Genomic DNA, 71,334 nt, shown 5'->3' with positions numbered 1-71,334 from the left:
GCCCAGAATGCAGCATCGTTTCTGGTGCCCGAGGCTTGGTGTAGCTGTAGGGGAGCACCCCTGGCTCTGGAGATTGTGGGCCCATGCATAGGGAACCAGGCACTCCAGGTCCAAGAGGTTTCTTTGCTGTCACAACGTCCCCAGCTCGCTCAGCACTGCAGTAGTCCAGCCTTGGGCCCCAAGCCTGCTCCGCGTCCAAGGATGAGACTCCAGCCCAGGTCCCAGAGGCTGTAGGGGAATGGGGTTGGCTTTATTTTTTGTAATTGCAATGTGTATTTTGTACTGGAGTATAGTTGATATAGTCAGGAGTGTGGTTTGTTTTGGGTTTTTTTTTGGAGTACAGCAAGTGATTCAGTTATACGTAGATGTATATATGTTCCTTTTTGGGATCTCTTCCAGTATAGTTTATTACAGAGTGTTGAGTCGAGTTCCTTGTCCTATCCAGTGGGTCCTTCTGGATTACCTGTGTTTTAAATATTAGCCTGTATACATTAATGTGAACCTGTCAATTTCTCCCTCACCCCACCTTTCCCGTTTTGTAAGCATTACTTCGTTTTCCCTATCTGTGAGGCTGTCTCTGTTGTGCAAATTAACTCCTCTGGATCCCTCAGATCGAGGGGCCCGTCAGCAGCGTTTTCCACATTGTAGTTACAGGAAACGTCCACAAGGCGGCAGCATTTCTCCTTGCCCGAGTCTGTGTGTGGTTTTTGTTTGTTTTTTTTTCCGTTTCAAGTTAATTTTTATTATCATGGGAGTAGAGGTGACCTGCAGTGTCGTGTTTTGGCTTTACCTGTTCAGCAACGTGATTCCGTTATACATAGAGGGCTATCTAGTCTTTTTCGGGTTGGTTTTCCAGAAGGTGGTTATAGTGTGTTGAGTAGAGCTCCTTGAGCTGTTCACAAGGTCCTTTGGGATGATCTACGATGGATCATAATGTTTATATGCTAATCCCAACCTCCAACTGTATCCCTCACCCCACCTTTCCTGTATGGTCACCGTAAGTCTCTTGTCTACCTGTGAGAGTCTCTTTCTGTTTTTTCAATTAGATCATTTGCATGAATGGATAGGTTTCACCTATAAGGGAGATCTCATGCTCTTTGTCCTTCTCTCTCTGACCTCATTCACCTCGTAGGATAATCTGTTAGTCCATCCTTGCTGCTGCAGTTGGTATGTTTTCATTCTTCTTGTCGGCTGAGTAGTATTTCTTTGTATGTATGTACCCCATAATGTTCATTTTTCTGTTGATGGACATTTGGGTGGAATGTATGTCTGCACTTGTCCCAATTGTGCTGCCATGAAAATACAGGTGGCACGTGGTGTTCCGAATTATCATTATATCGGGATGCAAGGCCAGGAGGGCGAATGCCGGATCACATATGTTTCTGTGTTTAGTTATGTTACAGGAAGCTCCATACATTTCTCCATAGTGGCTGCACCCGTTGATATTGCCAGCAAGTGTGTAGGACGATTCCCTTTTGCACACGTCCTCTGCAGCCTTGATTCCTTGTAGAGTTTTTTGGAGATCGCCAGTGAGAGTGGTGTGAGGTGATACCTGATTGTAGTTTTACTCTGCATTTCTCTAATAATGAGTGATGCTGAGTGTCTTTCCATGTGCTTTTTTTGTTTCTACAGTGTGAGTAAAATTGACACCTTCAAATTGGCTTCTTGAACGGCTGCCCTGTTGTGCATTCTTTGTCGAGGAACTAGCCCCGGGTTTTTCTGGAGGGCAGGTGTTATGTATTGACAGCCCCACAAGGCTTGTGATTATTCGGGACCCATCAGTTTCGTTTTCCACATTGTAGTTACAGGAAACGTCCACAAGGCGGCAGCATTTCTTCAGGCCCGACTGTGGTTACTCAGGGAAGCCGAGCCTGAGAGAAAGTCCTGTCCCTGGGTCCTCAGTTTGAGTGGAATGTGCCAGAAGGAGCAGCGAAGGGGCTGTGTCTCACTGCTTCCTCACCCTTGCCCTTCACCCCTGAGAACAGTCCCAATGCCTGGGAAAGTGTTCTGATGACGGAGCTGTGGTCCATAGGTGGGGCGTCTCCATGGAAGGAGGCTGGAGGAGGGAACCCCATCCCCAGGAGACGTGGGGCCCTGGGGATATTTGAAAGCTCTGCATCCCGCCCAGAATGCGGCATCGTCTCTGGTGCCCGAGGCTTGGTGTAGCTGTAGGGGAGCCCCCTTGGCTCTGGAGATTGTGGGCCCATGCAGAGGGGACCAGGCACTCCAGGTCCAAGGGGTTACTTTGCTGTCACAATGTCGCCAGCTCGCTCAGCACCACGGCCGTCCAGCCTTGGGCCCCAAGCCTGCTCTGCGCCCAAGGATGAGACTCCAGCCCAGGTCCCAGAGGCCGTAGGGGAATGGGGTCGGCTTTATTTTTTGTAATTGCAATGTGTATTTTGTACTGGAGTATAGTTGATATAGTCAGGAGTGTGGTTTGTTTTGGGTTTTTTTTTGGTGTACAGCAAGTGATTCAGTTATACGTAGATGTACATATGTTCCTTTTCGGGATCTCTTCCAGTATAGGTTATTACAGAGTGTTGAGTCGAGTTCCTTGTCCTATCCAGTAGGTCCTTCTGGATTACCTGTGTTTTAAATATTAGCCTGTATACATTAATGTGAACCTGTCAATTTCTCCCTCACCCCACCTTTCCCGTTTTGTAAGCATTACTTCGTTTTCCCTATCTGTGAGGCTGTCTCTGTTGTGCAAATTAACTCCTCTGGATCCCTCAGATCGAGGGGCCCGTCAGCAGCGTTTTCCACATTGTAGTTACAGGAAACGTCCACAAGGCGGCAGCATTTCTCCTTGCCCGAATCTGTGTGGGTTTTTTTTTTTTTTTCCGTTTCAAGTTAATTTTTATTTTCTATGGGCGTAGAGTTGACCTGCAGTGTCGTGTTTTGGCTTTACCTGTTCAGCAACGTGATTCCGTTATACATAGAGGGCTATCTAGTCTTTTTCGGGTTGGTTTTCCAGAAGGTGGTTATAGTGTGTTGAGTAGAGCTCCTTGAGCTGTTCACAAGGTCCTTTGGGATGATCTACGATGGATCATAATGTTTATATGCTAATCCCAACCTCCAACTGTATCCCTCACCCCACCTTTCCTGTATGGTCACCGTAAGTCTCTTGTCTACCTGTGAGAGTCTCTTTCTGTTTATTCAATTAGATCATTTGCATGAATGGATAGGTTTCACCTATAAGGGAGATCTCATGCTCTTTGTCCTTCTCTCTCTGACCTCATTCACCTCGTAGGATAATCTGTTAGTCCATCCTTGCTGCTGCAGTTGGTATGTTTTCATTCTTCTTGTTGGCTGAGTAGTATTTCTTTGTATGTATGTACCGCATAATGTTCATTTTTCTGTTGATGGACATTTGGGTGGAATGTATGTCTGCACTTGTCCCAATTGTGCTGCCATGAAAATACAGGTGGCACGTGGTGTTCCGAATTATGATTATATCGGGATGCAAGGCCAGGAGGGCGAATGCCGGATCACATATGGTTCTCTGTTTAGTTATGTTACAGGAAGCTTCATACATTTCTCCATAGTGGCTGCACCCGTTGATATTGCCAGCAAGTATGTAGGACGATTCCCTTTTGCACACGTCCTCTGCAGCCTTGATTCCTTGTAGAGTTTTTTGGAGATGGCCAGTGAGAGTGGTGTGAGGTGATACCTGACTGTAGTTTTACTCTGCATTTCTCTAATAATGAGTGATGCTGAGTGTCTTTCCATGTGCTTTTTTTGTTTCTACAGTGTGAGTAAAATTGACCCCTTCAAATTGGCTTCTTGAACGGCTGCCCTGTTGTGCATTCTTTGTCAAGGAACTAGCCCCGGGTTTTTCTGGAGGGCAGGTGTTATGTATTGACAGCCCCACAGGCCTTGTGATTATTCGGGGCCCATCAGCTTCGTTTTCCACGTTGTAGTTACAGGAAACGTCCACAAGGCGGCAGCATTTCTTCAGGCCCGACTGTGGTTACTCGGGGAAGCCGAGCCTGAGGGAAAGTCCTGTCCCTGGGTCCTCAGTTTGAGTGGCATGTGCCAGAAGGAACAGCGAAGGGGCTGTGTCTCACTGCTTCCTCACCCTTGCCCTTCACCCCCGAGAGCAGTCCCAATGCCTGGGAAACTGTTCTGATGACGGAGCTGTGGTCCATAGGTGGGGCGTCTCCATGGAAGGAGGCTGTAGGAGGGAACCCCACCCCCAGGAGACGTGGGGCCCCGGGGATATTTGAAAGCTCTCCTTCCCGCCCAGAATGCGGCATTGTTTCTGGTGCCCGAGGCTTGGTATAGCTGTAGGGGAGCCCCCCTGGCTCTGGATATTGTGGGCCCGTGCAGAGGGACCAGGCACTCCAGGTCCAAGGGGTTACTTTGCTGTCACAACGTCGCCAGGTCGCTCAGCACCGCGGCCGTCCAGCCTTCGGCCCCAAGCCTGCTCTGCGTCAAAGGATGAGACTCCAGGCCAGGTCCTAGAGGCCGTGGGGGAATGGGGTCGGCTTTATTTTTTTTAATTGCAATGTGTATTTTGTACTGGAGTATAGTTGATATAGTCAGGAGTGTGGTTTGTTTTGGGGTTTTTTTTGGAGTACAGCAAGTGATTCAGTTATACGTAGATGTATATATGTTCCTTTTCGGGATCTCTTCCAGTATAGGTTATTGCAGAGTGTTGAGTCGAGTTCCTTGTCCTATCCAGTGGGTCCTTCTGGATTACCTGTGTTTAAAATATTAGCCTGTATACATTAATGTGAACCTGTCAATTTCTCCCTCACCCCACCTTTCCCGTTTTGTAAGCATTACTTCGTTTTCCCTATCTGTGAGGCTGTCTCTGTTGTGCAAATTAACTCCTCTGGATCCCTCAGATCGAGGGGCCCGTCAGCAGCGTTTTCCACATTGTAGTTACAGGAAACGTCCACAAGGCGGCAGCATTTCTCCTTGCCCGAGTTTGTGTGTGGTTTTTGTTTGTTTTTTTTTCCGTTTCAAGTTAATTTTTATTTTCTATGGGCCTAGAGTTGACTTGCAGTGTCGTGTTTTGGCTTTACCTGTTCAGCAACGTGATTCCGTGATACATAGAGGGCTATCTAGTCTTTTTCGGGTTGGTTTTCCAGAAGGTGGTTATAGTGTGTTGAGTAGAGCTCCTTGAGCTGTTCACAAGGTCCTTTGGGATGATCTACGATGGATCATAATGTTTATATGCTAATCCCAACCTCCAACTGTATCCCTCACCCCACCTTTCCTGTATGGTCACCGTAAGTCTCTTGTCTACCTGTGAGAGTCTCTTTCTGTTTTTTCAATTAGATCATTTGCATTAATGGATAGGTTTCACCTATAAGGGAGATCTCATGCTCTTTGTCCTTCTCTCTCTGACCTCATTCACCTCGTAGGATAATCTGTTAGTCCATCCTTGCTGCTGCAGTTGGTATGTTTTCATTCTTCTTGTCGGCTGAGTAGTATTTCTTTGTATGTATGTACCCCATAATGTTCATTTTTCTGTTGATGGACATTTGGGTGGAATGTATGTCTGCACTTGTCCTAATTGTGCTGCCATGAAAATACAGGTGGCACGTGGTGTTCCGAATTATGATTATATCGGGATGCAAGGCCAGGAGGGGGAATGCCGGATCACATATGGTTCTCTGTTTAGTTATGTTACAGGAAGCTCCATACATTTCTCATAGTGGCTGCACCCGTTGATATTGCCAGCAAGTGTGTAGGACGATTCCCTTTTGCACACGTCCTCTGCAGCCTTGATTCCTTGTAGAGTTTTTTGGAGATGGCCAGTGAGAGTGGTGTGAGGTGATACCTGATTGTAGTTTTACTGTGCATTTCTGTAATAATGAGTGATGCTGAGCGTCTTTCCATGTGCTTTTTTTGTTTCTACACTGTGAGTAAAATTGACCCCTTCAAATTGGCTTGTTGAACGGCTGCCCTGTTGCGCATTCTTTGTCGAGGATCTAGCCCCGGGTTTTTCTGGAGGGCAGGTGTTATGTATTGACAGCCCCACAGGCCTTGTGATTATTCGGGGCCCATCAGCTTCGTTTTCCACTTTGTAGTTACAGGAAACGTCCACAAGGCGGCAGCATTTCTTCAGGCCCGACTGTGGTTACTCGGGGAAGCCGAGCCTGAGGGAAAGTCCTGTCCCTGGGTCCTCAGTTTGAGTGGCATGTGCCAGAAGGAACAGCGAAGGGGCTGTGTCTCACTGCTTCCTCACCCTTGCCCTTCACCCCCGAGAGCAGTCCCAATGCCTGGGAAACTGTTCTGATGACGGAGCTGTGGTCCATAGGTGGGGCGTCTCCATGGAAGGAGGCTGTAGGAGGGAACCCCACCCCCAGGAGACGTGGGGCCCCGGGGATATTTGAAAGCTCTGCATCCCGCCCAGAATGCGGCATCGTCTCTGGTGCCCGAGGCTTGGTGTAGCTGTAGGGGAGCCCCCCTGGCTCTGGAGATTGTGGGCCCATGCAGAGGGGACCAGGCACTCCAGGTCCAAGGGGTTACTTTGCTGTCACAATGTCGCCAGCTCGCTCAGCACCGCGGCCGTCCAGCCTTCGGCCCCAAGCCTGCTCTGCGTCCAAGGATGAGACTGCAGCCCAGGTCCCAGAGGCCGTAGGGGAATGGGGTCGGCTTTATTTTTTGTAATTGCAATGTGTATTTTGTACTGGAGTATAGTTGATATAGTCAGGAGTGTGGTTTGTTTTGGGGTTTTTTTTGGAGTACAGCAAGTGATTCAGTTGTACGTAGACGTATATATGTTCCTTTTCGAGATCTCTTCCAGTATAGGTTATTACAGAGTGTTGAGTCGAGTTCCTTGTCCTATCCAGTGGGTCCTTCTGGATTACCTGTGTTTTAAATATTAGCCTGTATACATTAATGTGAACCTGTCAATTTCTCCCTCACCCCACCTTTCCCGTTTTGTAAGCATTACTTCGTTTTCCCTATCTGTGAGGGTGTCTCTGTTGTGCAAATTAACTCCTCTGGATCCCTCAGATCGAGGGGCCGTCAGCAGCGTTTTCCACATTGTAGTTACAGGAAACGTCCACAGGGCGGCAGCATTTCTCCTTGCCCGAGTCTGTGTGTGGTTTTTTTTTTTTTTCGTTTCAAGTTAATTTTTGTTTTCTATGGGAGTAGAGGTGACCTGCAGTGTCGTGTTTTGGCTTTACCTGTTCAGCAACGTGATTCCGTTATACATAGAGGGCTATCTAGTCTTTTTCGGGTTGGTTTTCCAGAAGGTGGTTATAGTGTGTTGAGTAGAGCTCCTTGAGCTATTCACAAGGTCCTTTGGGATGATCTACGATGGATCATAATGTTTATATGCTAATCCCAACCTCCAACTGTATCCCTCACCCCACCTTTCCTGTATGGTCACCGTAAGTCTCTTGTCTACCTGTGAGAGTCTCTTTCTGTTTTTTCAATTAGATCATTTGCATGAATGGATAGGTTTCACCTATAAGGGAGATCTCATGCTCTTTGTCCTTCTCTCTCTGACCTCATTCACCTCGTAGGATAATCTGTTAGTCCATCCTTGCTGCTGCAGTTGGTATGTTTTCATTCTTCTTGTCGGCTGAGTAGTATTTCTTTGTATGTATGTACCCCATAATGTTCATTTTTCTGTTGATGGACATTTGGGTGGAATGTATGTCTGCACTTGTCCTAATTGTGCTGCCATGAAAATACAGGTGGCACGTGGTGTTCCGAATTATGATTATATCGGGATGCAAGGCCAGGAGGGCGAATGCCGGATCACATATGGTTCTGTGTTTAGTTATGTTACAGGAAGCTCCATACATTTCTCCATAGTGGCTGCACCCGTTGATATTGCCAGCAAGTGTGTAGGACGATTCCCTTTTGCACACGTCCTCTGCAGCCTTGATTCCTTGTAGAGTTTTTTGGAGATGGCCAGTGAGAGTGGTGTGAGGTGATACCTGATTGTAGTTTTACTCTGCATTTCTCTAATAATGAGTGATGCTGAGTGTCTTTCCATGTGCTTTTTTTGTTTCTACAGTGTGAGTAAAATTGACACCTTCAAATTGGCTTCTTGAACGGCTGCCCTGTTGTGCATTCTTTGTCGAGGAACTAGCCCCGGGTTTTTCTGGAGGGCAGGTGTTATGTATTGACAGCCCCACAAGGCTTGTGATTATTCGGGACCCATCAGTTTCGTTTTCCACATTGTAGTTACAGGAAACGTCCACAAGGCGGCAGCATTTCTTCAGGCCCGACTGTGGTTACTCAGGGAAGCCGAGCCTGAGAGAAAGTCCTGTCCCTGGGTCCTCAGTTTGAGTGGAATGTGCCAGAAGGAACAGCGAAGGGGCTGTGTCTCACTGCTTCCTCACCCTTGCCCTTCACCCCTGAGAACAGTCCCAATGCCTGGGAAAGTGTTCTGATGACGGAGCTGTGGTCCATAGGTGGGGCGTCTCCATGGAAGGAGGCTGGAGGAGGGAACCCCATCCCCAGGAGACGTGGGGCCCTGGGGATATTTGAAAGCTCTGCATCCCGCCCAGAATGCGGCATCGTCTCTGGTGCCCGAGGCTTGGTGTAGCTGTAGGGGAGCCCCCTTGGCTCTGGAGATTGTGGGCCCATGCAGAGGGGACCAGGCACTCCAGGTCCAAGGGGTTACTTTGCTGTCACAATGTCGCCAGCTCGCTCAGCACCACGGCCGTCCAGCCTTGGGCCCCAAGCCTGCTCTGCGCCCAAGGATGAGACTCCAGCCCAGGTCCCAGAGGCCGTAGGGGAATGGGGTCGGCTTTATTTTTTGTAATTGCAATGTGTATTTTGTACTGGAGTATAGTTGATATAGTCAGGAGTGTGGTTTGTTTTGGGGTTTTTTTTGGAGTACAGCAAGTGATTCAGTTGTACGTAGACGTATATATGTTCTTTTTCGAGATCTCTTCCAGTATAGGTTATTGCAGAGTGTTGAGTCGAGTTCCTTGTCCTATCCAGTGGGTCCTTCTGGATTACCTGTGTTTTAAATATTAGCCTGTATACATTAATGTGAACCTGTCAATTTCTCCCTCACCCCACCTTTCCCGTTTTGTAAGCATTACTTCGTTTTCCCTATCTGTGCGGCTGTCTCTGTTGTGCAAATTAACTCCTCTGGATCCCTCAGATCGAGGGGCCCGTCAGCAGCGTTTTCCACATTGTAGTTACAGGAAACGTCCACAAGGCGGCAGCATTTCTCCTTGCCCGAGTCTGTGTGTGGGTTTTTTTTTTTTTCGTTTCAAGTTAATTTTTGTTTTCTATGGGAGTAGAGGTGACCTGCAGTGTCGTGTTTTGGCTTTACCTGTTCAGCAACGTGATTCCGTGATACATAGAGGGCTACCTAGTCTTTTTCAGGTTGGTTTTCCAGAAGGTGATTACAGTGTGTTGAGTAGAGCTCCTTGAGCTATTCACAAGGTCCTTTGGGATGATCTACGATGGATCATAATGTTTATATGCTAATCCCAACCTCCAACTGTATCCCTCACCCCACCTTTCCTGTATGGTCACCGTAAGTCTCTTGTCTACCTGTGAGAGTCTCTTTCTGTTTTTTCAATTAGATCATTTGCATGAATGGATAGGTTTCACCTATAAGGGAGATCTCATGCTCTTTGTCCTTCTCTCTCTGACCTCATTCACCTCGTAGGATAATCTGTTAGTCCATCCTTGCTGCTGCAGTTGGTATGTTTTCATTCTTCTTGTTGGCTGAGTAGTATTTCTTTGTATGTATGTACCGCATAATGTTCCTTTTTCTGTTGATGGACATTTGGGTGGAATGTATGTCTGCACTTGTCCTAATTGTGCTGCCATGAAAATACAGGTGGCATGTGGTGTTCCGAATTATGATTATATCGGGATGCAAGGCCAGGAGGGCGAATGCCGGATCACATATGGTTCTCTGTTTAGTTATGTTACAGGAAGCTCCATACATTTCTCCATAGTGGCTGCACCCGTTGATATTGCCAGCAAGTGTGTAGGACGATTCCCTTTTGCACACGTCCTCTGCAGCCTTGACTCCTTGTAGAGTTTTTTGGAGATGACCAGTGAGAGTGGTGTGAGGTGATACCTGATTGTAGTTTTACTCTGCATTTCTCTAATAATGAGTGATGCTGAGTGTCTTTCCATGTGCTTTTTTTGTTTCTACAGTGTGAGTAAAATTGACACCTTCAAATTGGCTTCTTGAACGGCTGCCCTGTTGTGCATTCTTTGTCGAGGAACTAGCCCCGGGTTTTTCTGGAGGGCAGGTGTTATGTATTGACAGCCCCACAAGCCTTGTGATTATTCGAGGCCCATCAGCTTCGTTTTCCACGTTGTAGTTACAGGAAACGTCCACAAGGCGGCAGCATTTCTTCAGGCCCGACTGTGGTTACTCAGGGAAGCCGAGCCTGAGAGAAAGTCCTGTCCCTGGGTCCTCAGTTTGAGTGGAATGTGCCAGAAGGAACAGCGAAGGGGCTGTGTCTCACTGCTTCCTCACCCTTGCCCTTCACCCCTGAGAACAGTCCCAATGCCTGGGAAAGTGTTCTGATGACGGAGCTGTGGTCCATAGGTGGGGCGTCTCCATGGAAGGAGGCTGGAGGAGGGAACCCCATCCCCAGGAGACGTGGGGCCCTGGGGATATTTGAAAGCTCTGCATCCCGCCCAGAATGCGGCATCGTCTCTGGTGCCCGAGGCTTGGTGTAGCTGTAGGGGAGCCCCCCTGGCTCTGGAGATTGTGGGCCCATGCATAGGGAACCAGGCACTCCAGGTCCAAGGGGTTACTTTGCTGTCACAATGTCCCCAGCTCGCTCAGCACTGCAGCAGTCCAGCCTTGGGCCCCAAGCCTGCTCCGCGTCCAAGGATGAGACTCCAGCCCAGGTCCCAGAGGCTGTAGGGGAATGGGGTCGGCTTTATTTTTTGTAATTGCAATGTGTATTTTGTACTGGAGTATAGTTGATATAGTCAGGAGTGTGGTTTGTTTTGGGTTTTTTTTTGGAGTACAGCAAGTGATTCAGTTATACGTAGATGTATATATGTTCCTTTTCGGGATCTCTTCCAGTATAGGTTATTGCAGAGTGTTGACTCGAGTTCCTTGTCCTATCCAGTGGGTCCTTCTGGATTACCTGTGTTTTAAATATTAGCCTGTATACATTAATGTGAACCTGTCAATTTCTCCCTCACCCCACCTTTCCCGTTTTGTAAGCATTACTTCGTTTTCCCTATCTGTGAGGGTGTCTCTGTTGTGCAAATTAACTCCTCTGGATCCCTCAGATCGAGGGGCCCGTCAGCAGCGTTTTCCACATTGTAGTTACAGGAAACGTCCACAAGGCGGCAGCATTTCTCCTTGCCCGAGTCTGTGTGTGGTTTTTGTTTGTTTTTTTTTCCGTTTCAAGTTAATTTTTATTATCTATGGGAGTAGAGGTGACCTGCAGTGTCGTGTTTTGGCTTTACCTGTTCAGCAACGTGATTCCGTGATACATAGAGGGCTATCTAGTCTTTTTCGGGTTGGTTTTCCAGAAGGTGGTTATAGTGTGTTGAGTAGAGCTCCTTGAGCTGTTCACAAGGTCCTTTGGGATGATCTACGATGGATCATAATGTTTATATGCTAATCCCAACCTCCAACTGTATCCCTCACCCCACCTTTCCTGTATGGTCACCGTAAGTCTCTTGTCTACCTGTGAGAGTCTCTTTCTGTTTTTTCAATTAGATCATTTGCATGAATGGATAGGTTTCACCTATAAGGGAGATCTCATGCTCTTTGTCCTTCTCTCTCTGACCTCATTCACCTCGTAGGATAATCTGTTAGTCCATCCTTGCTGCTGCAGATGGTATGTTTTCATTCTTCTTGTTGGCTGAGTAGTATTTCTTTGTATGTATGTACCCCATAATGTTCATTTTTCTGTTGATGGACATTTGGGTGGAATGTATGTCTGCACTTGTCCTAATTGTGCTGCCATGAAAATACAGGTGGCACGTGGTGTTCCGAATTATGATTATATCGGGATGCAAGGCCAGGAGGGCGAATGCCGGATCACATATGGTTCTGTGTTTAGTTATGTTACAGGAAGCTCCATACATTTCTCCATAGTGGCTGCACCCGTTGATATTGCCAGCAAGTGTGTAGGACGATTCCCTTTTGCACACGTCCTCTGCAGCCTTGATTCCTTGTAGAGTTTTTTGGAGATGGCCAGTGAGAGTGGTGTGAGGTGATACCTGATTGCAGTTTTACTCTGCATTTCTCTAATAATGAGTGATGCTGAGTGTCTTTCCATGTGCTTTTTTTGTTTCTACTGTGTGAGTAAAATTGACACCTTCAAATTGGCTTCTTGAACGGCTGCCCTGTTGTGCATTCTTTGTCGAGGAACTAGCCCCGGGCTTTCCTGGAGGGCAGGTGTTATGTATTGACAGCCCCACAAGGCTTGTGATTATTCGGGGCCCATCAGTTTCGTTTTCCACATTGTAGTTACAGGAAACGTCCACAAGGCGGCAGCATTTCTTCAGGCCCGACTGTGGTTACTCGGGGAAGCCGAGCCTGAGAGAAAGTCCTGTCCCTGGGTCCTCAGTTTGAGTGGAATGTGCCAGAAGGAACAGCGAAGGGGCTGTGTCTCACTGCTTCCTCACCCTTGCCCTTCACCCCTGAGAACAGTCCCAATGCCTGGGAAACTGTTCTGATGACAGAGCTGTGGTCCTTAGGTGGGGCGTCTCCATGGAAGGAGGCTGGAGGAGGGAACCCCACCCCCAGGAGACGTGGGGCTCCGGGGACATTTGAACGCTCTCCTTCCCGCCCAGAATGCAGCATCGTTTCTGGTGCCCGAGGCTTGGTGTAGCTGTAGGGGAGCCCCCCTGGCTCTGGAGATTGTGGGCCCATGCATAGGGAACCAGGCACTCCAGGTCCAAGAGGTTTGTTTGCTGTCACAACGTCCCCAGCTCGCTCAGCACTGCAGCAGTCCAGCCTTGGGCCCCAAGCCTGCTCCGCGTCCAAGGATGAGACTCCAGCCCAGGTCCCAGAGGCTGTAGGGGAATGGGGTCGGCTTTATTTTTTGTAATTGCAATGTGTATTTTGTACTGGAGTATAGTTGATATAGTCAGGAGTGTGGTTTGTTTTGGGTTTTTTTTTGGAGTACAGCAAGTGATTCAGTTATACGTAGATGTATATATGTTCCTTTTTGGGATCTCTTCCAGTATAGTTTATTACAGAGTGTTGAGTCGAGTTCCTTGTCCTATCCAGTGGGTCCTTCTGGATTACCTGTGTTTTAAATATTAGCCTGTATACATTAATGTGAACCTGTCAATTTCTCCCTCACCCCACCTTTCCCGTTTTGTAAGCATTACTTCGTTTTCCCTATCTGTGAGGGTGTCTCTGTTGTGCAAATTAACTCCTCTGGATCCCTCAGATCGAGGGGCCCGTCAGCAGCGTTTTCCACATTGTAGTTACAGGAAACGTCCACAAGGCGGCAGCATTTCTCCTTGCCCGTGTCTGTGTGGGTTTTTTTTTTTTCCGTTTCAAGTTAATTTTTATTTTCTATGGGCGTAGAGTTGACCTGCAGTGTCGTGTTTTGGCTTTACCTGTTCAGCAACGTGATTCCGTGATACATAGAGGGCTATCTAGTCTTTTTCGGGTTGGTTTTCCAGAAGGTGGTTATAGTGTGTTGAGTAGAGCTCCTTGAGCTGTTCACAAGGTCCTTTGGGATGATCTACGATGGATCATAATGTTTATATGCTAATCCCAACCTCCAACTGTATCCCTCACCCCACCTTTCCTGTATGGTCACCGTAAGTCTCTTGTCTACCTGTGAGAGTCTCTTTCTGTTTTTTCAATTAGATCATTTGCATGAATGGATAGGTTTCACCTATAAGGGAGATCTCATGCTCTTTGTCCTTCTCTCTCTGACCTCATTCACCTCGTAGGATAATCTGTTAGTCCATCCTTGCTGCTGCAGTTGGTATGTTTTCATTCTTCTTGTTGGCTGAGTAGTATTTCTTTGTATGTATGTACCGCATAATGTTCATTTTTCTGTTGATGGACATTTGGGTGGAATGTATGTCTGCACTTGTCCCAATTGTGCTGCCATGAAAATACAGGTGGCACGTGGTGTTCCGAATTATGATTATATCGGGATGCAAGGCCAGGAGGGGGAATGCTGGATCACATATGGTTCTCTGTTTAGTTATGTTACAGGAAGCTTCATACATTTCTCCATAGTGGCTGCACCCGTTGATATTGCCAGCAAGTGTGTAGGACGATTCCCTTTTGCACACGTCCTCTGCAGCCTTGATTCCTTGTAGAGTTTTTTGGAGATGGCCAGTGAGAGTGGTGTGAGGTGATACCTGACTGTAGTTTTACTCTGCATTTCTCTAATAATGAGTGATGCTGAGTGTCTTTCCATGTGCTTTTTTTGTTTCTACAGTGTGAGTAAAATTGACCCCTTCAAATTGGCTTCTTGAACGGCTGCCCTGTTGTGCATTCTTTGTCAAGGAACTAGCCCCGGGTTTTTCTGGAGGGCAGGTGTTATGTATTGACAGCCCCACAGGCCTTGTGATTATTCGGGGCCCATCAGCTTCGTTTTCCACGTTGTAGTTACAGGAAACGTCCACAAGGCGGCAGCATTTCTTCAGGCCCGACTGTGGTTACTCGGGGAAGCCGAGCCTGAGGGAAAGTTCTGTCCCTGGGTCCTCAGTTTGAGTGGCATGTGCCAGAAGGAACAGCGAAGGGGCTGTGTCTCACTGCTTCCTCACCCTTGCCCTTCACCCCCGAGAGCAGTCCCAATGCCTGGGAAACTGTTCTGATGACGGAGCTGTGGTCCATAGGTGGGGCGTCTCCATGGAAGGAGGCTGTAGGAGGGAACCCCACCCCCAGGAGACGTGGGGCCCCGGGGATATTTGAAAGCTCTCCTTCCCGCCCAGAATGCGGCATTGTTTCTGGTGCCCGAGGCTTGGTATAGCTGTAGGGGAGCCCCCCTGGCTCTGGATATTGTGGGCCCGTGCAGAGGGACCAGGCACTCCAGGTCCAAGGGGTTACTTTGCTGTCACAACGTCGCCAGGTCGCTCAGCACCGCGGCCGTCCAGCCTTCGGCCCCAAGCCTGCTCTGCGTCCAAGGATGAGACTGCAGCCCAGGTCCCAGAGGCCGTAGGGGAATGGGGTCGGCTTTATTTTTTTTAATTGCAATGTGTATTTTGTACTGGAGTATAGTTGATATAGTCAGGAGTGTGGTTTGTTTTGGGGTTTTTTTTGGAGTACAGCAAGTGATTCAGTTATACGTAGATGTACATATGTTCCTTTTCGGGATCTCTTCCAGTATAGTTTATTACAGAGTGTTGACTCGAGTTCCTTGTCCTATCCAGTGGGTCCTTCTGGATTACCTGTGTTTTAAATATTAGCCTGTATACATTAATGTGAACCTGTCAATTTCTCCCTCACCCCACCTTTCCCGTTTTGTAAGCATTACTTCGTTTTCCCTATCTGTGAGGGTGTCTCTGTTGTGCAAATTAACTCCTCTGGATCCCTCAGATCGAGGGGCCCGTCAGCAGCGTTTTCCACATTGTAGTTACAGGAAACGTCCACAAGGCGGCAGCATTTCTCCTTGCCCGAATCTGTGTGGGTTTTTTTTTTTTTTCCGTTTCAAGTTAATTTTTATTTTCTATGGGCGTAGAGTTGACCTGCAGTGTCGTGTTTTGGCTTTACCCGTTCAGCAACGTGATTCCGTTATACATAGAGGGCTATCTAGTCTTTTTCGGGTTGGTTTTCCAGAAGGTGGTTATAGTGTGTTGAGTAGAGCTCCTTGAGCTGTTCACAAGGTCCTTTGGGATGATCTACGATGGATCATAATGTTTATATGCTAATCCCAACCTCCAACTGTATCCCTCACCCCACCTTTCCTGTATGGTCACCGTAAGTCTCTTGTCTACCTGTGAGAGTCTCTTTCTGTTTATTCAATTAGATCATTTGCATGAATGGATAGGTTTCACCTATAAGGGAGATCTCATGCTCTTTGTCCTTCTCTCTCTGACCTCATTCACCTCGTAGGATAATCTGTTAGTCCATCCTTGCTGCTGCAGATGGTATGTTTTCATTCTTCTTGTTGGCTGAGTAGTATTTCTTTGTATGTATGTACCGCATAATGTTCATTTTTCTGTTGATGGACATTTGGGTGGAATGTATGTCTGCACTTGTCCTAATTGTGCTGCCATGAAAATACAGGTGGCACGTGGTGTTCCGAATTATGATTATATCGGGATGCAAGGCCAGGAGGGGGAATGCCGGATCACATATGGTTCTCTGTTTAGTTATGTTACAGGAAGCTCCATACATTTCTCCATAGTGGCTGCACCCGTTGATATTGCCAGCAAGTGTGTAGGACGATTCCCTTTTGCACACGTCCTCTGCAGCCTTGATTCCTTGTAGAGTTTTTTGGAGATGACCAGTGAGAGTGGTGTGAGGTGATACCTGATTGTAGTTTTACTCTGCATTTCTCTAATAATGAGTGATGCTGAGTGTCTTTCCATGTGCTTTTTTTGTTTCTACAGTGTGAGTAAAATTGACACCTTCAAATTGGCTTCTTGAACGGCTGCCCTGTTGTGCATTCTTTGTCGAGGAACTAGCCCCGGGTTTTTCTGGAGGGCAGGTGTTATGTATTGACAGCCCCACAAGCCTTGTGATTATTCGAGGCCCATCAGCTTCGTTTTCCACGTTGTAGTTACAGGAAACGTCCACAAGGCGGCAGCATTTCTTCAGGCCCGACTGTGGTTACTCAGGGAAGCCGAGCCTGAGGGAAAGTCCTGTCCCTGGGTCCTCAGTTTGAGTGGAATGTGCCAGAAGGAACAGCGAAGGGGCTGTGTCTCACTGCTTCCTCACCCTTGTCCTTCACCCCTGAGAACAGTCCCAATGCCTGGGAAACTGTTCTGATGACAGAGCTGTGGTCCTTAGTTGGGGCGTCTCCATGGAAGGAGGCTGGAGGAGGGAACCCCACCCCCAGGAGACGTGGGGCTCCGGGGATATTTGAACGCTCTCCTTCCCGCCCAGAATGCAGCATCGTTTCTGGTGCCCGAGGCTTGGTGTAGCTGTAGGGGAGCCCCCCTGGCTCTGGAGATTGTGGGCCCATGCATAGGGAACCAGGCACTCCAGGTCCAAGAGGTTTCTTTGCTGTCACAACGTCCCCAGCTCGCTCAGCACTGCAGCAGTCCAGCCTTGGGCCCCAAGCCTGCTCCGCGTCCAAGGATGAGACTCCAGCCCAGGTCCCAGAGGCTGTAGGGGAATGGGGTCGGCTTTATTTTTTGTAATTGCAATGTGTATTTTGTACTGGAGTATAGTTGATATAGTCAGGAGTGTGGTTTGTTTTGGGTTTTTTTTTGGAGTACAGCAAGTGATTCAGTTATACGTAGATGTATATATGTTCCTTTTTGGGATCTCTTCCAGTATAGTTTATTACAGAGTGTTGAGTCGAGTTCCTTGTCCTATCCAGTGGGTCTTTCTGGATTACCTCTGTTTAAAATATTAGCCTGTATACATTAATGTGAACCTGTCAATTTCTCCCTCACCCCACCTTTCCCGTTTTGTAAGCATTACTTCGTTTTCCCTATCTGTGAGGGTGTCTCTGTTGTGCAAATTAACTCCTCTGGATCCCTCAGATCGAGGGGCCCGTCAGCAGCGTTTTCCACATTGTAGTTACAGGAAACGTCCACAAGGCGGCAGCATTTCTCCTTGCCCGAGTCTGTGTGTGGGTTTTTTTTTTTTTTTCGTTTCAAGTTAATTTTTGTTTTCTATGGGCGTAGAGGTGACCTGCAGTGTCGTGTTTTGGCTTTACCTGTTCCGCAACGTGATTCCGTGATACATAGAGGGCTATCTAGTCTTTTTCGGGTTGGTTTTCCAGAAGGTGGTTATAGTGTGTTGAGTAGAGCTCCTTGAGCTATTCACAAGGTCCTTTGGGATGATCTACGATGGATCATAATGTTTATATGCTAATCCCAACCTCCAACTGTATCCCTCACCCCACCTTTCCTGTATGGTCACCGTAAGTCTCTTGTCTACCTGTGAGAGTCTCTTTCTGTTTTTTCAATTAGATCATTTGCATGAATGGATAGGTTTCACCTATAAGGGAGATCTCATGCTCTTTGTCCTTCTCTCTCTGACCTCATTCACCTCGTAGGATAATCTGTTAGTCCACCCTTGCTGCTGCAGTTGGTATGTTTTCATTCTTCTTGTTGGCTGAGTAGTATTTCTTTGTATGTATGTACCGCATAATGTTCATTTTTCTGTTGATGGACATTTGGGTGGAATGTATGTCTGCACTTGTCCTAATTGTGCTGCCATGAAAATACAGGTGGCACGTGGTGTTCCGAATTATGATTATATCGGGATGCAAGGCCCGGAGGGGGAATGCCGGATCACATATGGTTCTCTGTTTAGTTATGTTACAGGAAGCTCCATACATTTCTCATAGTGGCTGCACCCGTTGATATTGCCAGCAAGTGTGTAGGACGATTCCCTTTTGCACACGTCCTCTGCAGCCTTGATTCCTTGTAGAGTTTTTTGGAGATGACCAGTGAGAGTGGTGTGAGGTGATAACTGATTGTAGTTTTACTCTGCATTTCTGTAATAATGAGTGATGCTGAGCGTCTTTCCATGTGCTTTTTTTGTTTCTACAGTGTGAGTAAAATTGACACCTTCAAATTGGCTTCTTGAACGGCTGCCCTGTTGTGCATTCTTTGTCGAGGATCTAGCCCCGGGTTTTTCTGGAGGGCAGGTGTTATGTATTGACAGCCCCACAGGCCTTGTGATTATTCGGGGCCCATCAGCTTCGTTTTCCACTTTGTAGTTACAGGAAACGTCCACAAGGCGGCAGCATTTCTTCAGGCCCGACTGTGGTTACTCGGGGAAGCCGAGCCTGAGGGAAAGTTCTGTCTCTGGGTCCTCAGTTTGAGTGGCATGTGCCAGAAGGAACAGCGAAGGGGCTGTGTCTCACTGCTTCCTCACCTTTGCCCTTCACCCCCGAGAACAGTCCCAATGCCTGGGAAACTGTTCTGATGACGGAGCTGTGGTCCATAGGTGGGGCGTCTCCATGGAAGGAGGCTGGAGGAGGGAACCCCATCCCCAAGAGATGTGGGGCCCCGGGGATATTTGAAAGCTCTGCATCCCGCTCAGAATGCGGCATCGTCTCTGGTGCCCGAGGCTTGCTGTAGCTGTAGGGGAGCCCCCCTGGCTCTGGAGATTGTGGGGCCATGCAGAGGGGACCAGGCACTCCAGGTCCAAGGGGTTACTTTGCTGTCACAACGTCGCCAGCTCGCTCAGCACTGCGGCCGTCCAGCCTTGGGCCCCAAGCCTGCTCCGCGTCCAAGGATGAGACTCCAGCCCAGGTCCCAGAGGCCGTAGGGGAATGGGGTCGGCTTTATTTTTTGTAATTGCAATGTGTATTTTGTACTGGAGTATAGTTGATATAGTCAGGAGTGTGGTTTGTTTTGGGGTTTTTTTTGGAGTACAGCAAGTGATTCAGTTGTACGTAGACGTATATATGTTCCTTTTCGAGATCTCTTCCAGTATAGGTTATTGCAGAGTGTTGAGTCGAGTTCCTTGTCCTATCCAGTGGGTCCTTCTGGATTACCTGTGTTTTAAATATTAGCCTGTATACATTAATGTGAACCTGTCAATTTCTCCCTCACCCCACCTTTCCCGTTTTGTAAGCATTACTTCGTTTTCCCTATCTGTGCGGCTGTCTCTGTTGTGCAAATTAACTCCTCTGGATCCCTCAGATCGAGGGGCCCGTCAGCAGCGTTTTCCACATTGTAGTTACAGGAAACGTCCACAAGGCGGCAGCATTTCTCCTTGCCCGAGTCTGTGTGTGGGTTTTTTTTTTTTTTTCGTTTCAAGTTAATTTTTCTTTTCTATGGGAGTAGAGGTGACCTGCAGTGTCGTGTTTTGGCTTTACCTGTTCAGCAACGTGATTCCGTGATACATAGAGGGCTACCTAGTCTTTTTCAGGTTGGTTTTCCAGAAGGTGATTACAGTGTGTTGAGTAGAGCTCCTTGAGCTATTCACAAGGTCCTTTGGGATGATCTACGATGGATCATAATGTTTATATGCTAATCCCAACCTCCAACTGTATCCCTCACCCCACCTTTCCTGTATGGTCACCGTAAGTCTCTTGTCTACCTGTGAGAGTCTCTTTCTGTTTTTTCAATTAGATCATTTGCATGAATGGATAGGTTTCACCTATAAGGGAGATCTCATGCTCTTTGTCCTTCTCTCTCTGACCTCATTCACCTCGTAGGATAATCTGTTAGTCCATCCTTGCTGCTGCAGTTGGTATGTTTTCATTCTTCTTGTTGGCTGAGTAGTATTTCTTTGTATGTATGTACCGCATAATGTTCATTTTTCTGTTGATGGACATTTGGGTGGAATGTATGTCTGCACTTGTCCTAATTGTGCTGCCATGAAAATACAGGTGGCACGTGGTGTTCCGAATTATGATTATATCGGGATGCAAGGCCAGGAGGGCGAATGCCGGATCACATATGGTTCTCTGTTTAGTTATGTTACAGGAAGCTCCATACATTTCTCCATAGTGGCTGCACCCGTTGATATTGCCAGCAAGTGTGTAGGACGATTCCCTTTTGCACACGTCCTCTGCAGCCTTGATTCCTTGTAGAGTTTTTTGGAGATGACCAGTGAGAGTGGTGTGAGGTGATACCTGATTGTAGTTTTACTCTGCATTTCTCTAATAATGAGTGATGCTGAGTGTCTTTCCATGTGCTTTTTTTGTTTCTACAGTGTGAGTAAAATTGACACCTTCAAATTGGCTTCTTGAACGGCTGCCCTGTTGTGCATTCTTTGTCGAGGAACTAGCCCCGGGTTTTTCTGGAGGGCAGGTGTTATGTATTGACAGCCCAACAAGCCTTGTGATTATTCGAGGCCCATCAGCTTCGTTTTCCACGTTGTAGTTACAGGAAACGTCCACAAGGCGGCAGCATTTCTTCAGGCCCGACTGTGGTTACTCAGGGAAGCCGAGCCTGAGAGAAAGTCCTGTCCCTGGGTCCTCAGTTTGAGTGGAATGTGCCAGAAGGAACAGCGAAGGGGCTGTGTCTCACTGCTTCCTCACCCTTGCCCTTCACCCCTGAGAACAGTCCCAATGCCTGGGAAAGTGTTCTGATGACGGAGCTGTGGTCCATAGGTGGGGCGTCTCCATGGAAGGAGGCTGGAGGAGGGAACCCCATCCCCAGGAGACGTGGGGCCCTGGGGATATTTGAAAGCTCTGCATCCCGCCCAGAATGCGGCATCGTCTCTGGTGCCCGAGGCTTGGTGTAGCTGTAGGGGAGCCCCCCTGGCTCTGGAGATTGTGGGCCCATGCATAGGGAACCAGGCACTCCAGGTCCAAGAGGTTTCTTTGCTGTCACAACGTCCCCAGCTCGCTCAGCACTGCAGCAGTCCAGCCTTGGGCCCCAAGCCTGCTCCGCGTCCAAGGATGAGACTCCAGCCCAGGTCCCAGAGGCTGTAGGGGAATGGGGTCGGCTTTATTTTTTGTAATTGCAATGTGTATTTTGTACTGGAGTATAGTTGATATAGTCAGGAGTGTGGTTTGTTTTGGGTTTTTTTTTGGAGTACAGCAAGTGATTCAGTTATACGTAGATGTATATATGTTCCTTTTTGGGATCTCTTCCAGTATAGTTTATTACAGAGTGTTGAGTCGAGTTCCTTGTCCTATCCAGTGGGTCCTTCTGGATTACCTGTGTTTTAAATATTAGCCTGTATACATTAATGTGAACCTGTCAATTTCTCCCTCACCCCACCTTTCCCGTTTTGTAAGCATTACTTCGTTTTCCCTATCTGTGAGGCTGTCTCTGTTGTGCAAATTAACTCCTCTGGATCCCTCAGATCGAGGGGCCCGTCAGCAGCGTTTTCCACATTGTAGTTACAGGAAACGTCCACAAGGCGGCAGCATTTCTCCTTGCCCGAGTCTGTGTGTGGTTTTTGTTTGTTTTTTTTTCCGTTTCAAGTTAATTTTTATTATCATGGGAGTAGAGGTGACCTGCAGTGTCGTGTTTTGGCTTTACCTGTTCAGCAACGTGATTCCGTTATACATAGAGGGCTATCTAGTCTTTTTCGGGTTGGTTTTCCAGAAGGTGGTTATAGTGTGTTGAGTAGAGCTCCTTGAGCTGTTCACAAGGTCCTTTGGGATGATCTACGATGGATCATAATGTTTATATGCTAATCCCAACCTCCAACTGTATCCCTCACCCCAGCTTTCCTGTATGGTCACCGTAAGTCTCTTGTCTACCTGTGAGAGTCTCTTTCTGTTTTTTCAATTAGATCATTTGCATGAATGGATAGGTTTCACCTATAAGGGAGATCTCATGCTCTTTGTCCTTCTCTCTCTGACCTCATTCACCTCGTAGGATAATCTGTTAGTCCATCCTTGCTGCTGCAGTTGGTATGTTTTCATTCTTCTTGTCGGCTGAGTAGTATTTCTTTGTATGTATGTACCCCATAATGTTCATTTTTCTGTTGATGGACATTTGGGTGGAATGTATGTCTGCACTTGTCCCAATTGTGCTGCCATGAAAATACAGGTGGCACGTGGTGTTCCGAATTATCATTATATCGGGATGCAAGGCCAGGAGGGCGAATGCCGGATCACATATGTTTCTGTGTTTAGTTATGTTACAGGAAGCTCCATACATTTCTCCATAGTGGCTGCACCCGTTGATATTGCCAGCAAGTGTGTAGGACGATTCCCTTTTGCACACGTCCTCTGCAGCCTTGATTCCTTGTAGAGTTTTTTGGAGATCGCCAGTGAGAGTGGTGTGAGGTGATACCTGATTGTAGTTTTACTCTGCATTTCTCTAATAATGAGTGATGCTGAGTGTCTTTCCATGTGCTTTTTTTGTTTCTACAGTGTGAGTAAAATTGACACCTTCAAATTGGCTTCTTGAACGGCTGCCCTGTTGTGCATTCTTTGTCGAGGAACTAGCCCCGGGTTTTTCTGGAGGGCAGGTGTTATGTATTGACAGCCCCACAAGGCTTGTGATTATTCGGGACCCATCAGTTTCGTTTTCCACATTGTAGTTACAGGAAACGTCCACAAGGCGGCAGCATTTCTTCAGGCCCGACTGTGGTTACTCAGGGAAGCCGAGCCTGAGAGAAAGTCCTGTCCCTGGGTCCTCAGTTTGAGTGGAATGTGCCAGAAGGAGCAGCGAAGGGGCTGTGTCTCACTGCTTCCTCACCCTTGCCCTTCACCCCTGAGAACAGTCCCAATGCCTGGGAAAGTGTTCTGATGACGGAGCTGTGGTCCATAGGTGGGGCGTCTCCATGGAAGGAGGCTGGAGGAGGGAACCCCATCCCCAGGAGACGTGGGGCCCTGGGGATATTTGAAAGCTCTGCATCCCGCCCAGAATGCGGCATCGTCTCTGGTGCCCGAGGCTTGGTGTAGCTGTAGGGGAGCCCCCTTGGCTCTGGAGATTGTGGGCCCATGCAGAGGGGACCAGGCACTCCAGGTCCAAGGGGTTACTTTGCTGTCACAATGTCGCCAGCTCGCTCAGCACCACGGCCGTCCAGCCTTGGGCCCCAAGCCTGCTCTGCGCCCAAGGATGAGACTCCAGCCCAGGTCCCAGAGGCCGTAGGGGAATGGGGTCGGCTTTATTTTTTGTAATTGCAATGTGTATTTTGTACTGGAGTATAGTTGATATAGTCAGGAGTGTGGTTTGTTTTGGGTTTTTTTTTGGTGTACAGCAAGTGATTCAGTTATACGTAGATGTACATATGTTCCTTTTCGGGATCTCTTCCAGTATAGGTTATTACAGAGTGTTGAGTCGAGTTCCTTGTCCTATCCAGTGGGTCCTTCTGGATTACCTGTGTTTTAAATATTAGCCTGTATACATTAATGTGAACCTGTCAATTTCTCCCTCACCCCACCTTTCCCGTTTTGTAAGCATTACTTCGTTTTCCCTATCTGTGAGGGTGTCTCTGTTGTGCAAATTAACTCCTCTGGATCCCTCAGATCGAGGGGCCCGTCAGCAGCGTTTTCCACATTGTAGTTACAGGAAACGTCCACAAGGCGGCAGCATTTCTCCTTGCCCGAATCTGTGTGGGTTTTTTTTTTTTTTCCGTTTCAACTTAATTTTTATTTTCTATGGGCGTAGAGTTGACCTGCAGTGTCGTGTTTTGGCTTTACCTGTTCAGCAACGTGATTCCGTTATACATAGAGGGCTATCTAGTCTTTTTCGGGTTGGTTTTCCAGAAGGTGGTTATAGTGTGTTGAGTAGAGCTCCTTGAGCTGTTCACAAGGTCCTTTGGGATGATCTACGATGGATCATAATGTTTATATGCTAATCCCAACCTCCAACTGTATCCCTCACCCCACCTTTCCTGTATGGTCACCGTAAGTCTCTTGTCTACCTGTGAGAGTCTCTTTCTGTTTTTTCAATTAGATCATTTGCATGAATGGATAGGTTTCACCTATAAGGGAGATCTCATGCTCTTTGTCCTTCTCTCTCTGACCTCATTCACCTCGTAGGATAATCTGTTAGTCCATCCTTGCTGCTGCAGTTGGTATGTTTTCATTCTTCTTGTTGGCTGAGTAGTATTTCTTTGTATGTATGTACCGCATAATGTTCATTTTTCTGTTGATGGACATTTGGGTGGAATGTATGTCTGCACTTGTCCCAATTGTGCTGCCATGAAAATACAGGTGGCACGTGGTGTTCCGAATTATGATTATATCGGGATGCAAGGCCAGGAGGGCGAATGCCGGATCACATATGGTTCTCTGTTTAGTTATGTTACAGGAAGCTTCATACATTTCTCCATAGTGGCTGCACCCGTTGATATTGCCAGCAAGTATGTAGGACGATTCCCTTTTGCACACGTCCTCTGCAGCCTTGATTCCTTGTAGAGTTTTTTGGAGATGGCCAGTGAGAGTGGTGTGAGGTGATACCTGACTGTAGTTTTACTCTGCATTTCTCTAATAATGAGTGATGCTGAGTGTCTTTCCATGTGCTTTTTTTGTTTCTACAGTGTGAGTAAAATTGACCCCTTCAAATTGGCTTCTTGAACGGCTGCCCTGTTGTGCATTCTTTGTCAAGGAACTAGCCCCGGGTTTTTCTGGAGGGCAGGTGTTATGTATTGACAGCCCCACAGGCCTTGTGATTATTCGGGGCCCATCAGCTTCGTTTTCCACGTTGTAGTTACAGGAAACGTCCACAAGGCGGCAGCATTTCTTCAGGCCCGACTGTGGTTACTCGGGGAAGCCGAGCCTGAGGGAAAGTCCTGTCCCTGGGTCCTCAGTTTGAGTGGCATGTGCCAGAAGGAACAGCGAAGGGGCTGTGTCTCACTGCTTCCTCACCCTTGCCCTTCACCCCCGAGAGCAGTCCCAATGCCTGGGAAACTGTTCTGATGACGGAGCTGTGGTCCATAGGTGGGGCGTCTCCATGGAAGGAGGCTGTAGGAGGGAACCCCACCCCCAGGAGACGTGGGGCCCCGGGGATATTTGAAAGCTCTCCTTCCCGCCCAGAATGCGGCATTGTTTCTGGTGCCCGAGGCTTGGTATAGCTGTAGGGGAGCCCCCCTGGCTCTGGATATTGTGGGCCCGTGCAGAGGGACCAGGCACTCCAGGTCCAAGGGGTTACTTTGCTGTCACAACGTCGCCAGGTCGCTCAGCACCGCGGCCGTCCAGCCTTCGGCCCCAAGCCTGCTCTGCGTCAAAGGATGAGACTCCAGGCCAGGTCCTAGAGGCCGTGGGGGAATGGGGTCGGCTTTATTTTTTTTAATTGCAATGTGTATTTTGTACTGGAGTATAGTTGATATAGTCAGGAGTGTGGTTTGTTTTGGGGTTTTTTTTGGAGTACAGCAAGTGATTCAGTTATACGTAGATGTATATATGTTCCTTTTCGGGATCTCTTCCAGTATAGGTTATTGCAGAGTGTTGACTCGAGTTCCTTGTCCTATCCAGTGGGTCCTTCTGGATTACCTGTGTTTAAAATATTAGCCTGTATACATTAATGTGAACCTGTCAATTTCTCCCTCACCCCACCTTTCCCGTTTTGTAAGCATTACTTCGTTTTCCCTATCTGTGAGGCTGTCTCTGTTGTGCAAATTAACTCCTCTGGATCCCTCAGATCGAGGGGCCCGTCAGCAGCGTTTTCCACATTGTAGTTACAGGAAACGTCCACAAGGCGGCAGCATTTCTCCTTGCCCGAGTCTGTGTGTGGTTTTTGTTTGTTTTTTTTTCCGTTTCAAGTTAATTTTTATTTTCTATGGGCCTAGAGTTGACTTGCAGTGTCGTGTTTTGGCTTTACCTGTTCAGCAACGTGATTCCGTGATACATAGAGGGCTATCTAGTCTTTTTCGGGTTGGTTTTCCAGAAGGTGGTTATAGTGTGTTGAGTAGAGCTCCTTGAGCTGTTCACAAGGTCCTTTGGGATGATCTACGATGGATCATAATGTTTATATGCTAATCCCAACCTCCAACTGTATCCCTCACCCCACCTTTCCTGTATGGTCACCGTAAGTCTCTTGTCTACCTGTGAGAGTCTCTTTCTGTTTTTTCAATTAGATCATTTGCATGAATGGATAGGTTTCACCTATAAGGGAGATCTCATGCTCTTTGTCCTTCTCTCTCTGACCTCATTCACCTCGTAGGATAATCTGTTAGTCCATCCTTGCTGCTGCAGTTGGTATGTTTTCATTCTTCTTGTTGGCTGAGTAGTATTTCTTTGTATGTATGTACCCCATAATGTTCATTTTTCTGTTGATGGACATTTGGGTGGAATGTATGTCTGCACTTGTCCTAATTGTGCTGCCATGAAAATACAGGTGGCACGTGGTGTTCCGAATTATGATTATATCGGGATGCAAGGCCAGGAGGGGGAATGCCGGATCACATATGGTTCTCTGTTTAGTTATGTTACAGGAAGCTCCATACATTTCTCATAGTGGCTGCACCCGTTGATATTGCCAGCAAGTGTGTAGGACGATTCCCTTTTGCACACGTCCTCTGCAGCCTTGATTCCTTGTAGAGTTTTTTGGAGATGGCCAGTGAGAGTGGTGTGAGGTGATACCTGATTGTAGTTTTACTGTGCATTTCTGTAATAATGAGTGATGCTGAGCGTCTTTCCATGTGCTTTTTTTGTTTCTACACTGTGAGTAAAATTGACCCCTTCAAATTGGCTTGTTGAACGGCTGCCCTGTTGCGCATTCTTTGTCGAGGATCTAGCCCCGGGTTTTTCTGGAGGGCAGGTGTTATGTATTGACAGCCCCACAGGCCTTGTGATTATTCGGGGCCCATCAGCTTCGTTTTCCACTTTGTAGTTACAGGAAACGTCCACAAGGTGGCAGCATTTCTTCAGGCCCGACTGTGGTTACTCGGGGAAGCCGAGCCTGAGGGAAAGTCCTGTCCCTGGGTCCTCAGTTTGAGTGGCATGTGCCAGAAGGAACAGCGAAGGGGCTGTGTCTCACTGCTTCCTCACCCTTGCCCTTCACCCCCGAGAGCAGTCCCAATGCCTGGGAAACTGTTCTGATGACGGAGCTGTGGTCCATAGGTGGGGCGTCTCCATGGAAGGAGGCTGTAGGAGGGAACCCCACCCCCAGGAGACGTGGGGCCCCGGGGATATTTGAAAGCTCTGCATCCCGCCCAGAATGCGGCATCGTCTCTGGTGCCCGAGGCTTGGTGTAGCTGTAGGGGAGCCCCCCTGGCTCTGGAGATTGTGGGCCCATGCAGAGGGGACCAGGCACTCCAGGTCCAAGGGGTTACTTTGCTGTCACAATGTCGCCAGCTCGCTCAGCACCGCGGCCGTCCAGCCTTCGGCCCCAAGCCTGCTCTGCGTCCAAGGATGAGACTGCAGCCCAGGTCCCAGAGGCCGTAGGGGAATGGGGTCGGCTTTATTTTTTGTAATTGCAATGTGTATTTTGTACTGGAGTATAGTTGATATAGTCAGGAGTGTGGTTTGTTTTGGGGTTTTTTTTGGAGTACAGCAAGTGATTCAGTTGTACGTAGACGTATATATGTTCCTTTTCGAGATCTCTTCCAGTATAGGTTATTACAGAGTGTTGAGTCGAGTTCCTTGTCCTATCCAGTGGGTCCTTCTGGATTACCTGTGTTTTAAATATTAGCCTGTATACATTAATGTGAACCTGTCAATTTCTCCCTCACCCCACCTTTCCCGTTTTGTAAGCATTACTTCGTTTTCCCTATCTGTGAGGGTGTCTCTGTTGTGCAAATTAACTCCTCTGGATCCCTCAGATCGAGGGGCCGTCAGCAGCGTTTTCCACATTGTAGTTACAGGAAACGTCCACAGGGCGGCAGCATTTCTCCTTGCCCGAGTCTGTGTGTGGTTTTTTTTTTTTTTTCGTTTCAAGTTAATTTTTGTTTTCTATGGGAGTAGAGGTGACCTGCAGTGTCGTGTTTTGGCTTTACCTGTTCAGCAACGTGATTCCGTTATACATAGAGGGCTATCTAGTCTTTTTCGGGTTGGTTTTCCAGAAGGTGGTTATAGTGTGTTGAGTAGAGCTCCTTGAGCTATTCACAAGGTCCTTTGGGATGATCTACGATGGATCATAATGTTTATATGCTAATCCCAACCTCCAACTGTATCCCTCACCCCACCTTTCCTGTATGGTCACCGTAAGTCTCTTGTCTACCTGTGAGAGTCTCTTTCTGTTTTTTCAATTAGATCATTTGCATGAATGGATAGGTTTCACCTATAAGGGAGATCTCATGCTCTTTGTCCTTCTCTCTCTGACCTCATTCACCTCGTAGGATAATCTGTTAGTCCATCCTTGCTGCTGCAGTTGGTATGTTTTCATTCTTCTTGTCGGCTGAGTAGTATTTCTTTGTATGTATGTACCCCATAATGTTCATTTTTCTGTTGATGGACATTTGGGTGGAATGTATGTCTGCACTTGTCCTAATTGTGCTGCCATGAAAATACAGGTGGCACGTGGTGTTCCGAATTATGATTATATCGGGATGCAAGGCCAGGAGGGCGAATGCCGGATCACATATGGTTCTGTGTTTAGTTATGTTACAGGAAGCTCCATACATTTCTCCATAGTGGCTGCACCCGTTGATATTGCCAGCAAGTGTGTAGGACGATTCCCTTTTGCACACGTCCTCTGCAGCCTTGATTCCTTGTAGAGTTTTTTGGAGATGGCCAGTGAGAGTGGTGTGAGGTGATACCTGATTGTAGTTTTACTCTGCATTTCTCTAATAATGAGTGATGCTGAGTGTCTTTCCATGTGCTTTTTTTGTTTCTACAGTGTGAGTAAAATTGACACCTTCAAATTGGCTTCTTGAACGGCTGCCCTGTTGTGCATTCTTTGTCGAGGAACTAGCCCCGGGTTTTTCTGGAGGGCAGGTGTTATGTATTGACAGCCCCACAAGGCTTGTGATTATTCGGGACCCATCAGTTTCGTTTTCCACATTGTAGTTACAGGAAACGTCCACAAGGCGGCAGCATTTCTTCAGGCCCGACTGTGGTTACTCAGGGAAGCCGAGCCTGAGAGAAAGTCCTGTCCCTGGGTCCTCAGTTTGAGTGGAATGTGCCAGAAGGAACAGCGAAGGGGCTGTGTCTCACTGCTTCCTCACCCTTGCCCTTCACCCCTGAGAACAGTCCCAATGCCTGGGAAAGTGTTCTGATGACGGAGCTGTGGTCCATAGGTGGGGCGTCTCCATGGAAGGAGGCTGGAGGAGGGAACCCCATCCCCAGGAGACGTGGGGCCCTGGGGATATTTGAAAGCTCTGCATCCCGCCCAGAATGCGGCATCGTTTCTGGTGCCCGAGGCTTGGTGTAGCTGTAGGGGAGCCCCCTTGGCTCTGGAGATTGTGGGCCCATGCAGAGGGGACCAGGCACTCCAGGTCCAAGGGGTTACTTTGCTGTCACAATGTCGCCAGCTCGCTCAGCACCACGGCCGTCCAGCCTTGGGCCCCAAGCCTGCTCTGCGCCCAAGGATGAGACTCCAGCCCAGGTCCCAGAGGCCGTAGGGGAATGGGGTCGGCTTTATTTTTTGTAATTGCAATGTGTATTTTGTACTGGAGTATAGTTGATATAGTCAGGAGTGTGGTTTGTTTTGGGTTTTTTTTTGGTGTACAGCAAGTGATTCAGTTATACGTAGATGTACATATGTTCCTTTTCGGGATCTCTTCCAGTATAGGTTATTACAGAGTGTTGAGTCGAGTTCCTTGTCCTATCCAGTGGGTCCTTCTGGATTACCTGTGTTTTAAATATTAGCCTGTATACATTAATGTGAACCTGTCAATTTCTCCCTCACCCCACCTTTCCCGTTTTGTAAGCATTACTTCGTTTTCCCTATCTGTGAGGGTGTCTCTGTTGTGCAAATTAACTCCTCTGGATCCCTCAGATCGAGGGGCCCGTCAGCAGCGTTTTCCACATTGTAGTTACAGGAAACGTCCACAGGGCGGCAGCATTTCTCCTTGCCCGAGTCTGTGTGTGGTTTTTTTTTTTTTTTTTCCGTTTCAAGTTAATTTTTATTTTCTATGGGCGTAGAGTTGACCTGCAGTGTCGTGTTTTGGCTTTACCTGTTCAGCAACGTGATTCCGTTATACATAGAGGGCTATCTAGTCTTTTTCGGGTTGGTTTTCCAGAAGGTGGTTATAGTGTGTTGAGTAGAGCTCCTTGAGCTATTCACAAGGTCCTTTGGGATGATCTACGATGGATCATAATGTTTATATGCTAATCCCAACCTCCAACTGTATCCCTCACCCCACCTTTCCTGTATGGTCACCGTAAGTCTCTTGTCTACCTGTGAGAGTCTCTTTCTGTTTTTTCAATTAGATCATTTGCATGAATGGATAGGTTTCACCTATAAGGGAGATCTCATGCTCTTTGTCCTTCTCTCTCTGACCTCATTCACCTCGTAGGATAATCTGTTAGTCCATCCTTGCTGCTGCAGTTGGTATGTTTTCATTCTTCTTGTCGGCTGAGTAGTATTTCTTTGTATGTATGTACCCCATAATGTTCATTTTTCTGTTGATGGACATTTGGGTGGAATGTATGTCTGCACTTGTCCTAATTGTGCTGCCATGAAAATACAGGTGGCACGTGGTGTTCCGAATTATGATTATATCGGGATGCAAGGCCAGGAGGGCGAATGCCGGATCACATATGGTTCTGTGTTTAGTTATGTTACAGGAAGCTCCATACATTTCTCCATAGTGGCTGCACCCGTTGATATTGCCAGCAAGTGTGTAGGACGATTCCCTTTTGCACACGTCCTCTGCAGCCTTGATTCCTTGTAGAGTTTTTTGGAGATGGCCAGTGAGAGTGGTGTGAGGTGATACCTGATTGTAGTTTTACTCTGCATTTCTCTAATAATGAGTGATGCTGAGTGTCTTTCCATGTGCTTTTTTTGTTTCTACAGTGTGAGTAAAATTGACACCTTCAAATTGGCTTCTTGAACGGCTGCCCTGTTGTGCATTCTTTGTCGAGGAACTAGCCCCGGGTTTTTCTGGAGGGCAGGTGTTATGTATTGACAGCCCCACAAGGCTTGTGATTATTCGGGACCCATCAGTTTCGTTTTCCACATTGTAGTTACAGGAAACGTCCACAAGGCGGCAGCATTTCTTCAGGCCCGACTGTGGTTACTCAGGGAAGCCGAGCCTGAGAGAAAGTCCTGTCCCTGGGTCCTCAGTTTGAGTGGAATGTGCCAGAAGGAACAGCGAAGGGGCTGTGTCTCACTGCTTCCTCACCCTTGCCCTTCACCCCTGAGAACAGTCCCAATGCCTGGGAAAGTGTTCTGATGACGGAGCTGTGGTCCATAGGTGGGGCGTCTCCATGGAAGGAGGCTGGAGGAGGGAACCCCATCCCCAGGAGACGTGGGGCCCTGGGGATATTTGAAAGCTCTGCATCCCGCCCAGAATGCGGCATCGTCTCTGGTGCCCGAGGCTTGGTGTAGCTGTAGGGGAGCCCCCTTGGCTCTGGAGATTGTGGGCCCATGCAGAGGGGACCAGGCACTCCAGGTCCAAGGGGTTACTTTGCTGTCACAATGTCGCCAGCTCGCTCAGCACCACGGCCGTCCAGCCTTGGGCCCCAAGCCTGCTCTGCGCCCAAGGATGAGACTCCAGCCCAGGTCCCAGAGGCCGTAGGGGAATGGGGTCGGCTTTATTTTTTGTAATTGCAATGTGTATTTTGTACTGGAGTATAGTTGATATAGTCAGGAGTGTGGTTTGTTTTGGGTTTTTTTTTGGTGTACAGCAAGTGATTCAGTTATACGTAGATGTACATATGTTCCTTTTCGGGATCTCTTCCAGTATAGGTTATTACAGAGTGTTGAGTCGAGTTCCTTGTCCTATCCAGTGGGTCCTTCTGGATTACCTGTGTTTTAAATATTAGCCTGTATACATTAATGTGAACCTGTCAATTTCTCCCTCACCCCACCTTTCCCGTTTTGTAAGCATTACTTCGTTTTCCCTATCTGTGAGGGTGTCTCTGTTGTGCAAATTAACTCCTCTGGATCCCTCAGATCGAGGGGCCCGTCAGCAGCGTTTTCCACATTGTAGTTACAGGAAACGTCCACAAGGCGGCAGCATTTCTCCTTGCCCGAATCTGTGTGGGTTTTTTTTTTTTTTCCGTTTCAACTTAATTTTTATTTTCTATGGGCGTAGAGTTGACCTGCAGTGTCGTGTTTTGGCTTTACCTGTTCAGCAACGTGATTCCGTTATACATAGAGGGCTATCTAGTCTTTTTCGGGTTGGTTTTCCAGAAGGTGGTTATAGTGTGTTGAGTAGAGCTCCTTGAGCTGTTCACAAGGTCCTTTGGGATGATCTACGATGGATCATAATGTTTATATGCTAATCCCAACCTCCAACTGTATCCCTCACCCCACCTTTCCTGTATGGTCACCGTAAGTCTCTTGTCTACCTGTGAGAGTCTCTTTCTGTTTATTCAATTAGATCATTTGCATGAATGGATAGGTTTCACCTATAAGGGAGATCTCATGCTCTTTGTCCTTCTCTCTCTGACCTCATTCACCTCGTAGGATAATCTGTTAGTCCATCCTTGCTGCTGCAGATGGTATGTTTTCATTCTTCTTGTTGGCTGAGTAGTATTTCTTTGTATGTATGTACCCCATAATGTTCATTTTTCTGTTGATGGACATTTGGGTGGAATGTATGTCTGCACTTGTCCTAATTGTGCTGCCATGAAAATACAGGTGGCACGTGGTGTTCCGAATTATGATTATATCGGGATGCAAGGCCAGGAGGGGGAATGCCGGACCACATATGGTTCTGTGTTTAGTTATGTTACAGGAAGCTTCATACATTTCTCCATAGTGGCTGCACCCGTTGATATTGCCAGCAAGTGTGTAGGACGATTCCCTTTTGCACACGTCCTCTGCAGCCTTGATTCCTTGTAGAGTTTTTTGGAGATGACCAGTGAGAGTGGTGTGAGGTGATACCTGATTGTAGTTTTACTCTGCATTTCTCTAATAATGAGTGATGCAGAGTGTCTTTCCATGTGCTTTTTTTGTTTCTACAGTGTGAGTAAAATTGACACCTTCAAATTGGCTTCTTGAACGGCTGCCCTGTTGTGCATTCTTTGTCGAGGAACTAGCCCCGGGTTTTTCTGGAGGGCAGGTGTTATGTATTGACAGCCCCACAAGCCTTGTGATTATTCGGGGCCCATCAGCTTCGTTTTCCACGTTGTAGTTACAGGAAACGTCCACAAGGCGGCAGCATTTCTTCAGGCCCGACTGTGGTTACTCAGGGAAGCCGAGCCTGAGGGAAAGTCCTGTCCCTGGGTCCTCAGTTTGAGTGGAATGTGCCAGAAGGAACAGCGAAGGGGCTGTGTCTCACTGCTTCCTCACCCTTGTCCTTCACCCCTGAGAACAGTCCCAATGCCTGGGAAACTGTTCTGATGACAGAGCTGTGGTCCTTAGGTGGGGCGTCTCCATGGAAGGAGGCTGGAGGAGGGAACCCCACCCCCAGGAGACGTGGGGCTCCGGGGATATTTGAACGCTCTCCTTCCCGCCCAGAATGCAGCATCGTTTCTGGTGCCCGAGGCTTGGTGTAGCTGTAGGGGAGCACCCCTGGCTCTGGAGATTGTGGGCCCATGCATAGGGAACCAGGCACTCCAGGTCCAAGAGGTTTCTTTGCTGTCACAACGTCCCCAGCTCGCTCAGCACTGCAGTAGTCCAGCCTTGGGCCCCAAGCCTGCTCCGCGTCCAAGGATGAGACTCCAGCCCAGGTCCCAGAGGCCGTAGGGGAATGGGGTCGGCTTTATTTTTTGTAATTGCAATGTGTATTTTGTACTGGAGTATAGTTGATATAGTCAGGAGTGTGGTTTGTTTTGGGTTTTTTTTTGGAGTACAGCAAGTGATTCAGTTATATGTAGATGTATATATGTTCCTTTTTGGGATCTCTTCCAGTATAGTTTATTACAGAGTGTTGAGTCGAGTTCCTTGTCCTATCCAGTGGGTCCTTCTGGATTACCTGTGTTTTAAATATTAGCCTGTATACATTAATGTGAACCTGTCAATTTCTCCCTCACCCCACCTTTCCCGTTTTGTAAGCATTACTTCGTTTTCCCTATCTGTGAGGGTGTCTCTGTTGTGCAAATTAACTCCTCTGGATCCCTCAGATCGAGGGGCCCGTCAGCAGCGTTTTCCACATTGTAGTTACAGGAAACGTCCACAGGGCGGCAGCATTTCTCCTTGCCCGAGTCTGTGTGTGGTTTTTTTTTTTTTTTTCCGTTTCAAGTTAATTTTTATTTTCTATGGGCGTAGAGTTGACCTGCAGTGTCGTGTTTTGGCTTTACCTGTTCAGCAACGTGATTCCGTTATACATAGAGGGCTATCTAGTCTTTTTCGGGTTGGTTTTCCAGAAGGTGGTTATAGTGTGTTGAGTAGAGCTCCTTGAGCTATTCACAAGGTCCTTTGGGATGATCTACGATGGATCATAATGTTTATATGCTAATCCCAACCTCCAACTGTATCCCTCACCCCACCTTTCCTGTATGGTCACCGTAAGTCTCTTGTCTACCTGTGAGAGTCTCTTTCTGTTTTTTCAATTAGATCATTTGCATGAATGGATAGGTTTCACCTATAAGGGAGATCTCATGCTCTTTGTCCTTCTCTCTCTGACCTCATTCACCTCGTAGGATAATCTGTTAGTCCATCCTTGCTGCTGCAGTTGGTATGTTTTCATTCTTCTTGTCGGCTGAGTAGTATTTCTTTGTATGTATGTACCCCATAATGTTCATTTTTCTGTTGATGGACATTTGGGTGGAATGTATGTCTGGACTTGTCCTAATTGTGCTGCCATGAAAATACAGGTGGCACGTGGTGTTCCGAATTATGATTATATCGGGATGCAAGGCCAGGAGGGCGAATGCCGGATCACATATGGTTCTGTGTTTAGTTATGTTACAGGAAGCTCCATACATTTCTCCATAGTGGCTGCACCCGTTGATATTGCCAGCAAGTGTGTAGGACGATTCCCTTTTGCACACGTCCTCTGCAGCCTTGATTCCTTGTAGAGTTTTTTGGAGATGGCCAGTGAGAGTGGTGTGAGGTGATACCTGATTGTAGTTTTACTCTGCATTTCTCTAATAATGAGTGATGCTGAGTGTCTTTCCATGTGCTTTTTTTGTTTCTACAGTGTGAGTAAAATTGACACCTTCAAATTGGCTTCTTGAACGGCTGCCCTGTTGTGCATTCTTTGTCGAGGAACTAGCCCCGGGTTTTTCTGGAGGGCAGGTGTTATGTATTGACAGCCCCACAAGGCTTGTGATTATTCGGGACCCATCAGTTTCGTTTTCCACATTGTAGTTACAGGAAACGTCCACAAGGCGGCAGCATTTCTTCAGGCCCGACTGTGGTTACTCAGGGAAGCCGAGCCTGAGAGAAAGTCCTGTCCCTGGGTCCTCAGTTTGAGTGGAATGTGCCAGAAGGAACAGCGAAGGGGCTGTGTCTCACTGCTTCCTCACCCTTGCCCTTCACCCCTGAGAACAGTCCCAATGCCTGGGAAAGTGTTCTGATGACGGAGCTGTGGTCCATAGGTGGGGCGTCTCCATGGAAGGAGGCTGGAGGAGGGAACCCCATCCCCAGGAGACGTGGGGCCCTGGGGATATTTGAAAGCTCTGCATCCCGCCCAGAATGCGGCATCGTCTCTGGTGCCCGAGGCTTGGTGTAGCTGTAGGGGAGCCCCCTTGGCTCTGGAGATTGTGGGCCCATGCAGAGGGGACCAGGCACTCCAGGTCCAAGGGGTTACTTTGCTGTCACAATGTCGCCAGCTCGCTCAGCACCACGGCCGTCCAGCCTTGGGCCCCAAGCCTGCTCTGCGCCCAAGGATGAGACTCCAGCCCAGGTCCCAGAGGCCGTAGGGGAATGGGGTCGGCTTTATTTTTTGTAATTGCAATGTGTATTTTGTACTGGAGTATAGTTGATATAGTCAGGAGTGTGGTTTGTTTTGGGTTTTTTTTTGGTGTACAGCAAGTGATTCAGTTATTCGTAGATGTACATATGTTCCTTTTCGGGATCTCTTCCAGTATAGGTTATTACAGAGTGTTGAGTCGAGTTCCTTGTCCTATCCAGTAGGTCCTTCTGGATTACCTGTGTTTTAAATATTAGCCTGTATACATTAATGTGAACCTGTCAATTTCTCCCTCACCCCACCTTTCCCGTTTTGTAAGCATTACTTCGTTTTCCCTATCTGTGAGGGTGTCTCTGTTGTGCAAATTAACTCCTCTGGATCCCTCAGATCGAGGGGCCCGTCAGCAGCGTTTTCCACATTGTAGTTACAGGAAACGTCCACAAGGCGGCAGCATTTCTCCTTGCCCGAATCTGTGTGGGTTTTTTTTTTTTTTCCGTTTCAACTTAATTTTTATTTTCTATGGGCGTAGAGTTGACCTGCAGTGTCGTGTTTTGGCTTTACCTGTTCAGCAACGTGATTCCGTTATACATAGAGGGCTATCTAGTCTTTTTCGGGTTGGTTTTCCAGAAGGTGGTTATAGTGTGTTGAGTAGAGCTCCTTGAGCTGTTCACAAGGTCCTTTGGGATGATCTACGATGGATCATAATGTTTATATGCTAATCCCAACCTCCAACTGTATCCCTCACCCCACCTTTCCTGTATGGTCACCGTAAGTCTCTTGTCTACCTGTGAGAGTCTCTTTCTGTTTATTCAATTAGATCATTTGCATGAATGGATAGGTTTCACCTATAAGGGAGATCTCATGCTCTTTGTCCTTCTCTCTCTGACCTCATTCACCTCGTAGGATAATCTGTTAGTCCATCCTTGCTGCTGCAGATGGTATGTTTTCATTCTTCTTGTTGGCTGAGTAGTATTTCTTTGTATGTATGTACCCCATAATGTTCATTTTTCTGTTGATGGACATTTGGGTGGAATGTATGTCTGCACTTGTCCTAATTGTGCTGCCATGAAAATACAGGTGGCACGTGGTGTTCCGAATTATGATTATATCGGGATGCAAGGCCAGGAGGGCGAATGCCGGACCACATATGGTTCTGTGTTTAGTTATGTTACAGGAAGCTTCATACATTTCTCCATAGTGGCTGCACCCGTTGATATTGCCAGCAAGTGTGTAGGACGATTCCCTTTTGCACACGTCCTCTGCAGCCTTGATTCCTTGTAGAGTTTTTTGGAGATGACCAGTGAGAGTGGTGTGAGGTGATACCTGATTGTAGTTTTACTCTGCATTTCTCTAATAATGAGTGATGCAGAGTGTCTTTCCATGTGCTTTTTTTGTTTCTACAGTGTGAGTAAAATTGACACCTTCAAATTGGCTTCTTGAACGGCTGCCCTGTTGTGCATTCTTTGTCGAGGAACTAGCCCCGGGTTTTTCTGGAGGGCAGGTGTTATGTATTGACAGCCCCACAAGCCTTGTGATTATTCGGGGCCCATCAGCTTCGTTTTCCACGTTGTAGTTACAGGAAACGTCCACAAGGCGGCAGCATTTCTTCAGGCCCGACTGTGGTTACTCAGGGAAGCCGAGCCTGAGGGAAAGTCCTGTCCCTGGGTCCTCAGTTTGAGTGGAATGTGCCAGAAGGAACAGCGAAGGGGCTGTGTCTCACTGCTTCCTCACCCTTGTCCTTCACCCCTGAGAACAGTCCCAATGCCTGGGAAACTGTTCTGATGACAGAGCTGTGGTCCTTAGGTGGGGCGTCTCCATGGAAGGAGGCTGGAGGAGGGAACCCCACCCCCAGGAGACGTGGGGCTCCGGGGATATTTGAACGCTCTCCTTCCCGCCCAGAATGCAGCATCGTTTCTGGTGCCCGAGGCTTGGTGTAGCTGTAGGGGAGCACCCCTGGCTCTGGAGATTGTGGGCCCATGCATAGGGAACCAGGCACTCCAGGTCCAAGAGGTTTCTTTGCTGTCACAACGTCCCCAGCTCGCTCAGCACTGCAGTAGTCCAGCCTTGGGCCCCAAGCCTGCTCCGCGTCCAAGGATGAGACTCCAGCCCAGGTCCCAGAGGCCGTAGGGGAATGGGGTCGGCTTTATTTTTTGTAATTGCAATGTGTATTTTGTACTGGAGTATAGTTGATATAGTCAGGAGTGTGGTTTGTTTTGGGTTTTTTTTTGGAGTACAGCAAGTGATTCAGTTATATGTAGATGTATATATGTTCCTTTTTGGGATCTCTTCCAGTATAGTTTATTACAGAGTGTTGAGTCGAGTTCCTTGTCCTATCCAGTGGGTCCTTCTGGATTACCTGTGTTTTAAATATTAGCCTGTATACATTAATGTGAACCTGTCAATTTCTCCCTCACCCCACCTTTCCCGTTTTGTAAGCATTACTTCGTTTTCCCTATCTGTGAGGGTGTCTCTGTTGTGCAAATTAACTCCTCTGGATCCCTCAGATCGAGGGGCCCGTCAGCAGCGTTTTCCACATTGTAGTTACAGGAAACGTCCACAGGGCGGCAGCATTTCTCCTTGCCCGAGTCTGTGTGTGGTTTTTTTTTTTTTTTTCCGTTTCAAGTTAATTTTTATTTTCTATGGGCGTAGAGTTGACCTGCAGTGTCGTGTTTTGGCTTTACCTGTTCAGCAACGTGATTCCGTTATACATAGAGGGCTATCTAGTCTTTTTCGGGTTGGTTTTCCAGAAGGTGGTTATAGTGTGTTGAGTAGAGCTCCTTGAGCTATTCACAAGGTCCTTTGGGATGATCTACGATGGATCATAATGTTTATATGCTAATCCCAACCTCCAACTGTATCCCTCACCCCACCTTTCCTGTATGGTCACCGTAAGTCTCTTGTCTACCTGTGAGAGTCTCTTTCTGTTTTTTCAATTAGATCATTTGCATGAATGGATAGGTTTCACCTATAAGGGAGATCTCATGCTCTTTGTCCTTCTCTCTCTGACCTCATTCACCTCGTAGGATAATCTGTTAGTCCATCCTTGCTGCTGCAGTTGGTATGTTTTCATTCTTCTTGTCGGCTGAGTAGTATTTCTTTGTATGTATGTACCCCATAATGTTCATTTTTCTGTTGATGGACATTTGGGTGGAATGTATGTCTGGACTTGTCCTAATTGTGCTGCCATGAAAATACAGGTGGCACGTGGTGTTCCGAATTATGATTATATCGGGATGCAAGGCCAGGAGGGCGAATGCCGGATCACATATGGTTCTGTGTTTAGTTATGTTACAGGAAGCTCCATACATTTCTCCATAGTGGCTGCACCCGTTGATATTGCCAGCAAGTGTGTAGGACGATTCCCTTTTGCACACGTCCTCTGCAGCCTTGATTCCTTGTAGAGTTTTTTGGAGATGGCCAGTGAGAGTGGTGTGAGGTGATACCTGATTGTAGTTTTACTCTGCATTTCTCTAATAATGAGTGATGCTGAGTGTCTTTCCATGTGCTTTTTTTGTTTCTACAGTGTGAGTAAAATTGACACCTTCAAATTGGCTTCTTGAACGGCTGCCCTGTTGTGCATTCTTTGTCGAGGAACTAGCCCCGGGTTTTTCTGGAGGGCAGGTGTTATGTATTGACAGCCCCACAAGGCTTGTGATTATTCGGGACCCATCAGTTTCGTTTTCCACATTGTAGTTACAGGAAACGTCCACAAGGCGGCAGCATTTCTTCAGGCCCGACTGTGGTTACTCAGGGAAGCCGAGCCTGAGAGAAAGTCCTGTCCCTGGGTCCTCAGTTTGAGTGGAATGTGCCAGAAGGAACAGCGAAGGGGCTGTGTCTCACTGCTTCCTCACCCTTGCCCTTCACCCCTGAGAACAGTCCCAATGCCTGGGAAAGTGTTCTGATGACGGAGCTGTGGTCCATAGGTGGGGCGTCTCCATGGAAGGAGGCTGGAGGAGGGAACCCCATCCCCAGGAGACGTGGGGCCCTGGGGATATTTGAAAGCTCTGCATCCCGCCCAGAATGCGGCATCGTCTCTGGTGCCCGAGGCTTGGTGTAGCTGTAGGGGAGCCCCCTTGGCTCTGGAGATTGTGGGCCCATGCAGAGGGGACCAGGCACTCCAGGTCCAAGGGGTTACTTTGCTGTCACAATGTCGCCAGCTCGCTCAGCACCACGGCCGTCCAGCCTTGGGCCCCAAGCCTGCTCTGCGCCCAAGGATGAGACTCCAGCCCAGGTCCCAGAGGCCGTAGGGGAATGGGGTCGGCTTTATTTTTTGTAATTGCAATGTGTATTTTGTACTGGAGTATAGTTGATATAGTCAGGAGTGTGGTTTGTTTTGGGTTTTTTTTTGGTGTACAGCAAGTGATTCAGTTATTCGTAGATGTACATATGTTCCTTTTCGGGATCTCTTCCAGTATAGGTTATTACAGAGTGTTGAGTCGAGTTCCTTGTCCTATCCAGTAGGTCCTTCTGGATTACCTGTGTTTTAAATATTAGCCTGTATACATTAATGTGAACCTGTCAATTTCTCCCTCACCCCACCTTTCCCGTTTTGTAAGCATTACTTCGTTTTCCCTATCTGTGAGGGTGTCTCTGTTGTGCAAATTAACTCCTCTGGATCCCTCAGATCGAGGGGCCCGTCAGCAGCGTTTTCCACATTGTAGTTACAGGAAACGTCCACAGGGCGGCAGCATTTCTCCTTGCCCGAGTCTGTGTGTGGTTTTTTTTTTTTTTTTTCCGTTTCAAGTTAATTTTTATTTTCTATGGGCGTAGAGTTGACCTGCAGTGTCGTGTTTTGGCTTTACCTGTTCAGCAACGTGATTCCGTTATACATAGAGGGCTATCTAGTCTTTTTCGGGTTGGTTTTCCAGAAGGTGGTTATAGTGTGTTGAGTAGAGCTCCTTGAGCTATTCACAAGGTCCTTTGGGATGATCTACGATGGATCATAATGTTTATATGCTAATCCCAACCTCCAACTGTATCCCTCACCCCACCTTTCCTGTATGGTCACCGTAAGTCTCTTGTCTACCTGTGAGAGTCTCTTTCTGTTTTTTCAATTAGATCATTTGCATGAATGGATAGGTTTCACCTATAAGGGAGATCTCATGCTCTTTGTCCTTCTCTCTCTGACCTCATTCACCTCGTAGGATAATCTGTTAGTCCATCCTTGCTGCTGCAGTTGGTATGTTTTCATTCTTCTTGTCGGCTGAGTAGTATTTCTTTGTATGTATGTACCCCATAATGTTCATTTTTCTGTTGATGGACATTTGGGTGGAATGTATGTCTGCACTTGTCCTAATTGTGCTGCCATGAAAATACAGGTGGCACGTGGTGTTCCGAATTATGATTATATCGGGATGCAAGGCCAGGAGGGCGAATGCCGGATCACATATGGTTCTGTGTTTAGTTATGTTACAGGAAGCTCCATACATTTCTCCATAGTGGCTGCACCCGTTGATATTGCCAGCAAGTGTGTAGGACGATTCCCTTTTGCACACGTCCTCTGCAGCCTTGATTCCTTGTAGAGTTTTTTGGAGATGGCCAGTGAGAGTGGTGTGAGGTGATACCTGATTGTAGTTTTACTCTGCATTTCTCTAATAATGAGTGATGCTGAGTGTCTTTCCATGTGCTTTTTTTGTTTCTACAGTGTGAGTAAAATTGACACCTTCAAATTGGCTTCTTGAACGGCTGCCCTGTTGTGCATTCTTTGTCGAGGAACTAGCCCCGGGTTTTTCTGGAGGGCAGGTGTTATGTATTGACAGCCCCATAAGGCTTGTGATTATTCGGGACCCATCAGTTTCGTTTTCCACATTGTAGTTACAGGAAACGTCCACAAGGCGGCAGCATTTCTTCAGGCCCGACTGTGGTTACTCAGGGAAGCCGAGCCTGAGAGAAAGTCCTGTCCCTGGGTCCTCAGTTTGAGTGGAATGTGCCAGAAGGAACAGCGAAGGGGCTGTGTCTCACTGCTTCCTCACCCTTGCCCTTCACCCCTGAGAACAGTCCCAATGCCTGGGAAAGTGTTCTGATGACGGAGCTGTGGTCCATAGGTGGGGCGTCTCCATGGAAGGAGGCTGGAGGAGGGAACCCCATCCCCAGGAGACGTGGGGCCCTGGGGATATTTGAAAGCTCTGCATCCCGCCCAGAATGCGGCATCGTCTCTGGTGCCCGAGGCTTGGTGTAGCTGTAGGGGAGCCCCCTTGGCTCTGGAGATTGTGGGCCCATGCAGAGGGGACCAGGCACTCCAGGTCCAAGGGGTTACTTTGCTGTCACAATGTCGCCAGCTCGCTCAGCACCACGGCCGTCCAGCCTTGGGCCCCAAGCCTGCTCTGCGCCCAAGGATGAGACTCCAGCCCAGGTCCCAGAGGCCGTAGGGGAATGGGGTCGGCTTTATTTTTTGTAATTGCAATGTGTATTTTGTACTGGAGTATAGTTGATATAGTCAGGAGTGTGGTTTGTTTTGGGTTTTTTTTTGGTGTACAGCAAGTGATTCAGTTATACGTAGATGTACATATGTTCCTTTTCGGGATCTCTTCCAGTATAGGTTATTACAGAGTGTTGAGTCGAGTTCCTTGTCCTATCCAGTGGGTCCTTCTGGATTACCTGTGTTTTAAATATTAGCCTGTATACATTAATGTGAACCTGTCAATTTCTCCCTCACCCCACCTTTCCCGTTTTGTAAGCATTACTTCGTTTTCCCTATCTGTGAGGGTGTCTCTGTTGTGCAAATTAACTCCTCTGGATCCCTCAGATCGAGGGGCCCGTCAGCAGCGTTTTCCACATTGTAGTTACAGGAAACGTCCACAAGGCGGCAGCATTTCTCCTTGCCCGAATCTGTGTGGGTTTTTTTTTTTTTTCCGTTTCAACTTAATTTTTATTTTCTATGGGCGTAGAGTTGACCTGCAGTGTCGTGTTTTGGCTTTACCTGTTCAGCAACGTGATTCCGTTATACATAGAGGGCTATCTAGTCTTTTTCGGGTTGGTTTTCCAGAAGGTGGTTATAGTGTGTTGAGTAGAGCTCCTTGAGCTGTTCACAAGGTCCTTTGGGATGATCTACGATGGATCATAATGTTTATATGCTAATCCCAACCTCCAACTGTATCCCTCACCCCACCTTTCCTGTATGGTCACCGTAAGTCTCTTGTCTACCTGTGAGAGTCTCTTTCTGTTTATTCAATTAGATCATTTGCATGAATGGATAGGTTTCACCTATAAGGGAGATCTCATGCTCTTTGTCCTTCTCTCTCTGACCTCATTCACCTCGTAGGATAATCTGTTAGTCCATCCTTGCTGCTGCAGATGGTATGTTTTCATTCTTCTTGTTGGCTGAGTAGTATTTCTTTGTATGTATGTACCCCATAATGTTCATTTTTCTGTTGATGGACATTTGGGTGGAATGTATGTCTGCACTTGTCCTAATTGTGCTGCCATGAAAATACAGGTGGCACGTGGTGTTCCGAATTATGATTATATCGGGATGCAAGGCCAGGAGGGGGAATGCCGGACCACATATGGTTCTGTGTTTAGTTATGTTACAGGAAGCTTCATACATTTCTCCATAGTGGCTGCACCCGTTGATATTGCCAGCAAGTGTGTAGGACGATTCCCTTTTGCACACGTCCTCTGCAGCCTTGATTCCTTGTAGAGTTTTTTGGAGATGACCAGTGAGAGTGGTGTGAGGTGATACCTGATTGTAGTTTTACTCTGCATTTCTCTAATAATGAGTGATGCAGAGTGTCTTTCCATGTGCTTTTTTTGTTTCTACAGTGTGAGTAAAATTGACACCTTCAAATTGGCTTCTTGAACGGCTGCCCTGTTGTGCATTCTTTGTCGAGGAACTAGCCCCGGGTTTTTCTGGAGGGCAGGTGTTATGTATTGACAGCCCCACAAGCCTTGTGATTATTCGGGGCCCATCAGCTTCGTTTTCCACGTTGTAGTTACAGGAAACGTCCACAAGGCGGCAGCATTTCTTCAGGCCCGACTGTGGTTACTCAGGGAAGCCGAGCCTGAGGGAAAGTCCTGTCCCTGGGTCCTCAGTTTGAGTGGAATGTGCCAGAAGGAACAGCGAAGGGGCTGTGTCTCACTGCTTCCTCACCCTTGTCCTTCACCCCTGAGAACAGTCCCAATGCCTGGGAAACTGTTCTGATGACAGAGCTGTGGTCCTTAGGTGGGGCGTCTCCATGGAAGGAGGCTGGAGGAGGGAACCCCACCCCCAGGAGACGTGGGGCTCCGGGGATATTTGAACGCTCTCCTTCCCGCCCAGAATGCAGCATCGTTTCTGGTGCCCGAGGCTTGGTGTAGCTGTAGGGGAGCACCCCTGGCTCTGGAGATTGTGGGCCCATGCATAGGGAACCAGGCACTCCAGGTCCAAGAGGTTTCTTTGCTGTCACAACGTCCCCAGCTCGCTCAGCACTGCAGTAGTCCAGCCTTGGGCCCCAAGCCTGCTCTGCGTCCAAGGATGAGACTCCAGCCCAGGTCCCAGAGGCCGTAGGGGAATGGGGTCGGCTTTATTTTTTGTAATTGCAATGTGTATTTTGTACTGGAGTATAGTTGATATAGTCAGGAGTGTGGTTTGTTTTGGGTTTTTTTTTGGAGTACAGCAAGTGATTCAGTTATATGTAGATGTATATATGTTCCTTTTTGGGATCTCTTCCAGTATAGTTTATTACAGAGTGTTGAGTCGAGTTCCTTGTCCTATCCAGTGGGTCCTTCTGGATTACCTGTGTTTTAAATATTAGCCTGTATACATTAATGTGAACCTGTCAATTTCTCCCTCACCCCACCTTTCCCGTTTTGTAAGCATTACTTCGTTTTCCCTATCTGTGAGGGTGTCTCTGTTGTGCAAATTAACTCCTCTGGATCCCTCAGATCGAGGGGCCCGTCAGCAGCGTTTTCCACATTGTAGTTACAGGAAACGTCCACAGGGCGGCAGCATTTCTCCTTGCCCGAGTCTGTGTGTGGTTTTTTTTTTTTTTTTTCCGTTTCAAGTTAATTTTTATTTTCTATGGGCGTAGAGTTGACCTGCAGTGTCGTGTTTTGGCTTTACCTGTTCAGCAACGTGATTCCGTTATACATAGAGGGCTATCTAGTCTTTTTCGGGTTGGTTTTCCAGAAGGTGGTTATAGTGTGTTGAGTAGAGCTCCTTGAGCTATTCACAAGGTCCTTTGGGATGATCTACGATGGATCATAATGTTTATATGCTAATCCCAACCTCCAACTGTATCCCTCACCCCACCTTTCCTGTATGGTCACCGTAAGTCTCTTGTCTACCTGTGAGAGTCTCTTTCTGTTTTTTCAATTAGATCATTTGCATGAATGGATAGGTTTCACCTATAAGGGAGATCTCATGCTCTTTGTCCTTCTCTCTCTGACCTCATTCACCTCGTAGGATAATCTGTTAGTCCATCCTTGCTGCTGCAGTTGGTATGTTTTCATTCTTCTTGTCGGCTGAGTAGTATTTCTTTGTATGTATGTACCCCATAATGTTCATTTTTCTGTTGATGGACATTTGGGTGGAATGTATGTCTGCACTTGTCCTAATTGTGCTGCCATGAAAATACAGGTGGCACGTGGTGTTCCGAATTATGATTATATCGGGATGCAAGGCCAGGAGGGCGAATGCCGGATCACATATGGTTCTGTGTTTAGTTATGTTACAGGAAGCTCCATACATTTCTCCATAGTGGCTGCACCCGTTGATATTGCCAGCAAGTGTGTAGGACGATTCCCTTTTGCACACGTCCTCTGCAGCCTTGATTCCTTGTAGAGTTTTTTGGAGATGGCCAGTGAGAGTGGTGTGAGGTGATACCTGATTGTAGTTTTACTCTGCATTTCTCTAATAATGAGTGATGCTGAGTGTCTTTCCATGTGCTTTTTTTGTTTCTACAGTGTGAGTAAAATTGACACCTTCAAATTGGCTTCTTGAACGGCTGCCCTGTTGTGCATTCTTTGTCGAGGAACTAGCCCCGGGTTTTTCTGGAGGGCAGGTGTTATGTATTGACAGCCCCACAAGGCTTGTGATTATTCGGGACCCATCAGTTTCGTTTTCCACATTGTAGTTACAGGAAACGTCCACAAGGCGGCAGCATTTCTTCAGGCCCGACTGTGGTTACTCAGGGAAGCCGAGCCTGAGAGAAAGTCCTGTCCCTGGGTCCTCAGTTTGAGTGGAATGTGCCAGAAGGAACAGCGAAGGGGCTGTGTCTCACTGCTTCCTCACCCTTGCCCTTCACCCCTGAGAACAGTCCCAATGCCTGGGAAAGTGTTCTGATGACGGAGCTGTGGTCCATAGGTGGGGCGTCTCCATGGAAGGAGGCTGGAGGAGGGAACCCCATCCCCAGGAGACGTGGGGCCCTGGGGATATTTGAAAGCTCTGCATCCCGCCCAGAATGCGGCATCGTCTCTGGTGCCCGAGGCTTGGTGTAGCTGTAGGGGAGCCCCCTTGGCTCTGGAGATTGTGGGCCCATGCAGAGGGGACCAGGCACTCCAGGTCCAAGGGGTTACTTTGCTGTCACAATGTCGCCAGCTCGCTCAGCACCACGGCCGTCCAGCCTTGGGCCCCAAGCCTGCTCTGCGCCCAAGGATGAGACTCCAGCCCAGGTCCCAGAGGCCGTAGGGGAATGGGGTCGGCTTTATTTTTTGTAATTGCAATGTGTATTTTGTACTGGAGTATAGTTGATATAGTCAGGAGTGTGGTTTGTTTTGGGGTTTTTTTTGGTGTACAGCAAGTGATTCAGTTATACGTAGATGTACATATGTTCCTTTTCGGGATCTCTTCCAGTATAGGTTATTACAGAGTGTTGAGTCGAGTTCCTTGTCCTATCCAGTGGGTCCTTCTGGATTACCTGTGTTTTAAATATTAGCCTGTATACATTAATGTGAACCTGTCAATTTCTCCCTCACCCCACCTTTCCCGTTTTGTAAGCATTACTTCGTTTTCCCTATCTGTGAGGCTGTCTCTGTTGTGCAAATTAACTCCTCTGGATCCCTCAGATCGAGGGGCCCGTCAGCAGCGTTTTCCACATTGTAGTTACAGGAAACGTCCACAAGGCGGCAGCATTTCTCCTTGCCCGAATCTGTGTGGGTTTTTTTTTTTTTTCCGTTTCAACTTAATTTTTATTTTCTATGGGCGTAGAGTTGACCTGCAGTGTCGTGTTTTGGCTTTACCTGTTCAGCAACGTGATTCCGTTATACATAGAGGGCTATCTAGTCTTTTTCGGGTTGGTTTTCCAGAAGGTGGTTATAGTGTGTTGAGTAGAGCTCCTTGAGCTGTTCACAAGGTCCTTTGGGATGATCTACGATGGATCATAATGTTTATATGCTAATCCCAACCTCCAACTGTATCCCTCACCCCACCTTTCCTGTATGGTCACCGTAAGTCTCTTGTCTACCTGTGAGAGTCTCTTTCTGTTTATTCAATTAGATCATTTGCATGAATGGATAGGTTTCACCTATAAGGGAGATCTCATGCTCTTTGTCCTTCTCTCTCTGACCTCATTCACCTCGTAGGATAATCTGTTAGTCCATCCTTGCTGCTGCAGATGGTATGTTTTCATTCTTCTTGTTGGCTGAGTAGTATTTCTTTGTATGTATGTACCCCATAATGTTCATTTTTCTGTTGATGGACATTTGGGTGGAATGTATGTCTGCACTTGTCCTAATTGTGCTGCCATGAAAATACAGGTGGCACGTGGTGTTCCGAATTATGATTATATCGGGATGCAAGGCCAGGAGGGGGAATGCCGGACCACATATGGTTCTGTGTTTAGTTATGTTACAGGAAGCTTCATACATTTCTCCATAGTGGCTGCACCCGTTGATATTGCCAGCAAGTGTGTAGGACGATTCCCTTTTGCACACGTCCTCTGCAGCCTTGATTCCTTGTAGAGTTTTTTGGAGATGACCAGTGAGAGTGGTGTGAGGTGATACCTGATTGTAGTTTTACTCTGCATTTCTCTAATAATGAGTGATGCAGAGTGTCTTTCCATGTGCTTTTTTTGTTTCTACAGTGTGAGTAAAATTGACACCTTCAAATTGGCTTCTTGAACGGCTGCCCTGTTGTGCATTCTTTGTCGAGGAACTAGCCCCGGGTTTTTCTGGAGGGCAGGTGTTATGTATTGACAGCCCCACAAGCCTTGTGATTATTCGGGGCCCATCAGCTTCGTTTTCCACGTTGTAGTTACAGGAAACGTCCACAAGGCGGCAGCATTTCTTCAGGCCCGACTGTGGTTACTCAGGGAAGCCGAGCCTGAGGGAAAGTCCTGTCCCTGGGTCCTCAGTTTGAGTGGAATGTGCCAGAAGGAACAGCGAAGGGGCTGTGTCTCACTGCTTCCTCACCCTTGTCCTTCACCCCTGAGAACAGTCCCAATGCCTGGGAAACTGTTCTGATGACAGAGCTGTGGTCCTTAGGTGGGGCGTCTCCATGGAAGGAGGCTGGAGGAGGGAACCCCACCCCCAGGAGACGTGGGGCTCCGGGGATATTTGAACGCTCTCCTTCCCGCCCAGAATGCAGCATCGTTTCTGGTGCCCGAGGCTTGGTGTAGCTGTAGGGGAGCACCCCTGGCTCTGGAGATTGTGGGCCCATGCATAGGGAACCAGGCACTCCAGGTCCAAGAGGTTTCTTTGCTGTCACAACGTCCCCAGCTCGCTCAGCACTGCAGTAGTCCAGCCTTGGGCCCCAAGCCTGCTCCGCGTCCAAGGATGAGACTCCAGCCCAGGTCCCAGAGGCCGTAGGGGAATGGGGTCGGCTTTATTTTTTGTAATTGCAATGTGTATTTTGTACTGGAGTATAGTTGATATAGTCAGGAGTGTGGTTTGTTTTGGGTTTTTTTTTGGAGTACAGCAAGTGATTCAGTTATATGTAGATGTATATATGTTCCTTTTTGGGATCTCTTCCAGTATAGTTTATTACAGAGTGTTGAGTCGAGTTCCTTGTCCTATCCAGTGGGTCCTTCTGGATTACCTGTGTTTTAAATATTAGCCTGTATACATTAATGTGAACCTGTCAATTTCTCCCTCACCCCACCTTTCCCGTTTTGTAAGCATTACTTCGTTTTCCCTATCTGTGAGGGTGTCTCTGTTGTGCAAATTAACTCCTCTGGATCCCTCAGATCGAGGGGCCCGTCAGCAGCGTTTTCCACATTGTAGTTACAGGAAACGTCCACAGGGCGGCAGCATTTCTCCTTGCCCGAGTCTGTGTGTGGTTTTTTTTTTTTTTTTTCCGTTTCAAGTTAATTTTTATTTTCTATGGGCGTAGAGTTGACCTGCAGTGTCGTGTTTTGGCTTTACCTGTTCAGCAACGTGATTCCGTTATACATAGAGGGCTATCTAGTCTTTTTCGGGTTGGTTTTCCAGAAGGTGGTTATAGTGTGTTGAGTAGAGCTCCTTGAGCTATTCACAAGGTCCTTTGGGATGATCTACGATGGATCATAATGTTTATATGCTAATCCCAACCTCCAACTGTATCCCTCACCCCACCTTTCCTGTATGGTCACCGTAAGTCTCTTGTCTACCTGTGAGAGTCTCTTTCTGTTTTTTCAATTAGATCATTTGCATGAATGGATAGGTTTCACCTATAAGGGAGATCTCATGCTCTTTGTCCTTCTCTCTCTGACCTCATTCACCTCGTAGGATAATCTGTTAGTCCATCCTTGCTGCTGCAGTTGGTATGTTTTCATTCTTCTTGTCGGCTGAGTAGTATTTCTTTGTATGTATGTACCCCATAATGTTCATTTTTCTGTTGATGGACATTTGGGTGGAATGTATGTCTGGACTTGTCCTAATTGTGCTGCCATGAAAATACAGGTGGCACGTGGTGTTCCGAATTATGATTATATCGGGATGCAAGGCCAGGAGGGCGAATGCCGGATCACATATGGTTCTGTGTTTAGTTATGTTACAGGAAGCTCCATACATTTCTCCATAGTGGCTGCACCCGTTGATATTGCCAGCAAGTGTGTAGGACGATTCCCTTTTGCACACGTCCTCTGCAGCCTTGATTCCTTGTAGAGTTTTTTGGAGATGGCCAGTGAGAGTGGTGTGAGGTGATACCTGATTGTAGTTTTACTCTGCATTTCTCTAATAATGAGTGATGCTGAGTGTCTTTCCATGTGCTTTTTTTGTTTCTACAGTGTGAGTAAAATTGACACCTTCAAATTGGCTTCTTGAACGGCTGCCCTGTTGTGCATTCTTTGTCGAGGAACTAGCCCCGGGTTTTTCTGGAGGGCAGGTGTTATGTATTGACAGCCCCACAAGGCTTGTGATTATTCGGGACCCATCAGTTTCGTTTTCCACATTGTAGTTACAGGAAACGTCCACAAGGCGGCAGCATTTCTTCAGGCCCGACTGTGGTTACTCAGGGAAGCCGAGCCTGAGAGAAAGTCCTGTCCCTGGGTCCTCAGTTTGAGTGGAATGTGCCAGAAGGAACAGCGAAGGGGCTGTGTCTCACTGCTTCCTCACCCTTGCCCTTCACCCCTGAGAACAGTCCCAATGCCTGGGAAAGTGTTCTGATGACGGAGCTGTGGTCCATAGGTGGGGCGTCTCCATGGAAGGAGGCTGGAGGAGGGAACCCCATCCCCAGGAGACGTGGGGCCCTGGGGATATTTGAAAGCTCTGCATCCCGCCCAGAATGCGGCATCGTCTCTGGTGCCCGAGGCTTGGTGTAGCTGTAGGGGAGCCCCCTTGGCTCTGGAGATTGTGGGCCCATGCAGAGGGGACCAGGCACTCCAGGTCCAAGGGGTTACTTTGCTGTCACAATGTCGCCAGCTCGCTCAGCACCACGGCCGTCCAGCCTTGGGCCCCAAGCCTGCTCTGCGCCCAAGGATGAGACTCCAGCCCAGGTCCCAGAGGCCGTAGGGGAATGGGGTCGGCTTTATTTTTTGTAATTGCAATGTGTATTTTGTACTGGAGTATAGTTGATATAGTCAGGAGTGTGGTTTGTTTTGGGTTTTTTTTTGGTGTACAGCAAGTGATTCAGTTATTCGTAGATGTACATATGTTCCTTTTCGGGATCTCTTCCAGTATAGGTTATTACAGAGTGTTGAGTCGAGTTCCTTGTCCTATCCAGTAGGTCCTTCTGGATTACCTGTGTTTTAAATATTAGCCTGTATACATTAATGTGAACCTGTCAATTTCTCCCTCACCCCACCTTTCCCGTTTTCTAAGCATTACTTCGTTTTCCCTATCTGTGAGGGTGTCTCTGTTGTGCAAATTAACTCCTCTGGATCCCTCAGATCGAGGGGCCCGTCAGCAGCGTTTTCCACATTGTAGTTACAGGAAACGTCCACAGGGCGGCAGCATTTCTCCTTGCCCGAGTCTGTGTGTGGTTTTTTTTTTTTTTTTCCGTTTCAAGTTAATTTTTATTTTCTATGGGCGTAGAGTTGACCTGCAGTGTCGTGTTTTGGCTTTACCTGTTCAGCAACGTGATTCCGTTATACATAGAGGGCTATCTAGTCTTTTTCGGGTTGGTTTTCCAGAAGGTGGTTATAGTGTGTTGAGTAGAGCTCCTTGAGCTATTCACAAGGTCCTTTGGGATGATCTACGATGGATCATAATGTTTATATGCTAATCCCAACCTCCAACTGTATCCCTCACCCCACCTTTCCTGTATGGTCACCGTAAGTCTCTTGTCTACCTGTGAGAGTCTCTTTCTGTTTTTTCAATTAGATCATTTGCATGAATGGATAGGTTTCACCTATAAGGGAGATCTCATGCTCTTTGTCCTTCTCTCTCTGACCTCATTCACCTCGTAGGATAATCTGTTAGTCCATCCTTGCTGCTGCAGTTGGTATGTTTTCATTCTTCTTGTCGGCTGAGTAGTATTTCTTTGTATGTATGTACCCCATAATGTTCATTTTTCTGTTGATGGACATTTGGGTGGAATGTATGTCTGCACTTGTCCTAATTGTGCTGCCATGAAAATACAGGTGGCACGTGGTGTTCCGAATTATGATTATATCGGGATGCAAGGCCAGGAGGGCGAATGCCGGATCACATATGGTTCTGTGTTTAGTTATGTTACAGGAAGCTCCATACATTTCTCCATAGTGGCTGCACCCGTTGATATTGCCAGCAAGTGTGTAGGACGATTCCCTTTTGCACACGTCCTCTGCAGCCTTGATTCCTTGTAGAGTTTTTTGGAGATGGCCAGTGAGAGTGGTGTGAGGTGATACCTGATTGTAGTTTTACTCTGCATTTCTCTAATAATGAGTGATGCTGAGTGTCTTTCCATGTGCTTTTTTTGTTTCTACAGTGTGAGTAAAATTGACACCTTCAAATTGGCTTCTTGAACGGCTGCCCTGTTGTGCATTCTTTGTCGAGGAACTAGCCCCGGGTTTTTCTGGAGGGCAGGTGTTATGTATTGACAGCCCCACAAGGCTTGTGATTATTCGGGACCCATCAGTTTCGTTTTCCACATTGTAGTTACAGGAAACGTCCACAAGGCGGCAGCATTTCTTCAGGCCCGACTGTGGTTACTCAGGGAAGCCGAGCCTGAGAGAAAGTCCTGTCCCTGGGTCCTCAGTTTGAGTGGAATGTGCCAGAAGGAACAGCGAAGGGGCTGTGTCTCACTGCTTCCTCACCCTTGCCCTTCACCCCTGAGAACAGTCCCAATGCCTGGGAAAGTGTTCTGATGACGGAGCTGTGGTCCATAGGTGGGGCGTCTCCATGGAAGGAGGCTGGAGGAGGGAACCCCATCCCCAGGAGACGTGGGGCCCTGGGGATATTTGAAAGCTCTGCATCCCGCCCAGAATGCGGCATCGTCTCTGGTGCCCGAGGCTTGGTGTAGCTGTAGGGGAGCCCCCTTGGCTCTGGAGATTGTGGGCCCATGCAGAGGGGACCAGGCACTCCAGGTCCAAGGGGTTACTTTGCTGTCACAATGTCGCCAGCTCGCTCAGCACCACGGCCGTCCAGCCTTGGGCCCCAAGCCTGCTCTGCGCCCAAGGATGAGACTCCAGCCCAGGTCCCAGAGGCCGTAGGGGAATGGGGTCGGCTTTATTTTTTGTAATTGCAATGTGTATTTTGTACTGGAGTATAGTTGATATAGTCAGGAGTGTGGTTTGTTTTGGGTTTTTTTTTGGTGTACAGCAAGTGATTCAGTTATTCGTAGATGTACATATGTTCCTTTTCGGGATCTCTTCCAGTATAGGTTATTACAGAGTGTTGAGTCGAGTTCCTTGTCCTATCCAGTAGGTCCTTCTGGATTACCTGTGTTTTAAATATTAGCCTGTATACATTAATGTGAACCTGTCAATTTCTCCCTCACCCCACCTTTCCCGTTTTGTAAGCATTACTTCGTTTTCCCTATCTGTGAGGGTGTCTCTGTTGTGCAAATTAACTCCTCTGGATCCCTCAGATCGAGGGGCCCGTCAGCAGCGTTTTCCACATTGTAGTTACAGGAAACGTCCACAGGGCGGCAGCATTTCTCCTTGCCCGAGTCTGTGTGTGGTTTTTTTTTTTTTTTTTTCCGTTTCAAGTTAATTTTTATTTTCTATGGGCGTAGAGTTGACCTGCAGTGTCGTGTTTTGGCTTTACCTGTTCAGCAACGTGATTCCGTTATACATAGAGGGCTATCTAGTCTTTTTCGGGTTGGTTTTCCAGAAGGTGGTTATAGTGTGTTGAGTAGAGCTCCTTGAGCTATTCACAAGGTCCTTTGGGATGATCTACGATGGATCATAATGTTTATATGCTAATCCCAACCTCCAACTGTATCCCTCACCCCACCTTTCCTGTATGGTCACCGTAAGTCTCTTGTCTACCTGTGAGAGTCTCTTTCTGTTTTTTCAATTAGATCATTTGCATGAATGGATAGGTTTCACCTATAAGGGAGATCTCATGCTCTTTGTCCTTCTCTCTCTGACCTCATTCACCTCGTAGGATAATCTGTTAGTCCATCCTTGCTGCTGCAGTTGGTATGTTTTCATTCTTCTTGTCGGCTGAGTAGTATTTCTTTGTATGTATGTACCCCATAATGTTCATTTTTCTGTTGATGGACATTTGGGTGGAATGTATGTCTGCACTTGTCCTAATTGTGCTGCCATGAAAATACAGGTGGCACGTGGTGTTCCGAATTATGATTATATCGGGATGCAAGGCCAGGAGGGCGAATGCCGGATCACATATGGTTCTGTGTTTAGTTATGTTACAGGAAGCTCCATACATTTCTCCATAGTGGCTGCACCCGTTGATATTGCCAGCAAGTGTGTAGGACGATTCCCTTTTGCACACGTCCTCTGCAGCCTTGATTCCTTGTAGAGTTTTTTGGAGATGGCCAGTGAGAGTGGTGTGAGGTGATACCTGATTGTAGTTTTACTCTGCATTTCTCTAATAATGAGTGATGCTGAGTGTCTTTCCATGTGCTTTTTTTGTTTCTACAGTGTGAGTAAAATTGACACCTTCAAATTGGCTTCTTGAACGGCTGCCCTGTTGTGCATTCTTTGTCGAGGAACTAGCCCCGGGTTTTTCTGGAGGGCAGGTGTTATGTATTGACAGCCCCACAAGGCTTGTGATTATTCGGGACCCATCAGTTTCGTTTTCCACATTGTAGTTACAGGAAACGTCCACAAGGCGGCAGCATTTCTTCAGGCCCGACTGTGGTTACTCAGGGAAGCCGAGCCTGAGAGAAAGTCCTGTCCCTGGGTCCTCAGTTTGAGTGGAATGTGCCAGAAGGAACAGCGAAGGGGCTGTGTCTCACTGCTTCCTCACCCTTGCCCTTCACCCCTGAGAACAGTCCCAATGCCTGGGAAAGTGTTCTGATGACGGAGCTGTGGTCCATAGGTGGGGCGTCTCCATGGAAGGAGGCTGGAGGAGGGAACCCCATCCCCAGGAGACGTGGGGCCCTGGGGATATTTGAAAGCTCTGCATCCCGCCCAGAATGCGGCATCGTCTCTGGTGCCCGAGGCTTGGTGTAGCTGTAGGGGAGCCCCCTTGGCTCTGGAGATTGTGGGCCCATGCAGAGGGGACCAGGCACTCCAGGTCCAAGGGGTTACTTTGCTGTCACAATGTCGCCAGCTCGCTCAGCACCACGGCCGTCCAGCCTTGGGCCCCAAGCCTGCTCTGCGCCCAAGGATGAGACTCCAGCCCAGGTCCCAGAGGCCGTAGGGGAATGGGGTCGGCTTTATTTTTTGTAATTGCAATGTGTATTTTGTACTGGAGTATAGTTGATATAGTCAGGAGTGTGGTTTGTTTTGGGTTTTTTTTTGGTGTACAGCAAGTGATTCAGTTATACGTAGATGTACATATGTTCCTTTTCGGGATCTCTTCCAGTATAGGTTATTACAGAGTGTTGAGTCGAGTTCCTTGTCCTATCCAGTGGGTCCTTCTGGATTACCTGTGTTTTAAATATTAGCCTGTATACATTAATGTGAACCTGTCAATTTCTCCCTCACCCCACCTTTCCCGTTTTGTAAGCATTACTTCGTTTTCCCTATCTGTGAGGGTGTCTCTGTTGTGCAAATTAACTCCTCTGGATCCCTCAGATCGAGGGGCCCGTCAGCAGCGTTTTCCACATTGTAGTTACAGGAAACGTCCACAAGGCGGCAGCATTTCTCCTTGCCCGAATCTGTGTGGGTTTTTTTTTTTTTTCCGTTTCAAGTTAATTTTTATTTTCTATGGGCGTAGAGTTGACCTGCAGTGTCGTGTTTTGGCTTTACCTGTTCAGCAACGTGATTCCGTTATACATAGAGGGCTATCTAGTCTTTTTCGGGTTGGTTTTCCAGAAGGTGGTTATAGTGTGTTGAGTAGAGCTCCTTGAGCTGTTCACAAGGTCCTTTGGGATGATCTACGATGGATCATAATGTTTATATGCTAATCCCAACCTCCAACTGTATCCCTCACCCCACCTTTCCTGTATGGTCACCGTAAGTCTCTTGTCTACCTGTGAGAGTCTCTTTCTGTTTATTCAATTAGATCATTTGCATGAATGGATAGGTTTCACCTATAAGGGAGATCTCATGCTCTTTGTCCTTCTCTCTCTGACCTCATTCACCTCGTAGGATAATCTGTTAGTCCATCCTTGCTGCTGCAGATGGTATGTTTTCATTCTTCTTGTTGGCTGAGTAGTATTTCTTTGTATGTATGTACCCCATAATGTTCATTTTTCTGTTGATGGACATTTGGGTGGAATGTATGTCTGCACTTGTCCTAATTGTGCTGCCATGAAAATACAGGTGGCACGTGGTGTTCCGAATTATGATTATATCGGGATGCAAGGCCAGGAGGGGGAATGCCGGACCACATATGGTTCTGTGTTTAGTTATGTTACAGGAAGCTTCATACATTTCTCCATAGTGGCTGCACCCGTTGATATTGCCAGCAAGTGTGTAGGACGATTCCCTTTTGCACACGTCCTCTGCAGCCTTGATTCCTTGTAGAGTTTTTTGGAGATGACCAGTGAGAGTGGTGTGAGGTGATACCTGATTGTAGTTTTACTCTGCATTTCTCTAATAATGAGTGATGCAGAGTGTCTTTCCATGTGCTTTTTTTGTTTCTACAGTGTGAGTAAAATTGACACCTTCAAATTGGCTTCTTGAACGGCTGCCCTGTTGTGCATTCTTTGTCGAGGAACTAGCCCCGGGTTTTTCTGGAGGGCAGGTGTTATGTATTGACAGCCCCACAAGCCTTGTGATTATTCGGGGCCCATCAGCTTCGTTTTCCACGTTGTAGTTACAGGAAACGTCCACAAGGCGGCAGCATTTCTTCAGGCCCGACTGTGGTTACTCAGGGAAGCCGAGCCTGAGGGAAAGTCCTGTCCCTGGGTCCTCAGTTTGAGTGGAATGTGCCAGAAGGAACAGCGAAGGGGCTGTGTCTCACTGCTTCCTCACCCTTGTCCTTCACCCCTGAGAACAGTCCCAATGCCTGGGAAACTGTTCTGATGACAGAGCTGTGGTCCTTAGGTGGGGCGTCTCCATGGAAGGAGGCTGGAGGAGGGAACCCCACCCCCAGGAGACGTGGGGCTCCGGGGATATTTGAACGCTCTCCTTCCCGCCCAGAATGCAGCATCGTTTCTGGTGCCCGAGGCTTGGTGTAGCTGTAGGGGAGCACCCCTGGCTCTGGAGATTGTGGGCCCATGCATAGGGAACCAGGCACTCCAGGTCCAAGAGGTTTCTTTGCTGTCACAACGTCCCCAGCTCGCTCAGCACTGCAGTAGTCCAGCCTTGGGCCCCAAGCCTGCTCTGCGTCCAAGGATGAGACTCCAGCCCAGGTCCCAGAGGCTGTAGGGGAATGGGGTTGGCTTTATTTTTTGTAATTGCAATGTGTATTTTGTACTGGAGTATAGTTGATATAGTCAGGAGTGTGGTTTGTTTTGGGTTTTTTTTTGGAGTACAGCAAGTGATTCAGTTATACGTAGATGTATATATGTTCCTTTTTGGGATCTCTTCCAGTATAGTTTATTACAGAGTGTTGAGTCGAGTTCCTTGTCCTATCCAGTGGGTCCTTCTGGATTACCTGTGTTTTAAATATTAGCCTGTATACATTAATGTGAACCTGTCAATTTCTCCCTCACCCCACCTTTCCCGTTTTGTAAGCATTACTTCGTTTTCCCTATCTGTGAGGCTGTCTCTGTTGTGCAAATTAACTCCTCTGGATCCCTCAGATCGAGGGGCCCGTCAGCAGCGTTTTCCACATTGTAGTTACAGGAAACGTCCACAAGGCGGCAGCATTTCTCCTTGCCCGAGTCTGTGTGTGGTTTTTGTTTGTTTTTTTTTCCGTTTCAAGTTAATTTTTATTATCATGGGAGTAGAGGTGACCTGCAGTGTCGTGTTTTGGCTTTACCTGTTCAGCAACGTGATTCCGTTATACATAGAGGGCTATCTAGTCTTTTTCGGGTTGGTTTTCCAGAAGGTGGTTATAGTGTGTTGAGTAGAGCTCCTTGAGCTGTTCACAAGGTCCTTTGGGATGATCTACGATGGATCATAATGTTTATATGCTAATCCCAACCTCCAACTGTATCCCTCACCACACCTTTCCTGTATGGTCACCGTAAGTCTCTTGTCTACCTGTGAGAGTCTCTTTCTGTTTTTTCAATTAGATCATTTGCATGAATGGATAGGTTTCACCTATAAGGGAGATCTCATGCTCTTTGTCCTTCTCTCTCTGACCTCATTCACCTCGTAGGATAATCTGTTAGTCCATCCTTGCTGCTGCAGTTGGTATGTTTTCATTCTTCTTGTCGGCTGAGTAGTATTTCTTTGTATGTATGTACCCCATAATGTTCATTTTTCTGTTGATGGACATTTGGGTGGAATGTATGTCTGCACTTGTCCCAATTGTGCTGCCATGAAAATACAGGTGGCACGTGGTGTTCCGAATTATCATTATATCGGGATGCAAGGCCAGGAGGGCGAATGCCGGATCACATATGTTTCTGTGTTTAGTTATGTTACAGGAAGCTCCATACATTTCTCCATAGTGGCTGCACCCGTTGATATTGCCAGCAAGTGTGTAGGACGATTCCCTTTTGCACACGTCCTCTGCAGCCTTGATTCCTTGTAGAGTTTTTTGGAGATCGCCAGTGAGAGTGGTGTGAGGTGATACCTGATTGTAGTTTTACTCTGCATTTCTCTAATAATGAGTGATGCTGAGTGTCTTTCCATGTGCTTTTTTTGTTTCTACAGTGTGAGTAAAATTGACACCTTCAAATTGGCTTCTTGAACGGCTGCCCTGTTGTGCATTCTTTGTCGAGGAACTAGCCCCGGGTTTTTCTGGAGGGCAGGTGTTATGTATTGACAGCCCCACAAGGCTTGTGATTATTCGGGACCCATCAGTTTCGTTTTCCACATTGTAGTTACAGGAAACGTCCACAAGGCGGCAGCATTTCTTCAGGCCCGACTGTGGTTACTCAGGGAAGCCGAGCCTGAGAGAAAGTCCTGTCCCTGGGTCCTCAGTTTGAGTGGAATGTGCCAGAAGGAACAGCGAAGGGGCTGTGTCTCACTGCTTCCTCACCCTTGCCCTTCACCCCTGAGAACAGTCCCAATGCCTGGGAAAGTGTTCTGATGACGGAGCTGTGGTCCATAGGTGGGGCGTCTCCATGGAAGGAGGCTGGAGGAGGGAACCCCATCCCCAGGAGACGTGGGGCCCTGGGGATATTTGAAAGCTCTGCATCCCGCCCAGAATGCGGCATCGTCTCTGGTGCCCGAGGCTTGGTGTAGCTGTAGGGGAGCCCCCTTGGCTCTGGAGATTGTGGGCCCATGCAGAGGGGACCAGGCACTCCAGGTCCAAGGGGTTACTTTGCTGTCACAATGTCGCCAGCTCGCTCAGCACCACGGCCGTCCAGCCTTGGGCCCCAAGCCTGCTCTGCGCCCAAGGATGAGACTCCAGCCCAGGTCCCAGAGGCCGTAGGGGAATGGGGTCGGCTTTATTTTTTGTAATTGCAATGTGTATTTTGTACTGGAGTATAGTTGATATAGTCAGGAGTGTGGTTTGTTTTGGGTTTTTTTTTGGTGTACAGCAAGTGATTCAGTTATTCGTAGATGTACATATGTTCCTTTTCGGGATCTCTTCCAGTATAGGTTATTACAGAGTGTTGAGTCGAGTTCCTTGTCCTATCCAGTAGGTCCTTCTGGATTACCTGTGTTTTAAATATTAGCCTGTATACATTAATGTGAACCTGTCAATTTCTCCCTCACCCCACCTTTCCCGTTTTGTAAGCATTACTTCGTTTTCCCTATCTGTGAGGGTGTCTCTGTTGTGCAAATTAACTCCTCTGGATCCCTCAGATCGAGGGGCCCGTCAGCAGCGTTTTCCACATTGTAGTTACAGGAAACGTCCACAGGGCGGCAGCATTTCTCCTTGCCCGAGTCTGTGTGTGGTTTTTTTTTTTTTTTTCCGTTTCAAGTTAATTTTTATTTTCTATGGGCGTAGAGTTGACCTGCAGTGTCGTGTTTTGGCTTTACCTGTTCAGCAACGTGATTCCGTTATACATAGAGGGCTATCTAGTCTTTTTCGGGTTGGTTTTCCAGAAGGTGGTTATAGTGTGTTGAGTAGAGCTCCTTGAGCTATTCACAAGGTCCTTTGGGATGATCTACGATGGATCATAATGTTTATATGCTAATCCCAACCTCCAACTGTATCCCTCACCCCACCTTTCCTGTATGGTCACCGTAAGTCTCTTGTCTACCTGTGAGAGTCTCTTTCTGTTTTTTCAATTAGATCATTTGCATGAATGGATAGGTTTCACCTATAAGGGAGATCTCATGCTCTTTGTCCTTCTCTCTCTGACCTCATTCACCTCGTAGGATAATCTGTTAGTCCATCCTTGCTGCTGCAGTTGGTATGTTTTCATTCTTCTTGTCGGCTGAGTAGTATTTCTTTGTATGTATGTACCCCATAATGTTCATTTTTCTGTTGATGGACATTTGGGTGGAATGTATGTCTGCACTTGTCCTAATTGTGCTGCCATGAAAATACAGGTGGCACGTGGTGTTCCGAATTATGATTATATCGGGATGCAAGGCCAGGAGGGCGAATGCCGGATCACATATGGTTCTGTGTTTAGTTATGTTACAGGAAGCTCCATACATTTCTCCATAGTGGCTGCACCCGTTGATATTGCCAGCAAGTGTGTAGGACGATTCCCTTTTGCACACGTCCTCTGCAGCCTTGATTCCTTGTAGAGTTTTTTGGAGATGGCCAGTGAGAGTGGTGTGAGGTGATACCTGATTGTAGTTTTACTCTGCATTTCTCTAATAATGAGTGATGCTGAGTGTCTTTCCATGTGCTTTTTTTGTTTCTACAGTGTGAGTAAAATTGACACCTTCAAATTGGCTTCTTGAACGGCTGCCCTGTTGTGCATTCTTTGTCGAGGAACTAGCCCCGGGTTTTTCTGGAGGGCAGGTGTTATGTATTGACAGCCCCATAAGGCTTGTGATTATTCGGGACCCATCAGTTTCGTTTTCCACATTGTAGTTACAGGAAACGTCCACAAGGCGGCAGCATTTCTTCAGGCCCGACTGTGGTTACTCAGGGAAGCCGAGCCTGAGAGAAAGTCCTGTCCCTGGGTCCTCAGTTTGAGTGGAATGTGCCAGAAGGAACAGCGAAGGGGCTGTGTCTCACTGCTTCCTCACCCTTGCCCTTCACCCCTGAGAACAGTCCCAATGCCTGGGAAAGTGTTCTGATGACGGAGCTGTGGTCCATAGGTGGGGCGTCTCCATGGAAGGAGGCTGGAGGAGGGAACCCCATCCCCAGGAGACGTGGGGCCCTGGGGATATTTGAAAGCTCTGCATCCCGCCCAGAATGCGGCATCGTCTCTGGTGCCCGAGGCTTGGTGTAGCTGTAGGGGAGCCCCCTTGGCTCTGGAGATTGTGGGCCCATGCAGAGGGGACCAGGCACTCCAGGTCCAAGGGGTTACTTTGCTGTCACAATGTCGCCAGCTCGCTCAGCACCACGGCCGTCCAGCCTTGGGCCCCAAGCCTGCTCTGCGCCCAAGGATGAGACTCCAGCCCAGGTCCCAGAGGCCGTAGGGGAATGGGGTCGGCTTTATTTTTTGTAATTGCAATGTGTATTTTGTACTGGAGTATAGTTGATATAGTCAGGAGTGTGGTTTGTTTTGGGTTTTTTTTTGGTGTACAGCAAGTGATTCAGTTATACGTAGATGTACATATGTTCCTTTTCGGGATCTCTTCCAGTATAGGTTATTACAGAGTGTTGAGTCGAGTTCCTTGTCCTATCCAGTGGGTCCTTCTGGATTACCTGTGTTTTAAATATTAGCCTGTATACATTAATGTGAACCTGTCAATTTCTCCCTCACCCCACCTTTCCCGTTTTGTAAGCATTACTTCGTTTTCCCTATCTGTGAGGGTGTCTCTGTTGTGCAAATTAACTCCTCTGGATCCCTCAGATCGAGGGGCCCGTCAGCAGCGTTTTCCACATTGTAGTTACAGGAAACGTCCACAAGGCGGCAGCATTTCTCCTTGCCCGAATCTGTGTGGGTTTTTTTTTTTTTTCCGTTTCAACTTAATTTTTATTTTCTATGGGCGTAGAGTTGACCTGCAGTGTCGTGTTTTGGCTTTACCTGTTCAGCAACGTGATTCCGTTATACATAGAGGGCTATCTAGTCTTTTTCGGGTTGGTTTTCCAGAAGGTGGTTATAGTGTGTTGAGTAGAGCTCCTTGAGCTGTTCACAAGGTCCTTTGGGATGATCTACGATGGATCATAATGTTTATATGCTAATCCCAACCTCCAACTGTATCCCTCACCCCACCTTTCCTGTATGGTCACCGTAAGTCTCTTGTCTACCTGTGAGAGTCTCTTTCTGTTTATTCAATTAGATCATTTGCATGAATGGATAGGTTTCACCTATAAGGGAGATCTCATGCTCTTTGTCCTTCTCTCTCTGACCTCATTCACCTCGTAGGATAATCTGTTAGTCCATCCTTGCTGCTGCAGATGGTATGTTTTCATTCTTCTTGTTGGCTGAGTAGTATTTCTTTGTATGTATGTACCCCATAATGTTCATTTTTCTGTTGATGGACATTTGGGTGGAATGTATGTCTGCACTTGTCCTAATTGTGCTGCCATGAAAATACAGGTGGCACGTGGTGTTCCGAATTATGATTATATCGGGATGCAAGGCCAGGAGGGGGAATGCCGGACCACATATGGTTCTGTGTTTAGTTATGTTACAGGAAGCTTCATACATTTCTCCATAGTGGCTGCACCCGTTGATATTGCCAGCAAGTGTGTAGGACGATTCCCTTTTGCACACGTCCTCTGCAGCCTTGATTCCTTGTAGAGTTTTTTGGAGATGACCAGTGAGAGTGGTGTGAGGTGATACCTGATTGTAGTTTTACTCTGCATTTCTCTAATAATGAGTGATGCAGAGTGTCTTTCCATGTGCTTTTTTTGTTTCTACAGTGTGAGTAAAATTGACACCTTCAAATTGGCTTCTTGAACGGCTGCCCTGTTGTGCATTCTTTGTCGAGGAACTAGCCCCGGGTTTTTCTGGAGGGCAGGTGTTATGTATTGACAGCCCCACAAGCCTTGTGATTATTCGGGGCCCATCAGCTTCGTTTTCCACGTTGTAGTTACAGGAAACGTCCACAAGGCGGCAGCATTTCTTCAGGCCCGACTGTGGTTACTCAGGGAAGCCGAGCCTGAGGGAAAGTCCTGTCCCTGGGTCCTCAGTTTGAGTGGAATGTGCCAGAAGGAACAGCGAAGGGGCTGTGTCTCACTGCTTCCTCACCCTTGTCCTTCACCCCTGAGAACAGTCCCAATGCCTGGGAAACTGTTCTGATGACAGAGCTGTGGTCCTTAGGTGGGGCGTCTCCATGGAAGGAGGCTGGAGGAGGGAACCCCACCCCCAGGAGACGTGGGGCTCCGGGGATATTTGAACGCTCTCCTTCCCGCCCAGAATGCAGCATCGTTTCTGGTGCCCGAGGCTTGGTGTAGCTGTAGGGGAGCACCCCTGGCTCTGGAGATTGTGGGCCCATGCATAGGGAACCAGGCACTCCAGGTCCAAGAGGTTTCTTTGCTGTCACAACGTCCCCAGCTCGCTCAGCACTGCAGTAGTCCAGCCTTGGGCCCCAAGCCTGCTCTGCGTCCAAGGATGAGACTCCAGCCCAGGTCCCAGAGGCCGTAGGGGAATGGGGTCGGCTTTATTTTTTGTAATTGCAATGTGTATTTTGTACTGGAGTATAGTTGATATAGTCAGGAGTGTGGTTTGTTTTGGGTTTTTTTTTGGAGTACAGCAAGTGATTCAGTTATATGTAGATGTATATATGTTCCTTTTGGGGATCTCTTCCAGTATAGTTTATTACAGAGTGTTGAGTCGAGTTCCTTGTCCTATCCAGTGGGTCCTTCTGGATTACCTGTGTTTTAAATATTAGCCTGTATACATTAATGTGAACCTGTCAATTTCTCCCTCACCCCACCTTTCCCGTTTTGTAAGCATTACTTCGTTTTCCCTATCTGTGAGGGTGTCTCTGTTGTGCAAATTAACTCCTCTGGATCCCTCAGATCGAGGGGCCCGTCAGCAGCGTTTTCCACATTGTAGTTACAGGAAACGTCCACAGGGCGGCAGCATTTCTCCTTGCCCGAGTCTGTGTGTGGTTTTTTTTTTTTTTTTTCCGTTTCAAGTTAATTTTTATTTTCTATGGGCGTAGAGTTGACCTGCAGTGTCGTGTTTTGGCTTTACCTGTTCAGCAACGTGATTCCGTTATACATAGAGGGCTATCTAGTCTTTTTCGGGTTGGTTTTCCAGAAGGTGGTTATAGTGTGTTGAGTAGAGCTCCTTGAGCTATTCACAAGGTCCTTTGGGATGATCTACGATGGATCATAATGTTTATATGCTAATCCCAACCTCCAACTGTATCCCTCACCCCACCTTTCCTGTATGGTCACCGTAAGTCTCTTGTCTACCTGTGAGAGTCTCTTTCTGTTTTTTCAATTAGATCATTTGCATGAATGGATAGGTTTCACCTATAAGGGAGATCTCATGCTCTTTGTCCTTCTCTCTCTGACCTCATTCACCTCGTAGGATAATCTGTTAGTCCATCCTTGCTGCTGCAGTTGGTATGTTTTCATTCTTCTTGTCGGCTGAGTAGTATTTCTTTGTATGTATGTACCCCATAATGTTCATTTTTCTGTTGATGGACATTTGGGTGGAATGTATGTCTGCACTTGTCCTAATTGTGCTGCCATGAAAATACAGGTGGCACGTGGTGTTCCGAATTATGATTATATCGGGATGCAAGGCCAGGAGGGCGAATGCCGGATCACATATGGTTCTGTGTTTAGTTATGTTACAGGAAGCTCCATACATTTCTCCATAGTGGCTGCACCCGTTGATATTGCCAGCAAGTGTGTAGGACGATTCCCTTTTGCACACGTCCTCTGCAGCCTTGATTCCTTGTAGAGTTTTTTGGAGATGGCCAGTGAGAGTGGTGTGAGGTGATACCTGATTGTAGTTTTACTCTGCATTTCTCTAATAATGAGTGATGCTGAGTGTCTTTCCATGTGCTTTTTTTGTTTCTACAGTGTGAGTAAAATTGACACCTTCAAATTGGCTTCTTGAACGGCTGCCCTGTTGTGCATTCTTTGTCGAGGAACTAGCCCCGGGTTTTTCTGGAGGGCAGGTGTTATGTATTGACAGCCCCACAAGGCTTGTGATTATTCGGGACCCATCAGTTTCGTTTTCCACATTGTAGTTACAGGAAACGTCCACAAGGCGGCAGCATTTCTTCAGGCCCGACTGTGGTTACTCAGGGAAGCCGAGCCTGAGAGAAAGTCCTGTCCCTGGGTCCTCAGTTTGAGTGGAATGTGCCAGAAGGAACAGCGAAGGGGCTGTGTCTCACTGCTTCCTCACCCTTGCCCTTCACCCCTGAGAACAGTCCCAATGCCTGGGAAAGTGTTCTGATGACGGAGCTGTGGTCCATAGGTGGGGCGTCTCCATGGAAGGAGGCTGGAGGAGGGAACCCCATCCCCAGGAGACGTGGGGCCCTGGGGATATTTGAAAGCTCTGCATCCCGCCCAGAATGCGGCATCGTCTCTGGTGCCCGAGGCTTGGTGTAGCTGTAGGGGAGCCCCCTTGGCTCTGGAGATTGTGGGCCCATGCAGAGGGGACCAGGCACTCCAGGTCCAAGGGGTTACTTTGCTGTCACAATGTCGCCAGCTCGCTCAGCACCACGGCCGTCCAGCCTTGGGCCCCAAGCCTGCTCTGCGCCCAAGGATGAGACTCCAGCCCAGGTCCCAGAGGCCGTAGGGGAATGGGGTCGGCTTTATTTTTTGTAATTGCAATGTGTATTTTGTACTGGAGTATAGTTGATATAGTCAGGAGTGTGGTTTGTTTTGGGTTTTTTTTTGGTGTACAGCAAGTGATTCAGTTATACGTAGATGTACATATGTTCCTTTTCGGGATCTCTTCCAGTATAGGTTATTACAGAGTGTTGAGTCGAGTTCCTTGTCCTATCCAGTGGGTCCTTCTGGATTACCTGTGTTTTAAATATTAGCCTGTATACATTAATGTGAACCTGTCAATTTCTCCCTCACCCCACCTTTCCCGTTTTGTAAGCATTACTTCGTTTTCCCTATCTGTGAGGGTGTCTCTGTTGTGCAAATTAACTCCTCTGGATCCCTCAGATCGAGGGGCCCGTCAGCAGCGTTTTCCACATTGTAGTTACAGGAAACGTCCACAAGGCGGCAGCATTTCTCCTTGCCCGAATCTGTGTGGGTTTTTTTTTTTTTTCCGTTTCAACTTAATTTTTATTTTCTATGGGCGTAGAGTTGACCTGCAGTGTCGTGTTTTGGCTTTACCTGTTCAGCAACGTGATTCCGTTATACATAGAGGGCTATCTAGTCTTTTTCGGGTTGGTTTTCCAGAAGGTGGTTATAGTGTGTTGAGTAGAGCTCCTTGAGCTGTTCACAAGGTCCTTTGGGATGATCTACGATGGATCATAATGTTTATATGCTAATCCCAACCTCCAACTGTATCCCTCACCCCACCTTTCCTGTATGGTCACCGTAAGTCTCTTGTCTACCTGTGAGAGTCTCTTTCTGTTTATTCAATTAGATCATTTGCATGAATGGATAGGTTTCACCTATAAGGGAGATCTCATGCTCTTTGTCCTTCTCTCTCTGACCTCATTCACCTCGTAGGATAATCTGTTAGTCCATCCTTGCTGCTGCAGATGGTATGTTTTCATTCTTCTTGTTGGCTGAGTAGTATTTCTTTGTATGTATGTACCCCATAATGTTCATTTTTCTGTTGATGGACATTTGGGTGGAATGTATGTCTGCACTTGTCCTAATTGTGCTGCCATGAAAATACAGGTGGCACGTGGTGTTCCGAATTATGATTATATCGGGATGCAAGGCCAGGAGGGGGAATGCCGGACCACATATGGTTCTGTGTTTAGTTATGTTACAGGAAGCTTCATACATTTCTCCATAGTGGCTGCACCCGTTGATATTGCCAGCAAGTGTGTAGGACGATTCCCTTTTGCACACGTCCTCTGCAGCCTTGATTCCTTGTAGAGTTTTTTGGAGATGACCAGTGAGAGTGGTGTGAGGTGATACCTGATTGTAGTTTTACTCTGCATTTCTCTAATAATGAGTGATGCAGAGTGTCTTTCCATGTGCTTTTTTTGTTTCTACAGTGTGAGTAAAATTGACACCTTCAAATTGGCTTCTTGAACGGCTGCCCTGTTGTGCATTCTTTGTCGAGGAACTAGCCCCGGGTTTTTCTGGAGGGCAGGTGTTATGTATTGACAGCCCCACAAGCCTTGTGATTATTCGGGGCCCATCAGCTTCGTTTTCCACGTTGTAGTTACAGGAAACGTCCACAAGGCGGCAGCATTTCTTCAGGCCCGACTGTGGTTACTCAGGGAAGCCGAGCCTGAGGGAAAGTCCTGTCCCTGGGTCCTCAGTTTGAGTGGAATGTGCCAGAAGGAACAGCGAAGGGGCTGTGTCTCACTGCTTCCTCACCCTTGTCCTTCACCCCTGAGAACAGTCCCAATGCCTGGGAAACTGTTCTGATGACAGAGCTGTGGTCCTTAGGTGGGGCGTCTCCATGGAAGGAGGCTGGAGGAGGGAACCCCACCCCCAGGAGACGTGGGGCTCCGGGGATATTTGAACGCTCTCCTTCCCGCCCAGAATGCAGCATCGTTTCTGGTGCCCGAGGCTTGGTGTAGCTGTAGGGGAGCACCCCTGGCTCTGGAGATTGTGGGCCCATGCATAGGGAACCAGGCACTCCAGGTCCAAGAGGTTTCTTTGCTGTCACAACGTCCCCAGCTCGCTCAGCACTGCAGTAGTCCAGCCTTGGGCCCCAAGCCTGCTCTGCGTCCAAGGATGAGACTCCAGCCCAGGTCCCAGAGGCCGTAGGGGAATGGGGTCGGCTTTATTTTTTGTAATTGCAATGTGTATTTTGTACTGGAGTATAGTTGATATAGTCAGGAGTGTGGTTTGTTTTGGGTTTTTTTTTGGAGTACAGCAAGTGATTCAGTTATATGTAGATGTATATATGTTCCTTTTGGGGATCTCTTCCAGTATAGTTTATTACAGAGTGTTGAGTCGAGTTCCTTGTCCTATCCAGTGGGTCCTTCTGGATTACCTGTGTTTTAAATATTAGCCTGTATACATTAATGTGAACCTGTCAATTTCTCCCTCACCCCACCTTTCCCGTTTTGTAAGCATTACTTCGTTTTCCCTATCTGTGAGGGTGTCTCTGTTGTGCAAATTAACTCCTCTGGATCCCTCAGATCGAGGGGCCCGTCAGCAGCGTTTTCCACATTGTAGTTACAGGAAACGTCCACAGGGCGGCAGCATTTCTCCTTGCCCGAGTCTGTGTGTGGTTTTTTTTTTTTTTTTTCCGTTTCAAGTTAATTTTTATTTTCTATGGGCGTAGAGTTGACCTGCAGTGTCGTGTTTTGGCTTTACCTGTTCAGCAACGTGATTCCGTTATACATAGAGGGCTATCTAGTCTTTTTCGGGTTGGTTTTCCAGAAGGTGGTTATAGTGTGTTGAGTAGAGCTCCTTGAGCTATTCACAAGGTCCTTTGGGATGATCTACGATGGATCATAATGTTTATATGCTAATCCCAACCTCCAACTGTATCCCTCACCCCACCTTTCCTGTATGGTCACCGTAAGTCTCTTGTCTACCTGTGAGAGTCTCTTTCTGTTTTTTCAATTAGATCATTTGCATGAATGGATAGGTTTCACCTATAAGGGAGATCTCATGCTCTTTGTCCTTCTCTCTCTGACCTCATTCACCTCGTAGGATAATCTGTTAGTCCATCCTTGCTGCTGCAGTTGGTATGTTTTCATTCTTCTTGTCGGCTGAGTAGTATTTCTTTGTATGTATGTACCCCATAATGTTCATTTTTCTGTTGATGGACATTTGGGTGGAATGTATGTCTGCACTTGTCCTAATTGTGCTGCCATGAAAATACAGGTGGCACGTGGTGTTCCGAATTATGATTATATCGGGATGCAAGGCCAGGAGGGCGAATGCCGGATCACATATGGTTCTGTGTTTAGTTATGTTACAGGAAGCTCCATACATTTCTCCATAGTGGCTGCACCCGTTGATATTGCCAGCAAGTGTGTAGGACGATTCCCTTTTGCACACGTCCTCTGCAGCCTTGATTCCTTGTAGAGTTTTTTGGAGATGGCCAGTGAGAGTGGTGTGAGGTGATACCTGATTGTAGTTTTACTCTGCATTTCTCTAATAATGAGTGATGCTGAGTGTCTTTCCATGTGCTTTTTTTGTTTCTACAGTGTGAGTAAAATTGACACCTTCAAATTGGCTTCTTGAACGGCTGCCCTGTTGTGCATTCTTTGTCGAGGAACTAGCCCCGGGTTTTTCTGGAGGGCAGGTGTTATGTATTGACAGCCCCACAAGGCTTGTGATTATTCGGGACCCATCAGTTTCGTTTTCCACATTGTAGTTACAGGAAACGTCCACAAGGCGGCAGCATTTCTTCAGGCCCGACTGTGGTTACTCAGGGAAGCCGAGCCTGAGAGAAAGTCCTGTCCCTGGGTCCTCAGTTTGAGTGGAATGTGCCAGAAGGAACAGCGAAGGGGCTGTGTCTCACTGCTTCCTCACCCTTGCCCTTCACCCCTGAGAACAGTCCCAATGCCTGGGAAAGTGTTCTGATGACGGAGCTGTGGTCCATAGGTGGGGCGTCTCCATGGAAGGAGGCTGGAGGAGGGAACCCCATCCCCAGGAGACGTGGGGCCCTGGGGATATTTGAAAGCTCTGCATCCCGCCCAGAATGCGGCATCGTCTCTGGTGCCCGAGGCTTGGTGTAGCTGTAGGGGAGCCCCCTTGGCTCTGGAGATTGTGGGCCCATGCAGAGGGGACCAGGCACTCCAGGTCCAAGGGGTTACTTTGCTGTCACAATGTCGCCAGCTCGCTCAGCACCACGGCCGTCCAGCCTTGGGCCCCAAGCCTGCTCTGCGCCCAAGGATGAGACTCCAGCCCAGGTCCCAGAGGCCGTAGGGGAATGGGGTCGGCTTTATTTTTTGTAATTGCAATGTGTATTTTGTACTGGAGTATAGTTGATATAGTCAGGAGTGTGGTTTGTTTTGGGGTTTTTTTTGGTGTACAGCAAGTGATTCAGTTATACGTAGATGTACATATGTTCCTTTTCGGGATCTCTTCCAGTATAGGTTATTACAGAGTGTTGAGTCGAGTTCCTTGTCCTATCCAGTGGGTCCTTCTGGATTACCTGTGTTTTAAATATTAGCCTGTATACATTAATGTGAACCTGTCAATTTCTCCCTCACCCCACCTTTCCCGTTTTGTAAGCATTACTTCGTTTTCCCTATCTGTGAGGCTGTCTCTGTTGTGCAAATTAACTCCTCTGGATCCCTCAGATCGAGGGGCCCGTCAGCAGCGTTTTCCACATTGTAGTTACAGGAAACGTCCACAAGGCGGCAGCATTTCTCCTTGCCCGAATCTGTGTGGGTTTTTTTTTTTTTTCCGTTTCAACTTAATTTTTATTTTCTATGGGCGTAGAGTTGACCTGCAGTGTCGTGTTTTGGCTTTACCTGTTCAGCAACGTGATTCCGTTATACATAGAGGGCTATCTAGTCTTTTTCGGGTTGGTTTTCCAGAAGGTGGTTATAGTGTGTTGAGTAGAGCTCCTTGAGCTGTTCACAAGGTCCTTTGGGATGATCTACGATGGATCATAATGTTTATATGCTAATCCCAACCTCCAACTGTATCCCTCACCCCACCTTTCCTGTATGGTCACCGTAAGTCTCTTGTCTACCTGTGAGAGTCTCTTTCTGTTTATTCAATTAGATCATTTGCATGAATGGATAGGTTTCACCTATAAGGGAGATCTCATGCTCTTTGTCCTTCTCTCTCTGACCTCATTCACCTCGTAGGATAATCTGTTAGTCCATCCTTGCTGCTGCAGATGGTATGTTTTCATTCTTCTTGTTGGCTGAGTAGTATTTCTTTGTATGTATGTACCCCATAATGTTCATTTTTCTGTTGATGGACATTTGGGTGGAATGTATGTCTGCACTTGTCCTAATTGTGCTGCCATGAAAATACAGGTGGCACGTGGTGTTCCGAATTATGATTATATCGGGATGCAAGGCCAGGAGGGGGAATGCCGGACCACATATGGTTCTGTGTTTAGTTATGTTACAGGAAGC

This window comes from Mesoplodon mirus, assembly GCF_964341445.2.
Source record: "Mesoplodon mirus genome assembly, chromosome: 19".
NCBI lineage: Eukaryota > Metazoa > Chordata > Mammalia > Artiodactyla > Ziphiidae > Mesoplodon > Mesoplodon mirus.
Note: the sequence above shows the minus strand (reverse complement) of the source record.